At 46.5% G+C, this 60,948-nt stretch overlaps 1 protein-coding gene across 1 annotated transcript; it reads left to right on the forward strand.

The window, feature by feature from the left end:
* The first annotated feature begins 28,960 nt into the window (after positions 1–28,960).
* On the forward strand, positions 28,961–57,629 carry LOC137439092 (prostaglandin G/H synthase 2). The gene is made up of 11 exons (XM_068134789.2): positions 28,961–29,478; positions 42,767–42,823; positions 42,934–43,059; positions 47,896–48,039; positions 49,418–49,561; positions 50,081–50,262; positions 53,985–54,068; positions 54,247–54,493; positions 54,864–55,150; positions 56,256–56,403; positions 56,531–57,629. The coding sequence occupies exons 1-11, from the start codon at positions 29,463–29,465 to the stop codon at positions 56,890–56,892; spliced, it is 1,797 nt and encodes a 598-aa protein (XP_067990890.2). The 5' UTR covers positions 28,961–29,462; the 3' UTR covers positions 56,893–57,629.
* Positions 57,630–60,948: the final 3,319 nt, after the last annotated feature.

Genomic DNA, 60,948 nt, shown 5'->3' on the forward strand with positions numbered 1-60,948 from the left:
TACGGATACGATTTCACTACATTCACCCCCCGTCAGAATTATACGGCCGCGTGGCTAAAGCGAGTGAGCGTCAGCATGGGCGCGGAGTATCAGTCGGCCCAACCGTAGCGGGCCGGGCGGCGAATTTCTCTGCCAGCACGCGTTCGAAATTCCCCGGGTACGGCGTCTCGTAACCCTGTATCCCCGGTGTCAGAGGCGTCAACAGGGTCGGGTGATGAAGGGGGTAACGCCAAGTCGTCGGTCCCGGGCAGTCTCGACGGGGGGAGGGTCGGTGGACTATCGGCGATGGGAGCGTCGGGAGAGGTCATAGTCTCATAGATGGGTTCGACCGGTTCGTCCGATTCCCTACTAAGGTCGTCGACCCCGCAAGGGGCAAGATGACGAACGGAGACAGTAGTCTCACGACCATCAGACGTCATCACACGAGCATGCTCAGGATTAGCCTGGAGAATCTGCACTTTGTCCACAAGGGGGTCGTACTTGCTCGCGCGAACTGCCCGTTTAAGGTAGGCCGGCCCGGGCCCAGCGAGCCAACTGGGCAAAGACCGTATACACCCCGAGCTCCTGGGGTGGTGGAAAAGACGCTCGTGGGGAGTTTGGTTAGTTGCCGTACTCAGGAGTGCCCGGATTGAGTTCAACGCCGCAGGTAGCGACCAAGCCCATTTATCGAGGCCCCGGCCGTGGGTCCGGAGATGGAGCATGACGGCCCTCCAGATAATCCCGTTGAAGCGTTCGATCTGCCCATTAGCCTGGGGTCTATACGGCGTGGTGTAACTAGACGCAACGTTGTTTTGGAGCAGATAGCCGCGCACCTCCTGAGACAAGAAGACTGCACCCCGGTCGGTATGGACATAGGCCGGGTAACCGAACATTGAGAACAAGTTCTGTAAGCAACGCATCACCGTGGCAGCAGTCATGTCCGCGCACATATAAGCAAAGGGGAATCGTGAGTACTCATCAACGATAGTGAGCAGATAGCGAGAGCCGCTCGACACCGGCAAAGGGCCCTTGAAATCCATCGCCAAGCGTTCCCACGGGCGTGTAGCCTTCACCAGAGTCCCCATAGGGGGGTTATAGAAACGCGGTTTGATTTCCGCGCAGATAGCGCAGTCGCGACAGATACGGCGGATATCGTCAATCGAGTAAGGGAGATTCCCACTCCGCACGAAATGAGCGAAACGCGTTACGCCGGGATGGCCCGCAGTAGCATGCAGCACCCGTAGGCCCTCCAACGAGGTGATACCAGCACATGTAGTGGGGCGCGATAAGGCATCGGCGGCCTGGTTATCCTTCCCTGGGCGATATTTGATGGTGTAACAGAAGTCGGCGAGTTCGATACGCCAGCGAGTGATTTTCTCGTTCTTAATGCGCTGGGCGTGTAAGGTGTCGTACATGAACGCAACGCTTTGCTGGTCCGTGATGATTTGGAAGCTCCGCCCGAGTAGGTACGGGCGCCATCGCCGAATAGACTCGACGATCGCATACGCTTCCTTTTCAACGGACGAGTGCCGCCGCTCAGCGGAGGTAAGAGTCCGTGAAAAGAAAGCCACGGGACGTCCCCCTTGGGAGAGGGTCGCCGCGATGGCCTGATCCGAGGCGTCACTTTCGAGGACGAACGAGCCGCTCTCGTCGATGGTTGCTACGGCGGCTCGGGCGATGTCGGTCTTAAGACCTTCAAAGGCCGTCAATGCGGCCGAACTCAGGGGAAAAGTGTCGCAGGCCACAAGGGGGCGAAGTTTCGCGGAGAAATTTTGCACCCATTTGGAGTAATGGGCGAACAGCCCAAGGGCGCGTTTCAGGGACGCCCGATCGCAGGGAGGGGCCATGTCGAGCAAAGGTCGCAGACGTTCCTTATCCGGAGAGACAGAGCCATGGGTCACGGTGTACCCCAGAAGATCTATGGTGCGTAGGGAGTATCGGCACTTATCCTCGTTCATAGTTAAGTGATACCGTTGCGCGACCTCAAGGAAGCGCTTCAGATTAGCGTCATGGTGCCCTTGGTCATATCCACAAACCGTAAGGTTATCGAGGTAGACGAAAACATCGGTTAAGTGCTCCCGCGCAACGAGGTCATCCATGGCCCTCTGGAAACAAGCGACCCCGTTCGTCACCCCAAAGGGCAATCGTGTGAATTGGTACAACCGCTGCCCCGACTCGAAAGCGGTATAGATACGATCCGCCCTAGAGATAGGGATCTGGTGGTACGCACTACGGAGATCGAGAGTACTATAGACCGAATACTGGGACACCTGTTGCACTAGCGCGTCCATCCCCGGAAGGGGGTAGGCATCCAGCTGTGTAAAGCGGTTAATCGTTTGGGAATAGTCGATCACCATGCGTTTGTGATGGGCCTCACTGCGCACCACTAAGACCTGGGCACGCCACGGCGACCTACTAGGTTCTATGATGCCGTCTTTCAAGAGCTGAGTCGTTTCGTCCGCAATGAATTGCATGTCCGCGCGAGAGTAGCGTCTCGATTTTACCGCGACAGGGGTACAGTCGGAGGTTAGATTGGGGAACAGTGAAAGCGGACGGACGTCCATTTGCGCTAGGGCGCACACCGTTAGCGCGTCGTCCGCCCCCACAACAAGAGTGTCAGGCCCACCGAACTCCATTACCAGACGTCCATGCAGCTTAAGAAAATCGTGTCCTAGCAGAATATCAGCACATAATGCGGGTAAAACCATAAGGTGTACATCAGGGAAAACCCGTCCCTTTAGCACTAGTTTCAATCGGCATTCCCCTTTTGTGCTAAGCCGGAGTCCCTGGGAAGCCATGAAGATCCGTCTCGTAGACCGCCCGATCCGCCATCCATGCCTGAGCACAAGTCGCTGGTCGATAAAACTATCCGTAGATCCGGTGTCCACCAAGGCCTGAACACAATGGCCCTCAACCATAAGGGGAATAAGGGCTTGAGCCAGGCCAGACGAGGCAGCTGGGAGCGGGACTGAGCCCCCCGAATGGGTCGGACCAGCCTCGCGGGTGGATCCTACACCAGCAGCAGTTTTGCGATTGTGGCCGGAGTCTGCGTTGACCATGGGGAATCCATTATCGTCATCAGAGGGCTTTCCCCAGCATTCCGGTGTTTCGCGATTCAAAATCCGATGAGAAAAGGCCTCCGTAGTATTTGGCATCGCCTTTTGACACTCCTGGCAGATAAAGGCTTCCGTTGTAGCCGAAATCGCCTTTTTCGTTTGGTCGCTTTGACAAAAGGCTTCCGTAGTATTCGAAATCGCCTTTTTCGTTTGGTCGCTTTGACAAAAGGCTTCCGTAGTAGTATTCGAAATCGCCTTTTTCGTTTGGTCGCTTTGACAAAAGGCTTCCGTAGTATTCGAAAGCTGTTTCTTCCCTTGCGTGGCTCGAGGTTTGGCCAAGGACGCGGCCTTTGTCCCCGATGGAGAATGAGACGGTGGTGGCTGTCCGGTGGCGCCAGTCAAGGTTGTCTGCGCGCCCAGCGGGCCGCAGAGAGGGGCCCTCCCCTTCGAAGTCGGGTAAGGCGCTGGGCTCGTGGGTTCTGCTACAAGCCCGTTCAAGGTTGCCGCGCCTGCGCGACCGCGGCTGCGCGAGTCGAAGGGCCGCGAGCCGCGTGCCGATTTCTTGCACACTTTCGCGTAATGTCCCTTTAGCGAGCACAAATGGCAAATAGCGTCACGTGCCGGACACACGACTCGGGCATGACGAGGCCCTCCACAAAAAAAACATGCGGCCCCGCGCAAGGCCTTGGGTCTGCTGGTCGTAACGGCAGCTGTCAGGGTAGGGTCATCCTCCGGAGCATCCCGGAGTTCAGCAGGCGGATCCACGTCCTCGTCAGTGGTACTCTCCGGCCGGGCGTGTAGTGAGGTGCCCGCCAAAAGGCGCGTGCGATCATAGGCGTTCGATTGCATCCGCGCTTCGGTATACACCGTCGCTTGCTCAACCGCCGTAGCGAAGGTCAGGTCGGTCTTCTCCAAGAGTTTGAGACGTAGTTCCTGGGAGGAGACCCCTGCTATGAAGGCATCTAAAAGTCGATCATCTTTAGCCTGCTCGGGAGTCCGTGGCTCCTTGGCGCTGTCCAGCATGAGCTGCCGGAGCTCCTGGGCGTAATGATCCATAGGCTCGTTGGGCTGCTGCCGCCGCGTCTGCAGCAAATAACGCGCATACACAGGGCTTTTTTCTTTTATATAAAGCCGCTTGAGCTCCGCGATGGTAAGATCATACGTCGTGCATTGAGCGACCGCGTGGTAGACCCGGTAGTCGATTTTTGAGTGTAATATTGCCAGCTTCGCGGCAGGCGTCGGAGCGGTCTCAGGCTCATCAAAGAGATGCTCCAGTTGTCGGAGCCAGTGCTTGAGTTGCAAGCCTCCGTCCGTGGCTTGTGGGTCGGCGCTGAAAATGGACACCGTCAACGTCTTGTTGCCAGCCATGTCAGCAGATTTAAATGCAATTAAGTGTTGTGGAAAACCATTCAGGTCCGCACAACTTTAGTCCAACGGTTTGGTTTAATTGCATTTAGATCATCAGATCATTCCTGTAAGTAGAAATACTCAATAAGCATACGATGCGACATCTCATAAAGCCATTCATATCAGTCAATGCAAGCAAGCTAGATATTCTATAAAGGCGTACCATTAACGAGGCTACCGATGTAACATGTCACAAGGGAGAAGTCTCGGAGCACTGACACAGCAACGGGTCTTATAGTCACGCCCCTAGTGGGGACAACAATGACAGCGAGCAGCGAGCATCCCCACCCGGGTTCAGTACGGATACGATTTCACTACAATGTCATTGCTCACGTGGTCTGGCAGCCATATTGGATCAAAAAAAAGAGAAATGTTCAAAAATAGAAGAGTTGGCTCACACCAAGTTGACTGCGCATGGTAAGTATTCTATGAATACCATCTAGTTTACAATGAGCCACGTTTCAATTTTTTCCATGCAGCGGTTTTGGAGATATAGAGGTGCAACGTTTTTCGTTTTTTCCAAGATGGCTCCTGTAACACATGACCTATGACGTCATGATTATCATTACAATATTCTAAAGGAGGAGGCGCTCCTATTGTGAAAATTTCGTGTCCATCAGACCAACAGTTGCTGAAAAAAATAATAATGATCGGATGGATCAGTGTTGTATTTGTCGAATTATGATGTCATAACGAAGGCACCGATGACATCATCATTGACATATCTTATTCCCCATGGGGAGTAGTTGACAATGAGCCAGGTTTCATTTTTAACACAACTGGACTACCGTCCAGTTGAGTTCATCACATACTGAACCCTCCGGCGTCCGTCGTCTGTCGTCTATCGTCCATTAACTTTTCGATGTTAACACTCCAGCGTCCACAAATATCAACCGATTCTGATCAAACTTGACATGCAGCATCCTTACCCCAAGGACCAGGTTGGTATTACATTTCAGCCCGATCCGTTGAAAAATGGCGGACTTAGGCGACCATTTTTTTTTTGGTCATGAAAACGACATTAACACTCTAGCGTCCACAAATATTAAGAGATTTTGATCAAACTTAGAATGTTTAACCCTTACCACACAAGGTAGGTTGCTATTGCATTCCAACCCGATCCGTCACAAAATGGCCGCCATAGGCCGCCATATTATTTTCAGCTCCGAAACGACGTTGAGACTTTAACGTCCACAAATATTTACGGATTTTGATCAAACTTGGTGTGTGAGACTCTTACCACACAAGGTAGGTTGCTATCGCATGTCAACCCGATCTGTCACAAAATGGCCGCCATAGGCCGGCATATTTTAAAATTATTACACAAGATTGTTGGCTTTTCATTTAAGTCAAATCTAGCACAGACAACTGACCTACTTTAAAGTTGTTCAGTCAGTTCAGTTGAGTTCTGCTTCCCTGGAAGCTCTAGTTTTCCATGGAGTGGTTTCAGAGATATAGAGGTGTTTGGTTTTTCCATGATGGTGCCTGTACCACATGACCTATGACGTCAAAACAATCATTAAAATATTCTACAGGAGGAGGCCCTCCTATGGTGAAAATTTAGTGTAAATCGGACCAAGAATTGCAGAGAAAGAAATTCATACTGATCGAATCAAGTTTTGTACTTGTCGAATTATGACGTCATAATCAAGGCAACGATGACATCATCATCAACATGTCTTATTCCCATGGGGAGGACTTGACAATGAGCCATGTTTCCATTTTTTCCATTGAGCGGTTTGGGAGATATAGAGGTGTAACGTTTTTCCAAGATGGCGGCCGTACCACGTGACCTATGACGTCATAATTATGAATAAAATTTTCTACAGGTGGAGGCGCTCATATGGTAACATTTCTTGTCAATCGGACCAACGGTTGTTGAGAAAATGAATTTTTAAAAGGCAGACACGGCACACGTACGTAACTGAATGCTTAACCCTGCTTTTCGCTTCGCGAGCGCAGGGTAACTAGATGGTATTAAAGCGCGGCGTTACGCGCGCTGCTTGCGAGCAAGGAGGAAGCAGACAAGCGGTAACTTATAAGCGTCTTTATTTCTGGAGCTCACTGTAACACTAGCCCGCTCTGGGCTGCGCGCCCCATGTATATCCTCAGGTGACGCCTACCCCTCGGGCGTGGCCACCGCCTACTTGGTGCGCGGAATGATGTCACCACGCCAGTGGGCTTTTGTGTCCACCACAGTATCTTACTATAATTCACCAAATGTCCGTCCGTCTGTCTGTCTGTCTGTCTGTCTGTCCGTTCGAAGGCACCGTAAAAACTGCTGAACCGAACGCAACGATATTTTGGGTGGGTAATCCTGGGATCTCCAGGAGTAAAATAGGCTATTTAGTTTTCCCAATTTCAGCTTTGGTCTCCAGCATTCTCAGGTATGGACTCCCGCATATCATTCGTGTTCGCATAACGTTCATTGTGACGATGTTTTCATTGTGACGATGTTGTTTTCCGGGTGCCGCACAAACGGCTGCACCGATCGCTGCACGGCTGCACCGATCGGACTCGGTGACCTCGGACAAAGACCTTTTATAAGGATATGGGTTGAATCCCGGCTTGATTGAATTCCAACCCCCTAGCCACCATCACGGCCGTCTCTCCAACTTACAATCCCACGAGATATGCGGAAAGGACGACCCAAAACCAATATAAACATCATTCGTATATAAACATCATTAAAAGTAAATAATGACCTCGGCCAAAGTTCAAACGCCGTTTAATCTCTACATGAGAGAATTCCACATAGCTATTTGGGCGGTGAATACGCTAACAGATCGCTGTCTCCATCGATCTTGCCAAGGCCGTAACAGCTATCGGCTCAAAATCCTTTTAACTGTTGCTTTGGTACAATTACACGTATCGGGAATTTGGTACACTTATCGGGAGTACATGCGACATAGCGATTGTGAACACTATTATCGATCACGATTCACAATCACGATCATAGTGTATCGATCACGATTTGAAACACGATGGAATAATATTTACCGATATGAACAGTGATGTGGCTTTTATTGAAATTCTAAAGATACTGTTTAGATTTTGATGATTTGCGTGTGATATGATTCAACGGATGTTTAGGATGTTTATATGAATCGTTTAAAATAAAAAAAAGCCTTCAATTTCTGATATTTTGCCTTTTCATTTGGGCCTCCCAATTGAAGCCCTGCCCATAGGACAGGTACCGTTGCTAGTTCATAGAATACTTACCCTGCGCAGTCAACTTGGTGTGAGCCAACTCTACTGTTTTTGAACGTTTCGTTTTTTTTTGATCCAATATGGCTGCCAGATCACGTGAGCGATGACATCATACATTTATCTTACTATAATTCACCAAATGTCCGTCCGTCTGTCTGTCCATCTGTCTATCTGTCTGTCCGTTCGAAGGTACCGTAAAAACTGCTGAACTGTTCGCAACGATATTTTGGGTGGGTAATCCTGGGATCTCCAGGAGTAAAATAGGCTATTTAGTTTTTCCAATTTCAGCTTTGGTCTCCAGCACTTTCAGGTTTGGACTCCCGCAAAACATTCGCGTTCGCATAACGTTCATTGTGACGATGTTTTCATTGTGACGATGTTGTTTGCCCGGGTGCTGCACAAACGGCTGCACCGATCGAACTCGGTGACCTCGGACAAAGACCTTTTATAAGGACACATCCCTGCTTGCTTATTCCCTGCTTGAGAGAATTCCAACCCCCTCGCCGCCATCACGGCCGTCTCTCCAATTTACAATCCCACGAGATATGCGGAAAGGACGACCCAAAAACAATATAAACATCATTAAACATCATTCGTGTATAAACATCATTAAAAGTAAATAATGACCTCGGCCAATGTTCAAACGACATTTAATTTCCACATGAGAGAATTCCACATAGCTATTTGGGCGGTGAATACGCTAACAGATCGCTGTCTCCATCGATCTTGCCAAGGCCGTAACACCTATTGGCTCAAAATCCTTTTAACTGTTCATTTGGTAGTTTTTACAATGAAGGAAACATTAACAATGTTGTTAAAAGTTTATTTTGTGATTGGAGATATTGTTGATTATATGTTGATTATATGTTGTTTGGAATTTAAAAAGAGATATCGAGTTCAAGTGAATGACGACATGCCGTGATGGTTTCTACTTTCTCAACGTGAACTTCGCGGATCGCCATATGCAGATTCACCACGGTCCCACAATCAATGTTTCTATACGTGAACGTACCCGTTTGTTTGCGAACGGGTATGTTTTTCATGGAAGTCCTTCACGAACTTGCTGTGCATGTCTGACGTGCGACTGAAGGTGCTACAGGAATGTGGGATTTATTGGTTTCATGCTTTAGCATTCGCTGTGTCTGCATTGCCTGTTTCCTGCTGGCCTCCAACCCGTGCGTAGCACGGTTTATCTCCCTCGTCCTTTCAATGACCTGATCTAACATGTTATAATATCATGCATGTTCTGATCCTTTCAATGATCTGATCGCAAATATGACGGAGACAACACGCAGGCAACGTGCGCGACCCGTCATGATGACGCACGCGAAATTTGAATTCAAAAATCGCGGACATGTGGTCAATACAATCTGAAGGGGAAAAGTATCATTTACTTTGCAACATGTGGTCAATACAATCTGGGGGGGAGGGAAATATCATTTATTTTGCAACATGTGGTCAATACAATCTGAAGGGGAAAAGTATCATTTATTTTGCAACATGTGGTCAATACAATCTGGGGGGAAAAAGTATCATTTATTTTGCAACATGTGGTCAATACAATCTGGGGGGGAAAAGTATCATTTATTTTGCAACATGGAGTCAATACAATCTTGGGGGGGAAAGTATCATTTATTTTGCAACATGGAGTCAATACAATCTGGGGGGGGGGGGGGAAAGTATCATTTATTTTGCAACATGTGGTCAATACAATATGAAGGGGAAAAGTATTGTTACAGACGCGGCTTTAGATGTTATATTGACCGAGCGGTGGTGTATTTAACCGCGTCCGAACAGTTACTCCCCGATTAGAACCCGATTCCACCCGACGTTGACCAGATCGCCCCACAGATATTCAATCGGGAAACCTCTAAGGCGACCGAAAGAGAATGAAAAAGAAGAAGAAGAAGAAGAGTACGGAGGAAGAACAGATTTATTATACACACACAAGCAATGGATGGAAGAAGCAGTAACACAGCGAATCGTTAACTTACACTATTCATTTTTACTTAGCCCCAAGACAACGAGCAGGACAGGACGTTCACACCTACACAGGGGATAATGCAGGCAGGTAGGGCTTGAGGTGGATTGCTTGAGAGGGAGGCAAAGTCGGGAGGCCGCAGCTCGCAATTCCTCGCGGTTTTGGCGGGAAACCCTCCGTTGTGTATCCGCTGCGGTAGACGTCACGCGCTGGTTCGGCACACCTGCTCCTCTTCTTGGGGTGGAGCCGTCTCCCTCCTTTCAGCGCGTCTCTCCAAAGCTGGTTTCCTTGCCGAGTACCTCTCCTCTTTGGCTTGGAGCGTTTCGCATCTCACCGCTGGTCTTGGTGCAGCCTCTTTGCTCATCTCCCAGGGTCATCTCTTAAAGCAGTCCCTTACAGTCGCTTTTATCACCTCGGGCGGAATTAAGCCGCCGGCTCCGAGGGCACGCCTACCGGGTCGCTCACCGCGGTGCTGATTGGCTGTTAGGGCCGGTTCACTCCTTCCCTCTTATGACGAGGTGGAGACACGCCTTTCTTCTCCGACTCAAAGCACATGGGCAATGGCGGTTGAAGAAAACCACCCAAAATGCGGAAGGCAATTGGAAAGGAGGTTTTGGGGAAATTGGAAGGGCCTACGCTTATTTTGTTTGATACAATGCAAAGTCAATCTAGTGGGAAACACATATTTAGCCTACATGGAATAAGGAAATACACTATTTAAAAGATATATCGTGACCTGCGTGTAAGTTTCATGGAATTAACTAGGACGACGGCTGCGACCATTATTTACATTACGAGGATGTTACCATACTTTTGTAACGTTCACATTGTAACGTTTCCACATTCGTTACACTTCCTCCAAAACCGTTACACTTCTCAAATTCGTTACACACTTCTCAAAATCGTTACACTGCACCCTCCTTTCTTCAGGCCCGTACTCGGGCCTACTAAACTTTAACTTAGTGTGACACGTAGGTGTAATTCCCTCTACAATTAACCTGACCCTGAGTGTGACAATCTTAAAACACAAATAAGTATGTCCCCCTATTGCATTGCACCCTGTCTAACAGACTCAAGCCCACAGCTAACCGAATTACGGAATTATTCTCAAACTATACATTTACGGTGGGGAGCATTATTTACAATGACGTGATTTCTTATTTACAACGCAACCCAGGACCTGTGTTTTTTTTTTACTTTTTAGGGAACAAGAGAAAGAAATTCCTGTTGGGAGGGAGGAGACAGCACGCATTGCATCGATGCACCAGTACCAATACCACCAAAGCACCCAAAAGCACCAAAAGCACCACAAAGCACCAAAAGCACCATCCGGTGCGCAGTCACCATGGTTCATAATAAACACAACAAAACAACTGGTGGTGGTCTTCTCTTTCTCTGCTGGGCCGATGTTCTTCCTGACGTCTTCTGGCTTCATGCGGCCTAGTTGGAAATAATAAAAAGCACAACTTGTGTCCATTTTTATTTAGGGCCTCAGGGGCCAACTAAGGGTGGTCCACCTGTTTGGCATAGGTGCCACCTTACCGAGGTCCGCAAGCAAGATTCCCTGGCCACTATGGCCGGTCTCCAACAGAGGTGCCCTGCCCCAGAACCTGGGGTCCATCAAGTGGTACTTGGCCGCAGAACAGCGGTCCATAAAGTGGTACATCAACGCAATGCATGCTGGTTCTGGGAATCTCGGGCGCACAATGGCCACCTCACGCACGCTCCCATCGGCACCCAATGGCGCACAGGTCATGTGGGAGACAAAAGAAAGACAATTGAGCAAAGGGTAAGGTCACAAGGGTACACGTCAATAAGGCAATGCAAGGCGAAATGCGTACGGAGGGCGAAGTGAGAAAGCTCGTCCCTACCGTACGTCACCCCCCCCGTCACCTACCCTACCCTTGCCCTTGCCCTTACCCCATATGTACAAAATCTACACATTACCAATTCGTCACTACTGTCACGTCTTCCCCATATTTCCCCGATACCAAATTCGTCACCACAATCCCTCTACTTCAAAATTTGCCATTACCAATTCATCATCAATCCTCATAAGGAGGGAGAGATGGAATTACGCACAATGTCACACCCACGTCATGATGCGTCTCACAATCCAAACATTTGCATCATAAAAAATAATCAAAACATGGCATGGTGTGGAGTACCTGTCACCTCAGGTGAGTGGATGCAGATGGTGCGAGGAGATCCTTCATCCTAACTATTTTCTAAATGACTTTAACACACTTTACACTACCCGGGGTCTTTCCCTGCCAATCCATTAGCCAACTTACACTATGGGTTCTAAAAACCAATTCCCATTGACCAAACTGTGGTGCTTCTCAATTTGGGGTCTCACTCCCCCGATTCATCTCCCGGTGCCCTCGCACAATTTCTGGGCTGCGACGTCTAGCTCTCCCAACAGGTCTACCCACCTGCACACCTCCACCACTGTAGTTGCCACCCGAGCTTACCTAGCTCCTCACCCTAACCTAACTAACTGGGGACAGCCCCTCTCCTGGCTCTGTCACCCCATGGTGCCCTCTGGCACGGGGCTACACGGGTCCGTCCTCCGGATCCTCGGGCCCCATCCACAACAACTACTACCGGCTCCCAGAGCCCACCTGCGGCCTCACCTGGCCGACATCCTCACAGTGGTGGAGTGCCCAAACCAACTACACACACTAACAGGCTCCACGCCCAGCCATTTCCACAACACTAATGCACCCATCCACATACCATTCTGCCACCCGCACCACAGATGCCAATATCCAACCACAATTTACCTGTACCCTCTACCTAACACTTACACTACCCGCCCCGGGTATCCGTGATGGGGGTCCACTCTTCCCCCATTCACACCTTCGCACCATCCACTCCACTCCACAATTTCCACCATTCTCACTCCACGACCATCCATTCCAATACTCCAGATATTCCACACTACCATTTATTCCACACAGCCACATACACCTATTGTTGCACACCTGTGCCCTCACACCTGGTGCCACCTGCACCCTCCTTTCTTCCTGGACCATTTGGTCAACACAACACGCAATCACCACTACTCCCTCATACACTGCTCCACACACCTGTTCAGTTGCACACCTGTGCAATCACACCTGTTCCATTCTCACCTGTTCAATCCTCACACACACGGCATCATCTCAGCTAACTACTCCCCTCTGAAACTTGCGCTTCCCAGTCGTCCCTTTAAACTATTGCGCTCCCACGTCATTATAATCCACACTAATCTACCTGCGTCCCCACTACAGGTATCAGTCACTAACTAAACTTAACGTTACCTAATGTCATCTTCGCTAGATCCCTACAATTATCCAAGCCCTCCCTGGCTCGGTTGTCATAGCCACCCCATAAACTATTGCGCATTTGCCCCCACGTCTGTGAGGGATGGTGGATTTGCCATCCCACCACATCGGGGGTCTCTCACTATCAATTTTGTTTGTCCAGATTCCAACCAATTCCAAAATTTTCCATTTACTGCCAATTCTACTCACTTTTCTAAATTTCGTTTTAAATCACTATCACTATCACCATCATCACAGTCCACTATATCCTAGCCTCGGTGCGTCGTGACATCATTAAACTCGGTTCGTAAAGCCGAGCAATGAATTCGGGTGGTTTGGTTGCCTGCAGGTTGAATCCGTCCGGCTTTCGGTTCAAGGGAGGTGGTTTGGTTGGACCGAGGTTCCACGCACCATCTCGGCGCGGCACCTTGCGGTCCCGGGCCCGATGGCTCCATCTCCCCCGGTCGGAACCCTGTCCCCACGAGGGGGCACCGTTCCGCTTCCTCCCACTCGCCCTCGAACCGGACCGGTCGCCTCGCCCGGCAAAGCCCGGACTCGACCGTGCGGGGCGGGGCCAAGCCCGAATCGGCAACGACGCTTCGAAGAGAAGCGACGCAGCATCGATCCGCGCCGGGCCTTGCACCCAACCAAGCACCCCTCGCACCGAGTGCTCGCATCGGCTATCCGTCGCTCTAACAGTCTAACCACTAAACCGGTTACCATCGGTGCTTTACTTGCATGCTTACAAGCATACGCTACCCCTTTCACCCTCACAAAACCTGGCGTTCCAACGCCGTCCGTACATTCCACCAACGCTCTCCCTGTTACACACCACACCTCTCGCGCACACTTTGGTCCACACCTCTCCTCCGTTACGTCCTCCGTAACACTCACCATGGGCGTGCACTCTTGCATCCACCCACTAACGCGCTCACATGGGCTCTCCCACACCCGCGCCATGACCAACTCAGGTGTGCTTCCTCGCACACGTTCCACCACCACCTTACTCTCCGTGTCACACTTCGTACACCCCGACGTGCATTCTCGCTCGCACTCGGTTTCACACTCGTGCTCCGATGTGCCCTCTCGCACCTGCGCCATCACCAACTCACTATTCGTGTCACACTCCGTACACCCCGACGTGCATTCTCGCTCGCACTCGGTTTCACACTCGCGCTCCGATGTGCCCTCTCGCACTTGCGCCATCACCAACTCACTATTCGTGTCACACTCCGTACACCCCGACGTGCATTCTCGCTCGCACTCGGTTTCACTCCCACACTTTATAACACACCCACTCGCCGACGCACACTTTTTCCTCACACGCGTGCCATTTCCACTCACACGGGACCCTTCACCAACGCCCGGGTGCTTCCTCGATCCCAAGCGCGCGAAAATTCTTTTGTCGCTAAACATCCTCCTGCAAAATCTACCCGCACAATATACAGCACGACTCACCTGGGGGATCCTTTTCTCCACGCGAACCTGCAAACTTCCATTCGGGTTAAGCACAGCATCGTGATGTGAGCAGGGACTTTGTACATAATCCATTTCTCCCTGCAATTCTCGGGCTACCTCCGTCATCTCTTCAATTTTAATTCCCAGCACTGCTTTTTCTTTATTAACCTCGGCGACCGTTGGCTTTAATAAAATTCCCTCTACTTCATCGGTCGCCGGCTTTTCCAAACCCCGTGTCGCGATTTCTACCCCCGTCATTGTACCCGCGCTTTCCTCCGCTTCGCTCAACCAGCGCTTTTCGACCCGCGTTACCTCGTCGTGCACCCTTGGGACCCTTTCGCCCAACTTGCGGTCTCTGTCCCTCTGCTCCCGTGCCTCTCTATCGGCCCTCATTCCGTTCGTTGTTGCTTCAATTTGGTTTCCCAATTTGTTTAACAATCGCTCACTGTTCCGCTTCAAAAGGGCCTCCATTTCAGCCATAAATAATTGCATGACTTCCACCGTTGGTACAAAGGGCGCGGCAAAATTTGGTGCCGCTACACCCACATGCGTGAGGACGCCATTTTGTGCACCTGATACACCCTCAACCACACCTTCTTTACTCTCCTCCACCATTTTCCCCACTTCTTCCCTGGGGTCCTGGGTCGATTCTATCCCGTCTATCTCTCCCACCGACATCCGATCGCCTTGATTTTCCATGGCGCGATCTCAAAATTCGGGTTTTGCTTTATAAAACAAAATAAATTTCGGCAGCTTGTAATTTTGAGCGCGTTAAGCGCGCTTCGGGTCCGATTTCGGGTCCGATCTCCCTCCTCGACACCAATTGTTACTCTAATAGTACAATTGGTGTTCCAAAATTTGGGCCTAACAAATTTAGTCCCAGGTCCGAATCCAACTCCTCGACACCAAATGTTACAGACGCGGCTTTAGATGTTATATTGACCGAGCGGTGGTGTATTTAACCGCGTCCGAACAGTTACTCCCCGATTAGAACCCGATTCCACCCGACGTTGACCAGATCGCCCCACAGATATTCAATCGGGAAACCTCTAAGGCGACCGAAAGAGAATGAAAAAGAAGAAGAAGAAGAAGAGTACGGAGGAAGAACAGATTTATTATACACACACAAGCAATGGATGGAAGAAGCAGTAACACAGCGAATCGTTAACTTACACTATTCATTTTTACTTAGCCCCAAGACAACGAGCAGGACAGGACGTTCACACTTACACAGGGGATAATGCAGGCAGGTAGGGCTTGAGGTGGATTGCTTGAGAGGGAGGCAAAGTCGGGAGGCCGCAGCTCGCAATTCCTCGCGGTTTTGGCGGGAAACCCTCCGTTGTGTATCCGCTGCGGTAGACGTCACGTGCTGGTTCGGCACACCTGCTCCTCTTCTTGGGGTGGAGCCGTCTCCCTCCTTTCAGCGCGTCTCTCCAAAGCTGGTTTCCTTGCCGAGTACCTCTCCTCTTTGGCTTGGAGCGTTTCGCATCTCACCGCTGGTCTTGGTGCAGCCTCTTTGCTCATCTCCCAGGGTCATCTCTCAGTCATCTCTTAAAGCAGTCCCTTACAGTCGCTTTTATCACCTCGGGCGGAATTAAGCCGCCGGCTCCGAGGGCACGCCTACCGGGTCGCTCACCGCGGTGCTGATTGGCTGTTAGGGCCGGTTCACTCCTTCCCTCTTATGACGAGGTGGAGACACGCCTTTCTTCTCCGACTCAAAGCACATGGGCAATGGCGGTTGAAGAAAACCGCCCAAAATGCGGAAGGCAATTGGAAAGGAGGTTTTGGGGAAATTGGAAGGGCCTACGCTTATTTTGTTTGATACAATGCAAAGTCAATCTAGTGGGAAACACATATTTAGCCTACATGGAATAAGGAAATACACTATTTAAAAGATATATCGTGACCTGCGTGTAAGTTTCATGGAATTAACTAGGACGACGGCTGCGACCATTATTTACATTACGAGGATGTTACCATACTTTTGTAACGTTCACATTGTAACGTTTCCACATTCGTTACACTTCCTCCAAAACCGTTACACTTCTCAAATTCGTTACACACTTCTCAAAATCGTTACACTGCACCCTCCTTTCTTCAGGCCCGTACTCGGGCCTACTAAACTTTAACTTAGTGTGACACGTAGGTGTAATTCCCTCTACAATTAACCTGACCCTGAGTGTGACAATCTTAAAACACAAATAAGTATGTCCCCCTATTGCATTGCACCCTGTCTAACAGACTCAAGCCCACAGCTAACCGAATTACGGAATTATTCTCAAACTATACATTTACGGTGGGGAGCATTATTTACAATGACGTGATTTCTTATTTACAACGCAACCCAGGACCTGTGTTTTTTTTTTACTTTTTAGGGAACAAGAGAAAGAAATTCCTGTTGGGAGGGAGGAGACAGCACGCATTGCATCGATGCACCAGTACCAATACCACCAAAGCACCCAAAAGCACCAAAAGCACCACAAAGCACCAAAAGCACCATCCGGTGCGCAGTCACCATGGTTCATAATAAACACAACAAAACAACTGGTGGTGGTCTTCTCTTTCTCTGCTGGGCCGATATTCTTCCCGACGTCTTCTGGCTTCATGCGGCCTAGTTGGAAATAATAAAAAGCACAACTTGTGTCCATTTTTATTTAGGGCCTCAGGGGCCAACTAAGGGTGGTCCACCTGTTTGGCATAGGTGCCACCTTACCGAGGTCCGCAAGCAAGATTCCCTGGCCACTATGGCCGGTCTCCAACAGAGGTGCCCTGCCCCAGAACCTGGGGTCCATCAAGTGGTACTTGGCCGCAGAACAGCGGTCCATAAAGTGGAACATCAACGCAATGCATGCTGGTTCTGGGAATCTCGGGCGCACAATGGCCACCTCACGCACGCTCCCATCGGCACCCAATGGCGCACAGGTCATGTGGGAGACAAAAGAAAGACAATTGAGCGAGGGGTAAGGTCACAAGGGACAACCCTCCCATCTACTTTCTCAACAATCCTCTCCAAGAAGTTCTGTCGCTCAAGCTTTTGGGTCTCACTATCTGCCATGATCTTTCTTGGGAAAACCACATTTCCAAGCTGGCCTCCAAAGCCAGTCGCCGACTGGGCATCCTCCGTCGTGCGAAGTCCTTCCTTGGCACACCTGAGCTCCTCACCACATACAAGGCTTTCATCCGCAGCTCAATGGAATACTGTTCCCCCCTCTGGGCTGGTGCTCCTGCCTCACACCTTGCTCGGCTTCACGCTGTTGAGGCCAAAGCTTTCAGAATCATTGGAATCTCCTGCGATGTAGTCAACTCCGAGGGCCTTTCACTCACTCACCGTAGGCAGGTTGGTGGTCTTTCTGTCTTCTACCGACTCCTCTCTGGCCTTGCTCCCCCAGCTCTCTCTGTGCTCTGTCCCCCAAATATTCCTTCAGGTCGCACAAGATCTGCCTGCAACCCTCTTATGGTTAAACTGCCAAAGTCTAGGCTCTCTGCTCACCTTCACTCTTTCATTCCCCTTTTCTCCCGCCTCTGGAACAAACTCCCCCACTCCATTCAATCCCACTCCTCCCTCCAGGTCTTTAAAACAGCTGTTCACCACCATCTCTTATCTTCCCCCATCGAAAACCTTGATCTTTTCTACCCCCGGTAATTCACCCCAGAGTCCTTGCAGCGTTCATATGTTTTATTCCTCTCCCACTTCCCCCCAAGTCCTCCCGATGTCCCTGCTCTCAAATGTTGTGTTTGTGTCCTTCCCCCTCTCTCCCCATCTTGTCTGCCGCTCCCCTTGTTTTTTTGTGTTTTGTGTGTCGGTTTGTCTTTTTTGTGATTATTGTTAGCTCTTTCACGAGCCTCGATCTTGTATACAAAAAAAAAAAAAAAAAAAAAAAAAAGGGTACACGTCAATAAGGCAATGCAAGGCGAAATGCGTACGGAGGGCGAAGTGAGAAAGCTCGTCCCTACCGTACGTCACTCCCCCGTCACCTACCCTACCCTTGCCCTTGCCCTTACCCCATATGTACAAAATCTACACATTACCAATTCGTCACTACTGTCACGTCTTCCCCATATTTCCCCGATACCAAATTCGTCACCACAATCCCTCTACTTCAAAATTTGCCATTACCAATTCATCATCAATCCTCATAAGGAGGGAGAGATGGAATTACGCACAATGTCACACCCACGTCATGATGCGTCTCACAATCCAAACATTTGCATCATAAAAAATAATCAAAACATGGCATGGTGTGGAGTACCTGTCACCTCAGGTGAGTGGATGCAGATGGTGCGAGGAGATCCTTCATCCTAACTATTTTCTAAATGACTTTAACACACTTTACACTACCCGGGGTCTTTCCCTGCCAATCCATTGGCCAACTTACACTATGGGTTCTAAAAACCAATTCCCATTGACCAAACTGTGGTGCTTCTCAATTTGGGGTCTCACTCCCCCGATTCATCTCCCGGTGCCCTCGCACAATTTCTGGGCTGCGACGTCTAGCTCTCCCAACAGGTCTACCCACCTGCACACCTCCACCACTGTAGTTGCCACCCGAGCTTACCTAGCTCCTCACCCTAACCTAACTAACTGGGGACAGCCCCTCTCCTGGCTCTGTCACCCCATGGTGCCCTCTGGCACTGGGCTACACGGGTCCGTCCTCCGGATCCTCGGGCCCCATCCACAACAACTACTACCGGCTCCCAGAGCCCACCTGCGGCCTCACCTGGCCGACATCCTCACAGTGGTGGAGTGCCCAAACCAACTACACACACTAACAGGCTACACGCCCAGCCATTTCCACAACACTAATGCACCCATCCACATACCATTCTGCCACCCGCACCACAGATGCCAATATCCAACCACAATTTACCTGTACCCTCTACCTAACACTTACACTACCCGCCCCGGGTATCCGTGATGGGGGTCCACTCTTCCCCCATTCACACCTTCGCACCATCCACTCCACTCCACAATTTCCACCATTCTCACTCCACGACCATCCATTCCAATACTCCAGATATTCCACACTACCATTTATTCCACACAGCCACATACACCTATTGTTGCACACCTGTGCCCTCACACCTGGTGCCACCTGCACCCTCCTTTCTTCCTGGACCATTTGGTCAACACAACACGCAATCACCACTACTCCCTCATACACTGCTCCACACACCTGTTCAGTTGCACACCTGTGCAATCACACCTGTTCCATTCTCACCTGTTCAATCCTCACACACACGGCATCATCTCAGCTAACTACTCCCCTCTGAAACTTGCGCTTCCCAGTCGTCCCTTTAAACTATTGCGCTCCCACGTCATTATAATCCACACTAATCTACCTGCGTCCCCACTACAGGTATCAGTCACTAACTAAACTTAACGTTACCTAATGTCATCTTCGCTAGATCCCTACAATTATCCAAGCCCTCCCTGGCTCGGTTGTCATAGCCACCCCATAAACTATTGCGCATTTGCCCCCACGTCTGTGAGGGATGGTGGATTTGCCATCCCACCACATCGGGGGTCTCTCACTATCAATTTTGTTCGTCCAGATTCCAACCAATTCCAAAATTTTCCATTTACTGCCAATTCTACTCACTTTTCTAAATTTCGTTTTAAATCACTATCACTATCACCATCATCACAGTCCACTATATCCTAGCCTCGGTGCGTCGTGACATCATTAAACTCGGTTCGTAAAGCCGAGCAATGAATTCGGGTGGTTTGGTTGCCTGCAGGTTGAATCCGTCCGGCTTTCGGTTCAAGGGAGGTGGTTTGGTTGGACCGAGGTTCCACGCACCATCTCGGCGCGGCACCTTGCGGTCCCGGGCCCGATGGCTCAATCTCCCCCGGTCGGAACCCCGTCCCCACGAGGGGGCACCGTTCCGCCTCCTCCCACTCGCCCTTGAACCGGACCGGTCGCCTCGCCCGGCAAAGCCCGGACTCGACCGTGCGGGGCGGGGCCAAGCCCGAATCGGCAACGACGCTTCGAAGAGAAGCGACGCAGCATCGATCCGCGCCGGGCCTTGCACCCAACCAAGCACCCCTCGCACCGAGTGCTCGCATCGGCTATCCGTCGCTCTAACAGTCTAACCACTAAACCGGTTACCATCGGTGCTTTACTTGCATGCTTACAAGCATACGCTACCCCTTTCACCCTCACAAAACCTGGCGTTCCAACGCCGTCCGTACATTCCACCAACGCTCTCCCTGTTACACACCACACCTCTCGCGCACACTTTGGTCCACACCTCTCCTCCGTTACGTCCTCCGTAACACTCACCATGGGCGTGCACTCTTGCATCCACCCACTAACGCGCTCACATGGGCTCTCCCACACCCGCGCCATGACCAACTCAGGTGTGCTTCCTCGCACACGTTCCACCACCACCTTACTCTCCGTGTCACACTTCGTACACCCCGACGTGCATTCTCGCTCGCACTCGGTTTCACACTCGCGCTCCGATGTGCCCTCTCGCACCTGCGCCATCACCAACTCACTATTCGTGTCACACTCCGTACACCCCGACGTGCATTCTCGCTCGCACTCGGTTTCACACTCGCGCTCCGATGTGCCCTCTCGCACTTGCGCCATCACCAACTCACTATTCGTGTCACACTCCGTACACCCCGACGTGCATTCTCGCTCGCACTCGGTTTCACTCCCACACTTTATAACACACCCACTCGCCGACGCACACTTTTTCCTCACACGCGTGCCATTTCCACTCACACGGGACCCTTCACCAACGCCCGGGTGCTTCCTCGATCCCAAGCGCGCGAAAATTCTTTTGTCGCTAAACATCCTCCTGCAAAATCTACCCGCACAATATACAGCACGACTCACCTGGGGGATCCTTTTCTCCACGCGAACCTGCAAACTTCCATTCGGGTTAAGCACAGCATCGTGATGTGAGCAGGGACTTTGTACATAATCCATTTCTCCCTGCAAATCTCGGGCTACCTCCGTCATCTCTTCAATTTTAATTCCCAGCACTGCTTTTTCTTTATTAACCTCGGCGACCGTTGGCTTTAATAAAATTCCCTCTACTTCATCGGTCGCCGGCTTTTCCAAACCCCGTGTCGCGATTTCTACCCCCGTCATTGTACCCGCGCTTTCCTCCGCTTCGCTCAACCAGCGCTTTTCGACCCGCGTTACCTCGTCGTGCACCCTTGGGACCCTTTCGCCCAACTTGCGGTCTCTGTCCCTCTGCTCCCGTGCCTCTCTATCGGCCCTCATTCCGTTCGTTGTTGCTTCAATTTGGTTTCCCAATTTGTTTAACAATCGCTCACTGTTCCGCTTCAAAAGGGCCTCCATTTCAGCCATAAATAATTGCATGACTTCCACCGTTGGTACAAAGGGCGCGGCAAAATTTGGTGCCGCTACACCCACATGCGTGAGGACGCCATTTTGTGCACCTGATACACCCTCAACCACACCTTCTTTACTCTCCTCCACCATTTTCCCCACTTCTTCCCTGGGGTCCTGGGTCGATTCTATCCCGTCTATCTCTCCCACCGACATCCGATCACCTTGATTTTCCATGGCGCGATCTCAAAATTCGGGTTTTGCTTTATAAAACAAAATAAATTTCGGCAGCTTGTAATTTTGAGCGCGTTAAGCGCGCTTCGGGTCCGATTTCGGGTCCGATCTCCCTCCTCGACACCAATTGTTACTCTAATAGTACAATTGGTGTTCCAAAATTTGGGCCTAACAAATTTAGTCCCAGGTCCGAATCCAACTCCTCGACACCAAATGTTACAGACGCGGCTTTAGATGTTATATTGACCGAGCGGTGGTGTATTTAACCGCGTCCGAACAGTTACTCCCCGATTAGAACCCGATTCCACCCGACGTTGACCAGATCGCCCCACAGATATTCAATCGGGAAACCTCTAAGGCGACCGAAAGAGAATGAAAAAGAAGAAGAAGAAGAAGAGTACGGAGGAAGAACAGATTTATTATACACACACAAGCAATGGATGGAAGAAGCAGTAACACAGCGAATCGTTAACTTACACTATTCATTTTTACTTAGCCCCAAGACAACGAGCAGGACAGGACGTTCACACTTACACAGGGGATAATGCAGGCAGGTAGGGCTTGAGGTGGATTGCTTGAGAGGGAGGCAAAGTCGGGAGGCCGCAGCTCGCAATTCCTCGCGGTTTTGGCGGGAAACCCTCCGTTGTGTATCCGCTGCGGTAGACGTCACGCGCTGGTTCGGCACACCTGCTCCTCTTCTTGGGGTGGAGCCGTCTCCCTCCTTTCAGCGCGTCTCTCCAAAGCTGGTTTCCTTGCCGAGTACCTCTCCTCTTTGGCTTGGAGCGTTTCGCATCTCACCGCTGGTCTTGGTGCAGCCTCTTTGCTCATCTCCCAGGGTCATCTCTTAAAGCAGTCCCTTACAGTCGCTTTTATCACCTCGGGCGGAATTAAGCCGCCGGCTCCAAGGGCACGCCTACCGGGTCGCTCACCGCGGTGCTGATTGGCTGTTAGGGCCGGTTCACTCCTTCCCTCTTATGACGAGGTGGAGACACGCCTTTCTTCTCCGACTCAAAGCACATGGGCAATGGCGGTTGAAGAAAACCGCCCAAAATGCGGAAGGCAATTGGAAAGGAGGTTTTGGGGAAATTGGAAGGGCCTACGCTTATTTTGTTTGATACAATGCAAAGTCAATCTAGTGGGAAACACATATTTAGCCTACATGGAATAAGGAAATACACTATTTAAAAGATATATCGTGACCTGCGTGTAAGTTTCATGGAATTAACTAGGACGACGGCTGCGACCATTATTTACATTACGAGGATGTTACCATACTTTTGTAACGTTCACATTGTAACGTTTCCACATTCGTTACACTTCCTCCAAAACCGTTACACTTCTCAAATTCGTTACACACTTCTCAAAATCGTTACAGTATCATTTATTTTGCAACATGTGGTCAATACAATCTGGGGGGAAAAGTATCATTTATTTTGCAACATGTGGTCAATACAATCTGGGGGGAAAGAGTATCATTTATTTTGCAACATGTGGTCAATACAATCTGGGGGAAAAAGTATCATTTATTTTGCAACATGTGGTCAATACAATCTGAAGGAGAAAAGTATCATTTATTTTGCAACATGTGGTCAATACAATCTGGGGGGAAAGAGTATCATTTATTTTGCAACATGTGGTCAATACAATCTGGGGGAAAAAGTATCATTTATTTTGCAACATGTGGTCAATACAATCTGGTGGGAAAGAGTATCATTTATTTTGCAACATGTGGTCAATACAATCTGAAGGGGAAAAGTATCATTTATTTTGCAACATGTGGTCAATACAATCTGGGGGAAAGAGTATCATTTATTTTGCAACATGTGGTCAATACAATCTGAAGGGGAAAAGTATCATTTATTTTGCAACATGTGGTCAATACAATCTGGGGGAAAGAGTATCATTTATTTTGCAACATGTGGTCAATACAATCTGAAGGGGAAAAGTATCATTTATTTTGCAACATGTGGTCAATACAATCTGAAGGGGAAAAGTATCATTTATTTTGCAACATGTGGTCAATACAATCTGAAGGAGAAAAGTATCATTTATTTTGCAACATGTGGTCAATACAATCTGAAGGAGAAAAGTATCATTTATTTTGCAACATGTGGTCAATACAATCTGGGGGGGAAAGTATCATTTATTTTGCAACATGTGGTCAATACAATCTGGGGGGGAAAGTATCATTTATTTTGCAACATGTGGTCAATACAATCTGAAGTGGAAAAAGTATCATTTATTTTGCAACATGTGGTCAATACAATCTGGAGGGGGTTGGGGGGGGGAAGTATCATTTATTTTGCAACATGTGGTCAATACAATCTGAAGGGAAAAAGTATCATTTATTTTGCAACATGTGGTCAATACAATCTGGGGGGAAAAGTATCATTTATTTTGCAACATGTGGTCAATACAATCTGGGGGGAAAGAGTATCATTTATTTTGCAACATGTGGTCAATACAATCTAGGGGGAAAAAGTATCGTTTATTTTGCAACATGCGGTCAATACAATCTGAAGGGAAAAAGTATCATTTATTTTGCAACATGCGGTCAATACAATCTGGGGGAAAAAGTATCATTTATTTTGCAACATGTGGTCAATACAATCTGGGGGGAAAGAGTATCATTTATTTTGCAACATGTGGTCAATACAATCTGAAGGGAAAAAGTATCATTTATTTTGCAACATGTGGTCAATACAATCTGAAGGGAAAAAGTATCATTTATTTTGCAACACCCTATACTTGCCGGAATAGATTCCGGCAAGTCTGTTGTTTGGTTGGTTACTTGCCGGAATAGATTCGCCGGAGTAGATTTTGGGTGGTGAGAGGGCTTGAAGCCAGATTTTAATCTTACAGTCGCCAAGTTGGTGCTCGCCGTCACTGCGATGCGAAGCGAAAGACGCCTCAGAGCTGTCACATTCACAATCGTTATGTTGTATGTACTCCCGATACGTGTTTTCTTCATTGTAAAAACTACCAAGTCAACAGTTAAAAGGATGTATGCCGATAGGTGTTATGACCTTGGCAAGATCAATGGAGACAGCAATCTGTTAGCTTATACACCGCCCAAATAGCAATGTGGAATTCTCTCATGTAGAGATTAAACTCACGTCGTTTGAACTTTGGCCGAGGTCATTATTTACTTTTAATGATGTTTATATACGAATCAAAAAGAAGATAATTGGTTTTGGGTCGTCCTTTCCGCATATCTCGTGGGATTGTGAGTTGGAGAGACGACCGTGATGGTGGGGAGTGGGTTGGCATTCTCTCAAGCAGGGATTCAACCCATGTCCTTATGTATTATTATTTTGATCCAAAATGGCCAATAAAAAAGTACATTCCGGCAAATCCTCGGTCTCTGACCGATTTTTTTCTTGGTTGTCTGTCTGTTTGTGAGCAGGATATCTCATAAAGTTATGGACCGATTCAGATGAAACTTGGTGGACAGGTTGGTTGTGTGAGAAGGACGAGTTGATTAGATTTTGGTGAATCACCGGATACCTTTGTGAGGTGACCTGAGATGTATAAAAAACTAGCAGAAGTGCCTGGCATTGCCGGGCAGAGGAGGGGGGGAGGGGAAGGGTAGGGGTAAGGGGGGGGAGGGGGAGTGGGAGGGGAGGAGAGGAGGGGAGGGAGGGGTGGGGAGAGGTGAAGGGGGGGGGGGGGAGGGGAACAGTCAGAAGTGGAAGCTCTTTTATGGAGAATTTATATTTTAAAGGGGAGGAGAGGGGAGGGAAGGGGAGGGGGAGGGAAGGGGGAGAAGGAGAGAGGGAAGGGGGAGAAGGAGAGAGGGAAGGGGGAGAAGGAGAGAGAGAAGGGGAGGGGGGAAGGGGAGGGGAGGGGGAGGCAGGAGACGAAGGGGAGTGGCTCACGTTTCTGAGTGAATGTGGCTCACGTTTCTGAGTGAATGTGGATCACGTTTCTGAGTTAAGTTTGATGACGATCAGGAAGAAGAAGCCATACTACCAAATTCGTACACTTCCGGAATTGTTTGATTTATTTGTATTCAAATGTCTGGTGATTGTTTTGTATTTATTTATGCGAATGTGTACTTGTATATAACTGTCATTCATTTAAAAAGGCTTCGGCACTATCGAGCGACTTTTAATTGTTTTTTTTAAACTCCAAAAAAACGAACTTTTTTTCCCCCAATTTTTAAAGATTTTTTTTCCCTAAAATAAAACACTCCCAGGCACTCACTGATGAACCTCTGAAAGTTTGATGAAGATCCGTTCAGCCATCTCTGAATAAAACGCGGACACACACACACAGACAACTCGCGTTTATATATACTAGGGCATGCCCGTACGTGGGTGCCCGTTCCTTGCCAAAAAAAAAAAAAAACGCTACCCGTACGCTCTACCCCGCCCGTACGCCCGTAAACAAAAAAAACAACGCTCTTCGCTTCCGCCCTTCGCTCTGACTGAATTGGGAGAAATAATGCGCATAAGAAATCGAGAAATTATTATTTTCTCCGGAAGAAATCGAATTACGAACCGTAATGGCGCACGCGCTCGGCTCGGCTCGTTCTGTGATTGGCTGCCGGAAGTGAAGTCTTCACTGTCCGGAAGGTCGCAAATCGCAGTTACGATGAATCGCAAATTAGTTTTAATTAGTTTTAAAACATAGTTTAACGCCAACATAGTTTGCCAACGTGAAATAAATGAATACGCTCTCAAATGTGCCGTCCGAGGCAGAGTCTGTTCGCCACGTTCGGCACACGTGATAGCTCGCTGCTCTCTGATTGGTTGAATCGTTTTTTGGACATAGCTCGGTAACTACTTGTCCGATTAATTTCAAACCTTGAAAAGGCACATCCTCGGGTCCCCAGCAATATACCTGGCAAGTTTCAAGTATATCGGACCCGTGGTTGTCGAGAAACAGCGGTCACAGACAAACAAACACACACACAGACACACACACACACACACAGAGATTGCTGGAATTATAGACAGATATAGATTCAAGAATTGATCCAGACGTCTATTCTCTTTCAAACATTCAAACCGACAGAGGTAGTTATTTATCACAGCATCTGTAGAAGTTTCACCCTTTTACTCAACTCGGTTTCGCTGTTATTTGGTGGAGCAAAACGTCAACTGAGCTTTATAGATACTAGGGCATGCCCGTACTATATATAAGCTAGGACGTGCCCGTACGTGGGTGCCCGTTCCTTGCCAAAAAAAAAAAAAAAAAAAAATTTGTGTAGGGGTGTGTGTGTGTAAACATCCTAGGGCGTGCCCGTACGTGGGTGCAAAAAAACATGCGTGCAAACAACAACAACAAAAAAAAACTTTGAAACCACGTGGCAGTAACGACCACAGAACCCCCCCCCTCTATTTACATGAATGGTTTGGTCCATTCGCAACGACCACAGAACCCCCCCCTCTATTTACATGCAATGGTTTGGTCCAAAGCGAACGGCTTGCAGTGTTTGGTAAAGAAATCGCCATAGCTCGGTAACTACTTCTCCGATTAATATGAAACCTTGAAAAGGCACATCCTCGGGTCCCCAGCAATATACCTGGCAAGTTTAAAGTATATCGGACCGGTAGTTGTCGAGAAACAGCGGTCACAGACAAACATACACACATACACACATACACACATACACACATACACACATACACACAGAGATTAATGGAATTATAGATAGATTTAGATTCAGGGCAGACACTTACGATGCAGACACACACTCTTACGATGTCTCTCCGAAAAGACCGACTGGACAACCCTCCCATCTACTTTCTGAATAATCCTCTCCAAGAAGTTCTGTCACTCAAGCTTTTGGGTCTCACTATCTGCCATGATCTTTCCTGGGAAAACCACATTTCCAAGCTGGCCTCCAAAGCCAGTCGCCGACTGGGCATCCTCCGTCGTGCGAAGTCCTTCCTTGGCACACCTGAGCTCCTCACCACATACAAGGCTTTCATCCGCAGCTCAATGGAATACTGCTCTCCCCTCTGGGCTGGTGCTCCTGCTTCACACCTAGCCCGTCTTCACGCTGTTGAAACCAAAGCATTCAGAATCATTGGAATCTCCCGCGATGAAGCTAACTCCAAGGGCCTCTCACTCACTCACCGCAGGCAGGTTGGTGGTCTTTCCGTCTTCTACCGACTCCTCTCTGGCCTTGCCCCCCCCAGCTCTCTCTGGGCTCTGTCCCGCAAATATTCCTACAGGTCGCACAAGATCTGCCTGCAACCCTCTTATGGTTAAACTGCCAAATTCAAGACTCTCTGCTCACCTTCACTCCTTCATTCCTCTTTTCTCCCACCTCTGGAACAAACTCCCTCACTCTCTTCAATCCCACTCCACCCTCCAGGTCTTCCAAACAGCTGTTCACCACCATCTCTTATCTTCCCCCATCCAAAACCTTGATCTTTTCTATCCCCGATAATTTCACCCCAATTCCACTTTTTGAAATACCAACTTCTGTCCTGGAAGTCCTTGGTGTCCTTGTGTTTTATACTTCTCCCACCCCCCCTTCCCACGCCTCCTCCCCCCAAGCCCTCTCCCTCCCACACATCTCCCTGCTCTCAAGTGTTTGCGTGCTTCCCATTCTCTTGTCTTCCGCTCCCTCTTTTTATATGTTTTGTTTGTCTGGTTGATTTGTTTGTGAAGTAAATGTCAGCTCTTTCACGAGCCTCGATTCAGTAAACAAAAAAAAAGATTTAAAAACAAAGTGACGGCAAAACAGGGTGCTCCCATTGAGATCTGAACACAGCAGTCGGTATACATCTTTCAAATGACACTTAGACGTTATGGGACGACATGTATTAGATAATTAGACAAATCAATATTCCTATAATGGTGAGAGCGAGAAATCGGCCATGGACAGGCTGAGCCACTCAAAGCGATAACACAGAATAAATAGATTTTTAAACAATGGAAAAATATGCGCGAGAGGCGAATAAATGACAAATCGTTTCGACAAATTAATTTAAAAAAAATTCTCTGCAACTTTCATCAAGTTCCTGATATGTGCTGGGAAATGTGAAGATTGAGCCACGTGACATCAGCACCATTCCAATGGCGACAGGAACCAGAGCATGATGGCAGCTTTGGAAGGTTCCTACGTTCGGGTAGGAGTTCATCAACAAGCCGAGGATGACGAGGTGGAGCACCAAAGACTCCCTCCCTCCACCTTCCTCCCATCTTCTTCATGCTCCTCCTCCCATCTCAGTTTGAATCCCTCCTCCGGGTTTTGGCTTCGTTCCGAGGACATGCGCGTTTAGAACGGCGTTCCCAAGACCAGGACGACGTTAACCCTTTTGCACAGTCTGTCCTTTTTTGAGTGGTGTTCCTGCCCTGCGAAGACCACTCTTGCACCTTCGGTCCATTGTCTGCGCGCACTCACCTTTTTGGGGTCGCATAAGGATTTCCCTCCTGCTGGACCTCCTCCTGCTTTCAGTATCCTCGCTCCAAAGCTTCACACACATCCCCACTCCCCGGAATATTGGCATCCTCCTCTTTTCCCCCAAACCTCGAAGGGATCCACGCCAGATCGAGGGACATGAAGTCCTGTACAGGTAGGCCTATTTACCATTCCTTCATGTCAACTCGTATATCATGAAGTGCATGTGCGGTTTCTTACTTTATATGCTTCATGGTACTACGGTAGACCTCCATCCATCCATCTGTCATCCACTGCATCCCTCTTTCACCCACTGCACATCTCACACCATTTGCTCATTCACGACCCATCTCACAGATCCTCTTCATCATCTCATCCACATTTTCTTTCTGGAGTTCTCCGGACATTATCGTTGTCAAATGATCTTCTTTGTTATTCTTTCTTTAGCTCAACACGAAAATAATGTGGGAATTACTATTCCTAGCTACTACGTTAACGGCCACCACTATTCCTAGCTACTACGTTAACGTCCACCACTATTCGTAGCTACTACGTTAACGGCCACCACTATTCCTAGCTACTACGTTAACGGCCACCACTATTCCTAGCTACTACGTTAACGGTCACCACTATTCCTAGCTACTACGTTAACGGCCACCACTATTCCTAGCTACTACGTTAACGGCCACCACTATTCCTAGCTACTACGTTAACGGCCACCACTATTCCTAGCTACTACGTTAACGGCCACCACTATTCCTAGCTACTACGTTAACGGTCACCACTATTCCTAGCTACTACGTTAACGTCCACCACTATTCCTAGCTACTACGTTAACGTCCACCACTATTCCTAGCTACTACGTTAACGGCCACCACTATTCCTAGCTACTACGTTAACGGCCACCACTATTCCTAGCTACTACGTTAACGGCCACCACTATTCCTAGCGACTACGTTAACGGCCACCACTATTCCTAGCTACTACGTTAACGGCCACCACTATTCCTAGCTACTACGTTAACGGCCACCACTATTCCTAGCTACTACGTTAACGGCCACCACTATTCCTAGCTACTACGTTAACGGCCACCACTATTCCTAGCTACTACGTTAACGGCCACCACTATTCCTAGCTACTACGTTAACGGCCACCACTATTCCTAGCTACTACGTTAACGGCCACCACTATTCCTAGCTACTACGTTAACGGCCACCACTATTCCTAGCTACTACGTTAACGGCCACCACTATTCCTAGCTACTACGTTAACGGCCACCACTATTCCTAGCTACTACGTTAACGACCACCACTATTCCTAGCTACTACGTTAACGGTCACCACTATTCCTAGCTACTACGTTAACGGCCACCACTATTCCTAGCTACTACGTTAACGGCCACCACTATTCCTAGCTACTACGTTAACGGCCACCACTATTCCTAGCTACTACGTTAACGGCCACCACTATTCCTAGCTACTACGTTAACGTCCACCACTATTCCTAGCTACTACGTTAACGGCCACCACTATTCCTAGCTACTACGTTAACGGCCACCACTATTCCTAGCTTCTTGAAGGTTAGACTGGGAAAGGTTTCTGGTCCTAGTCATTCACGAACCAGTTGGCCAGCCCCGACTTTTCAACTGAAGGTATTTTGGGCAGGAATTTCCATTTTGACTACAAGTTGATACAGAGTTGCTGCACTTACCTGTCTGCAGTCTTGTCTGGGTTAGATTCCCTAACAGCACTGTACCCACCCTCGGATGCACGTTAAGCCGGGTGTCCTGACTGCTACCATTAGTTAGCATGGGCGTTAACTAATTGTAGATATCACGGTGTCTTTCACGAAGAGAGCCGGCACGGTGAACAAATTACAAATCCCTGCTCTAATCACCTGAACAGTCGTACGGCAGGTCCAGCCAGCCGGTTCATTACATTTTTGGGACAAAAATGTTCCCTGGCTGACCGAACAAGGTGGCTAGAATTGGAGCCGTTAAAGAAGTTGTAGTAGCAGTTACACCAGTAGGAGTAGTAGTAGTTACTTACACCAGTAGGAGCAGTAGTAGTTACACCAGTAGGAGCAGTAGTAGTAGTTACACCAGTAGGAGCAGTAGTAGTAGTTACACCAGTAGGAGTAGTAGTAGTTACACCAGTAGGAGCAGTAGTAGTAGTTACACCAGTAAGAGTAGTAGTAGTTACACCAGTAGGAGTAGTAGTAGTAGTTACACCAGTAGGAGTAGTAGTAGTTACACCAGTAGGAGCAGTAGTAGTAGTTACACCAGTAAGAGTAGTAGTTACACCAGTAGGAGTAGTAGTAGTTACACCAGTAAGAGTAGTAGTAGTTACACCAATAGGAGTAGTAGTAGTTACACCAGTAGGAGTAGTAGTAGTTTACACTAGTAGGAGTAGTAGTAGTTACACCAGTAGGAGTAGTAGTAGTTTACACTAGTAGGAGTAGTAGTAGTTTACACTAGTAGGAGTAGTAGTAGTTACACCAGTAGGAGTAGTAGTAGTTACACCAGTAGGAGTAGTAGTAGTTACACCAGTAGGAGTAGTAGTAGTAGTGCTTTTGTTGGAAAGACAATAGAGGTTTGCGCTCAGGACTCAGGAAAGTTCAGGCAAACGTAAGTTTCCTGTTTAATGTCGCTGAACTTCCTCATCTCTGCAAGTCCATGGTTTGAACTGCAGTAGACAAGGTCGAGCATTTTAAAGAGAAAGCACTACCAAGACAGATGGAGAGTTAAAAGAACACCAAAAACCCAAAATGACACCTTTAAACAAATAATACCAAAGTACCTTGTGGGGAAACTCTACAAAGTGCATTATTTATTGTCCAGATTCTATAAAACTCCCGATAGACCGGGAATATTGTGCCAGAATGTGCCACCTCAAACTCCGAAGTGATCTGTGAACGTAACAAAGTTCCCAGGCATAGAAAACGACACGGTACGACATTGCTTTCAATTTTGCACTTTATAGTTTTATCGATTGCAAGTTTTGCAGATGCCAAAACAAAGTTAACCAAGAGATCCCGTGATCGACTCTCTTTCTTCACCGGGTGACCAGAAATAAAAAGTGTTGGGGAGAAATGAAGCCAAAAACGCAAGAGCAGGTTTTTCACCAGCAAAACCACTTGTTGAAGACGCGGACATTGCAGGTATATGTGATAAATGGTTTCTGCTTGCCCGCAGAAGCAACATCCACGAGGAGTGTTTGTGAAGTGTTGCAGGAGAACTCCAGAACTTAGTGCCCCATGAAGCAACCTCCAACTTAGGTCCCTAAACCACCCTTGGTGTTGGGCAGAGATAAAGAGATTCCCAACTTGGATGGATGGGCACAGGAGGCAGAAGAACCTCATGCCATGGAGTGTCCACGCAATTTGCGACCACAACAAAGTGGAGTGAGTGGATTACTCGTCCATATATTTCCTTCCTTGATGTGTCACAGAAGGACACCCCAGCCATGCCAGGGACCTTGCTCATATTATGCGTAGGTGGCGCAAGGAAAAGATCGCATCCATGCGGTTTCATTGTAAAAGCCACGGAAGTATGAGGGCAAACCTGCATAGTTTCCTCACCTTCGTAAGGCTTCTCCAGGTAATCCAGGCAATCAGGAGGCAGTGAATTTTTAAACTCTTGGAGTTTCCGAAAAGGAACTCTTATTGTCTGCAGGTCTACCTTTGCTGCAAGTTCCTCTGGTGAGAGAATGTCATTCTTCCCATCCTTTAGGAGATCGCCCACTGTGGATATATTTTTCAACAAGAGTTTTCTCCTTACACTGATGGAAGCTAGCAGTGCGGCTTGCAGTAGAGGGTTCAAGAAAAGCGGCTCTTCCAGCAGGTCTTTCCCTGGGCGGGGACCGCTTGTTCTGTTCATTTCAATTGTATACCAGTCCTTCAGCATTTCCTCATAAAAAGAAGGCAATGGGTCACTGGAAATGTTTTTGCAGTTGATCTTATGATAATTCAACAAATGTCCGCCTGTCTGTCTGTCTGTCCGTTCGAAGGTTCCGCAACATCGGCTGAACCGATCGCAACGATATTTTGGGTGGGTAATCCTGGGATCTCCAGGAGTAAAATAGGCTATTTAGTTTTTCCAATTTCAGCTTTGGCCTCCAGCATTCTCAGGTTTGGACTCCTGCATAACATTCGCTTTCGCATAACGTTCATTGTGACGATGTTTTCATTGTGACGATGTTGTTTTCCCGGGTGCCGCACAAATGGCTGCACCGATTGCTGCACCGATCGGACTCGGTGACCTCGGACAAAGACCTTTTATAAGGACACGGGTTGAATCCCTGCTTGAGAGAATTCCAACCCCCTCCCCGCCATCACGACCGTCTTTCCAACTTACAATCCCACAAGATATGCGGAAAGGACGATCCAAAACCAATATAAACATCATTAAACATCATTCGTATATAAACATCATTAAAAATAAATAATGACCTCGGCCAAAGTTCAAATGACGTTTAATCTCTACGTGAGAGAATTCCACATAGCTATTTGGGCGGTGAATACGCTAACAGATCGCTGTCTCCATCGATCTTGCCAAGGCCGTAACAGCTATCGGCTCAAAATCCTTTTAACTGTTGATTTGGTAGTTTTTGCAATGAAGGAAACACGTATCGGGAGTACATACGACACAGCTGCACACCAGTCTCGGAAGCAGTCCAAGGATTACCGATCTGGTGAACAAGGACGTGACACAGCTGCACACCAGTCTCGGTGTGTCTCGGAGGCACACCAACAACTTCACCAAAATCTGATCTTTTACCTTTTCATTTGGGCCTCACAATTGAACCCCGCCCGTAGGGCGGGTACCGTTGCTTGTACTGAAAATTTTCCTTTTATACCCTAGGCCGAGCACTTTCGTGAAAAAGTACGATGCCAGCGTGCACCACTGTGGTGTTGGGTTCGCATAAATGTATCGTTTAATTGCCTACAGCCTGAAGGTGTAAAAGTGGCTTCGAAGGCAGGGAAAGCCCTGTCCACCATCAGCAAGAGGCACACTCAGGATTCCCAGAGATACCCAAAATAAAAGTTTAAAGTTGTATCACTCTTTTTGAAACGCCCTGTATATGTGCATTTCTTCTTTGGATTTATTTGTTCAACCAAACTTGTCTCTCAACTCATCCTGTTCACGTTGTGACGGTGGCACATGGCAGCTAAGGTGATCCCATTGATATAGCAATTGGCCCACAGTTAAAATCATGGTCATGTGACTGTCACTTGACTGCTTACTGACACGATACTCGCTTGGACCGGGAACTTCATCTGTACGGTAACGCGGCTCTGGACGTGGGATCCGGCAATATGTTCGGAGGAAGAGGGGCTATTGTGGTCGCTTAGCGACTTGCCATACTCGGGTCGGAGTTATCCAGCGACCGTTTCAATATTATGGTGCAGGCAAAGTAATGGAAATGACACAACATACAGTATGATGTCACAAGTGCTTCCACCAGCAACAAATGGGAGAAATAAAAGGTGGTACAACTTGCAAAGGTGGGAGAAAGTCACATTAATTTTTTCAATGTGTGATTGACTGATGATCCCAGTTTACTGTTTAACTTTACTGAGTTTGGGTGTCCTTGATGACGTCACATCATGAACAATATTTATAACGGAGAGAAGATCAGATTTATCCCTCGATCAAAGTGACTGCGCAGTGGCATATGCCGCACATAGGTCATCAGGAATAAGGTAAATCCACAAATTAATCATTTTGGATTTTAAAACATGGATTTGAGCGAGTGATCTGTTGTCTTTTGTGAACACATTTAAGAGGTGAGAGAGAAGGTTTCTTCAACAACAAAATAACCAAATATTTATTCTTCCTCTTCTTTTGAATGCAGCACATGACTGTGGGCAGCATCATTTCCTGAAGGCACAGCAATCACTTTAGGTTAGAGCAGGTGTAATTTGTTTCGTGGTGCCGGCGACAGCTCACCTAATGTGCGAAGGACACCGTTTCATCTTTAACATCCACAAACTAATGCTGGAGGACGGGACGCCCGGTTTAACATCCATCCGAGGGACGGCAAACACACTGATGAATCACCCTACCTGGAAATCACACCAGGTTGACAGTTTATCGTTGGGCTGATTTATCAAAGGTCGGATAGGTCGGAGGCCTCTAGGCTTTCCTGCCAACACAATTTCCTTCTCTTTTGCTTTATCGAAGACCCAAAAGAAGGAGATGTATCATGGAATAGAAAACCTAAACTCCAACTACAAAGGAGCATTCAGCATAAGATTATTCAATTTTATGTTATTTATTAAATAGCTTAACTTTGTGTTTACTTGGCAACAGGGCCTAAGGTTTGTGTTGCCAAGCGTCCCTTGGCAACACAAACATGTGGAAAATCACCCGGACATTCCACAAAGAGCAACTTGTAGCTGGGACCAGAGGATAAAAAAATAGAAAGCACTGCCATGTGTCCCAATTGTGGAGAGGTCTAACCCAGGTCCTGGGCCCGTGGCGATTGCTAAATTCGGTGGAGCCTTTTGTCTTTATACTGGAGCACAAGGCCAGTCCTGTTTCCTCCGCAAACAATGGAAGCCTAGAGCAGCCAACTTGCAGAACATTATGATGACAATATCCGTTCCATTCACTTTCCAGAGTTACGCTGTTGGCGAAGACGTCACGTGGCTGAGAAAACACTCCGTACTTTGTGGAACTGGTGCTGATTTCCAAGTAGACCCTAAGTTGAGAGCTAGCTTCATCCGTTTTTTTGTGTCCCAAATACAATGTCGGTTTCTTCATTAATTTTTTCCTTGCTTATTGACCACTGACTTGATAATTCCAGAACGTTAGCCAAAAATAAATGTCCATCCAATTGGAAAATCACGGTTTTTTCATAATATAAAGCTGTGAATCTGCATCATGGGTTTCAGAACAATCAGCCGGGCGATAAGGGAGCAAAAATTTAAAAAATACAACAAGTTATCGGATGGACGGACGGACGGACAGACATCCGGACATCACGACCCATTTTGGAAGTTAATCCCTTTGAGAGTCGAGATATCTGTAATAATAAGTGAAACCCAGCCTGAGAAACACAAGGATGCCAGTTTATAGTTGGGCTGAGATGCGAACCCAGGACAGACAACTTAGACGTGAGTGTCTTAGAATAAATGATGAAGTTGCCGGAGGCATAAAATCACATTTCTGATCCACTTGAGTGACTTTGCATGTATACGGTATGTGATAGATGCTCTATTCAGTTATACTGGATTGAGAATTGGTTCTACATTGCTGTAAAGATCGATTTGCTTAACTTATTCACACATATTAAACAACATGCTTAATTGTAACGATGTTCGAGCACAAGTTGTAACATATACTTTAGACTACTCAGATGAAATACCTCACTCCATACTCAACATATATCCTTTATTGTTCTTATTTTTAAAACTAGCAACGGTACCCGCCCTATGGGCGGGGCTTCAATTGGGATGCCCAAATTAAAAGGCTAAATATCAGAAATTGAAGGCTTTTTTTCTTTTAAACGATTTATGTAAACATCCGTTAAATCTCGATCGGTGCAGCCGTTTGTGCGGCATCTGGGAAAATAACGTCATGCGGGAGCAAGTATCAGCAGGATGTGGCAGTGTGGGAGTCCACGTTTCTGATCCGCCTTCATGCCGAAGTAGCCCACCACTTCTCCAAGCATTCCACTCTTCAGATCCGCCATGACAGATTTAAGCTTCATACTGAAGACGCGTGCAGTTAGGACTCCCGATGTCGTATGTACTCCCAATACGTGTTTCCTTCATTGTAAAAACTACCAAATCAACAGTTAAAAGGATTTTGAGCCGATAGGTGTTACAGCCTTAGCAAGATCGATGGAGACAGCGATATGTTAGCGTATCCACCGCCCAAATAGCTATGGGGAATTCTCTCATGTAGAGATTAAACGTCGTTTGAACTTTGTCCGAGGTCATTATCTACTTTTAATGATGTTTATATTGGTTTTGGGTCGTCCTTTCCGCATATCTCATGGGATTGTGAGTTGCAGAGACGGCCGTGATGGCGGGGAGGGGGTTGGAATTCTCTCAAGCAGGGATTCAACCCGTGTCCTTATAAAAGGTCTTTGTCCGAGGTCACCAAGTCCGATCGGTGCAGCTGTGCAGCGATTGGTGCAGCCGTTGTGCGGCACCCAGGGAAACAACATCGTCACAATGAAAACATCGTCACAATGAACGTTATGCAAACGCGAATGTTATGCGGGAGTCCAAACTTGAGAATGCTGGAGACTAAAGCTGAAATTGGGAAAACTAAGTAGCCTATTTTACTCCTGGAGATCCCAGGATTATCCACCCAAAATATCGTTGCGATCGGTTCAGCCGATTTTGCGGTACCTTCGAACGGACAGACAGACAGACGGACAGACAGACGGACGGTCATTTGGTGAATTATACTAAGATTGCAGGCCTTATTTATTGTTACAGCTGTGGCCCATTCCGGTTATCGGGTTCGAATCCCGCGCGTGGGTGCGAAAACAATCACAGCTGCCAGCTAAGATCACAGCCCTGAGCAAGTTCCAGGGCCTGTTTGGTACATTACAATAGTCGTCAAGACTATGAAATGAACCCGAAGAAGTGAGTTAGGCACTTGCAATCTTTATAATCCGGCCGAGCAATCATTGGTCATGAGTGTGGTCATGAGGTAAAAAAATATTGTCATCAATAAACGAATTAACCCCTACTTTATACGCGTCCTCGAAAGAAACATAGACGAACAGCACACTGTTTAACTATTCCTAACTTATGAGCAGCTCTTTCATTCATTCAACAAATACAGTACAGGGATATACACAACAATGTCAGGAGGTTGTGTTCAAATAAGTTGGTGTTTAAAGCTGTGCACTAGTTCTGAATCATAGATCGGCGTGTCAACAGCTCATTCTCAATGTAACAGCGACTGCTCAATCAGGCGTTACTTGATGAAAAACTCTGCTCCATCTCAGCGTTCTCAAAAGCTCTTTGCTCTGGTGATCTCAGGCCTTTTCAACTCTCCATACTCCTGTGTTAAAAGCTCTGCACACTCCATTCTCAGCTCTGGACACTCGGCCATTCTCCACAAAGCTCTTTCTCCTCTCCGATCTCCTCAAATCTCTTTCTCCGCTGGCGTATGACATACAGAGTGGCCACAAAGTCCCTATGGATAATAGTGCGTCCTCGTTCGTGACTTATTTGTTTTCCAGGTATGGCTTCAGCATGACTGACACCAGTGAGTACACGATAGAAGAGAGACTGATTACTTGTTTTTGCGTTCACGACCGCGCATGAGAAAAAGCAAGTTTTGAAGACCGAAGCACAAGATTTTCGCAGAGGTTCGATAAGCCAGATCCTGTGTGTGACACAATGCGGGCATGGGAGAAGAAGGCTTTTTCAACAAGGATTGTCCTTGATTTAAAGCGTCCTGGTCGTCCAGCATCACGTCAACTCCATGTGGACATTATTGAAGCATCCTGCTCGAGGTCCCCACTGAAATCATCTCGAAAAAGATCTTCTGAGTTAGACATTCCACACTCAACAGTCCAAAAAGTAATGAAAAATAATCTGGGATTGAAGCCATTTAAGCCTGGATGTGTTAATGAGCTTTCCGATAGAGACTTGAACAAAAATTCTACAAATACAGAAGAACATGGAGAAAAATTCAAATTTGTGTGGAGAATGGAGAGGAGCATACAGATAAATTCTAACTAAATCTTAACTGCGTGCATAGGGACTTTGTGGCCATTCTGTACATTCTACTCTCTTGGCGCCCTGAGCTGCAAGCCTCTTGTGTGTCCTCTTTGTAAGGAGAACAAACAAACAACAGAGTAAAGAACAGAAAAACACAGCCAGAGGTTCGATGTGGGGCATAAAACAGTAAGGCAAGGAAACAAACATCTCTCTGCACGTTACAGCAAAGCATATGTTGTTACACTTATTCCAAACAAATATTAAGGACATAACTGAACTAGACTAAACAGTTTTTATTAACCCCAAAGGATCATTCCCACAACAATACATACAAATAAAAACATACAACTTGAATCTAAATGTGATATTAATCATTTGTTATGGTAATATATGTACGGCGCCTTCAGAAAGTATTGTTGCGGATCTCCCGAAGCCCGTTCCCGTTACAAAGGGGGGATTAAACCCCTTTTTCCCCCCTGGGTCTTCGGGTCTGCGAGGCCGAATTGCCACTTCCGGGCAAACGTGAAAAGGGTATCGGGACAAATTCGCACGTACCTTTAACCCACACTGCCACGAAAGCGGGGATCGAGCCTCGCACAAGCCATGCTTAATCGAGTACGCCCGAGCGGTATGCGTATCACGTGACTCGTGCTGTTACTTTTATTGGAACCCGATTCGAGCGGTTTTATTCATACCATGCGAAGCCAATGGATGGAAGGGACAGGACGGTCAAATCAGAGGAAGAACACAATTTATTTACAATGTACAATGATTTAGAATGAAGGAAAGGGGGACACAGAGCAGAAGCTTAACCAGTTTAACTTATTACCCAGACACAGGGCCCACTCACCCACATGGGGAAATGGAGGAGAAGAGGCTTGCGCGCCAAGCGCGCTCTGCCGTCAGTTGCTCCGGGACAGCTCACCGGGCGTAGCCCTCGGATGTTCGCGGCACGTATCAGGCGAAGGCAGGAAGGAGGAAATCGCGCGTCTGTGGCCCGGCGCGGGTCGTCCTCTCGAGCGCGCGATTAATACAGCGCAGAGTGCAGGGCACGGGGAAAGTTTGTGTACAATCGGCAATTCAATTTGTTCGTCCTGCAGCTCCACTCGCGTTCTCAAGCTCAACCCAACTCACTCTCCCGGGGAACTGTAAATCGTCTCACAGGGAACTGTAACTTGCACACGACTCTGACCGACCTCAACTGCCGTCTTACTCAACTCTTTCTCAACCCATCTCATGGGCTGCGCGACTCATCTCTTCTCATCTCAACTGAGGTGGGGGAGCTCGGAGCAGGGTTATATGGCCCCGCCCCGGCCCGACTCGAATGTTCCAAACCCCGCCTCTGGTCGTCGTGGTTAGCCACTCCCCTCGAGCCCTGATTGGCGGCTAGTGCTTACCGACCACTCCTCCTGCCGCGCCTCCCTTCGGCCTCGGTAGACTTGTTCAGGCCTGCCGCGTGGCATTTCAGCGCCAAAACCAAACCAAAGCACCAAAGCAAAGCGCCAAAAGAACACCTAAGCTCACTGGCCTACTCAACGCAAACTAAACACAGGAAAGGACTACGCTTACATTCACTAATAAATAACTGAACTATCGTGAGGCTTCATGTTGTGGTGCATCTACCTATGAGGGGGAATTAACCTTTATTCCAAAACCGCAACAGTATTCATACCCCTTGACTTTTTCACATTTTGTTGTGTTACAGCCTGAATTTAAAATGGATTAAATGAAAAAGATTGTCACTGATCTACATAAAATACCCCATAATGACAAAGTGAAAACATGTTGTGAGACATTCTTACAAATTAATTGAAAATGAAATACAGAAATATCTAATTTACATAAGTATTCAGCCTCCTGAGTCAATACTTCGTAGAAGCGCCTTTGGCAGTGATTACAGCTTCGAATCTTCTTGGGTATGTCTGTATTAGTTTTACACATCTGGATTTGGGGAGTTTCTCCAATTCGTACTTGCAGATTTGCTCAAGCTCTGTCAAGTTGGATGGGGAGTGTCGGTGAACAGCAATCTTCAAGTCTCTGTATGATTGGGGTCATTGTCCTGTTGGAACGTAAAACTTTGCCACAGTCTAAGGTCTTTTGCACTCTGAAGCAGGTTTTCCTCAAGGATTTGCCTGTATTTGGCTGCATTCGTTGTTCCCTCTATCCGTACAAGTCTTCCAGTCCCTGTCGCTGAAAAGCATCCCCATAGCATGATGCTGCCACCATAATGCTTCACGGTCTGGATGGTGTTAGATGGGTGATGAGCTGGGCTTATTTCCGCCATACGTAGGCCAAATAGGCCATTCCGGCCGAAGAGTTCAATTTTAATCTCATCAGACGACAGAATATTTTGCCTCATGCTCTCAGTCTTTAACGTTCGTTTTTGCAAATTCCAGGCATGCTGTCAGGTGCCTTTTCCTAAGGAGTAGCTTCTGCGGCCACTCCCATAAAGCCTAGATTTGTGCTGTAAAGACTGTTATCCTTCTGGTAGGTTCTCCCATCTCAGCCATGGTACTCTGTAGGTCTGTCAGAGTGGTAATTGTGTTCTTGGTCACCTCCCCGACCAAGGTCCTTCTTGTCCGGTGGCTCAGTTTGGTCGGACGGCCAGCTCTAGGAAGAGTCTGGGTAGTTCCATATTCTTTCCATTTCCTAATGATTGAGCTCACTGTGCTCTTCGGAACTTTAAGCACACTAAGAATTGTTTTATGCCCTTCCGCTTTTCTATGCCTCCTCACAATTCTATCTCCGAGTTATATGAACAGCTCCTTGGACTTCATGGTGGAGTTTCTGCTCTGACATGCACTGTCAACTGAGGGACCTTATATAGAAAGGTATGTTTCTTTCTAAATCATGTCCAATCAATTAAATTGACCACAGGTGGACTCTATTCAAGTTGTTGAGACATCTCAAGGATGATCAAAGGAAAATGGATGCACCTGAACTCAATTTGAAGTGTCATAGCAAAGGGGTTGAATACTTATTGACTTTAGACATTTCAGCTTTTAATTTTTCAATTAATTTGAGTGTACATTCAAGTCTTGTGCCATTCCAGTTGTCACCTTTGAACATCAGGCCACAAACAGGTCAGTTTGGCATAACATTTGCCGCAAAGGCCTTGGCCACTTTGAATGTGGTAAACTTTCTATCGTGCGACAGCGGAGACATGAAAGCAAAACCTGCCAACGTCCATCTCCGCAAGGACCAGTCTACATATCTGCGATGTTTGTGATAAATGCTGTGAATCACGCAGCCATCGCACAACGACTATACAGCCATCGCACAACGCTTAGTGAGTTCGCCAAAGAAGGGAAGAGATTCGTGAAAACGACGACTCCCACCATCAATTTGAAGATTTCAAAAAAAAAAAATTCCACTTTGATGAGTGGCAAAAAAATCTCAATTTCATGCATTTTGAATTCAGGCTATAACACAACAAAATGTGAAAAAAGTCAAGGGGTCTGAATACTTTCTGAAGGCACTGTATATTTAGGGGGTCAATATAACTGGGCTGGAAGGGGTTTGGGGCCTTCCAAGCTGATCTGAAACTTTAAATCCCTACTTCCCCTCTCTACCACAGCCTGATCCTACAAAAAGAACAACTCTTCCTTCCAAAGATCACAAATGAGTGATGACCTCATCAGTAACTGTAATTTTCATCACATCTGTAACTGTAATCAGTAACTGTCAGACAATAGCTTAGAATGTAGGTGTATTACTTATGGGATGTAATTTTTTTTGTACTGACCAGCTTAACACGTTTGATGCTTCAGGTGTGATCCTCCACATCCTGCTTCTGCTTCTCACCACCGTGCTGCTTTCAACCTCAGGTGCGTTCACCGGGGAAGGCAAATGTATCAAATGAAGGTAAAAACAAGTCTTTGCCATGAACAAATGTTTTTTCATTCATATGCTCCTCTCAATCTATCATCTGACACAGGAAATGCCGACGACCCTTGTTGTCAATTCCCCTGTCACCACCGAGGCGTCTGCTTGTCATCGAGTGAAGACCTCTATGAATGTGACTGCACTCGAACCGGCTATGGTGGACCGACCTGCAAAGAACGTGGGCATCATCATGGCACCTGACACTCCACCGCAATTAAACCATCAGCATGTAATACTTCCTGTTTGGTCCTGAGCTACCAATTAAGATGTGACTCTCAATCATGTGACCAAGCCCGGTGTAGTCTTAACGGTTAAGGTAGCTGCCTAAAGCTGTTTGGGTCTTGAGTTTGAGCCCTTGTTGAATTAACAACAGGTGGGTTGACTCAGCCTATCATCGTTCCCACGTCGGTAAAATGAGTACTGGCTTATTGGTAACAGGCGGCACAGCGGTGCTCCCAGCAATGATGCAACAAGCAGCCACAGGTTGCATACGAAATAATAATAATAATCATAGGACCAGGTGCATGCAGCGTTTTAATCCGTATTCATCATATATCAAGTACAGCAAGGGATGGTGTGACCACATCTTCAACAAGGGCAATCATGTGCAGGCAAGATAGCCAGCTTATTACCTCTTCTTCACGTGTATGCATTTATATGTAGCACCATCCATAACAAAAATAGGGGCAATACACCTGGGTGCTCACCTGGTAGAATAAAGCCGTATACTACACTGACTAAAGGTATTTTAAACAGTATCAAGGTATTTTAAACCAATTTAAATGGTCGCTAGGAGACAGTGCAGGATGTACAATCTAACTCACGGAATCATAAGACTCTAAACAAATGAAAAACACCTATTTTGGGGGCAACTCCCCACCCTCCCCCAGTAGACGCCATTAAACCCCGATTTTTTTTAATGCCGTGAACAAACTTTGGTACATCACGGGTGGTGAAGGTTGTGGTCAATTTTCATCGAAATTGTGTGTGTAGTTTCTGAGAAGAGAGAAAAGCCAAGTTTGGTCACGATCCCATCAATAGTTTCGGAGAAGTATTTTTTTTTTTGGATACTAGATCGAGGTTCGTGTAAGAGCTAACATTAATCACAAAAAGACAAACGGACACATAAAACATATGTTAAAGGGAGCAAGAGACAAGATGGAGAGAGAGAGGGAAGCACACAAGTACAACAGCAGAGAGCAGGGACATCGGGAGATCTGTGGGAGGGAGAGGGCTTGGGGGAAGGAGGCATGGGAAGGGTGGGGGGGATTGGGAGAAGTATAAAACATGTGGACACTGCAAGGACTTCCAGGAAAGAAGTTGGAATTTTAAAAAAGTGGATTTGGGGTGAAATTAACGGGGGTAGAAAAGATCAAGGTTTTGGATGGGGGAAGATATGAGATGGTGGTGAACAGCTGTTTCAAAGACCTGGAGGGAGGAGTGGGATTGAAGGGAGTGGGGGAGTTTGTTCCAAAGGCGGGAGAAAAGGGGAATGAAGGAGTGAAGGTGAGCAGAGAGTCTTGATTTTGGCAGTTTAACCATAAGAGGGTTGCAGGCAGATCTTGTGCGTTGTTGCAGGCAGATCGTTGCAAGTTGTTTCATCCCAGCGCTGCGTTCCACATCAGCTAAAATCAGTGGTTTTAAACTTTAGTCTAATCCAGAGCTAGGATTTTATATGGTTCAAATAAGGTTACTAATTGCAAATGTTACTTTTCATTAACCATTGGTATGCAAGATCTTGTACCACACCACTCTTATCTAACACCTCATTGCTAGAATACAGGTTCTCGCAGTTAGTTAGTTACCTGCATCCAGCAACAATAGGAGTCAACGTTGACACGATGTGTTAAGCAATGAGCCTGTCCAGACACAAATCAAATTTCCTGCCTAAATTATAATCATAACAATAAAGATATACAGAGCTCGATACTTGCAAAATACACCCCTACCCAAAATAAAAAGTTGCCATGGATACATCAAATTGTTCATTTCATTAAGATTAAAGTTGACAATATTAATCAAACCTTGGGTCAATTGGATTAAAATTAATGATTTTTCAGATTAAAATCTATGATATTAGAAGTTTGACCTTGACTTGACCTTTGACCTTAAAATAGTTAGTTTCCCAATTCAGTGAGGTACTGTGCAATTGCTGTTGTACACCGCACCTTTCCTATGCCATCTCCAGGCATTGCAAAACGTCATTGCCGGACACCGAAGGGGGCTCGGCAATGACGCACGCTGAAAGGGAGTACTCAGTTTTCACTCTGGTTGTTTGTTTTCTTGTTTGTTTGTTTGTTTATCCGGGCGATATCTCAGCCATCCTTTGAGCTCGGAAGCTGAAATTTCGGCACAGTAGTGAGCAAGTACTTTGTCAAAAGCGCTATTTTTTGTTTTTTGATTAATCAATGAATTGAGGAGTTATTTAATTATTAGCGATTAATTAAGTACTTATTTAATTAATCAAATTTCCTTTCTCTTCTGACCATTAACTCAGGCACCTTTTGAGTTAGGAAGCTGATATTTGGACATGCCAATGACCAGGTGATTTGGCTGCAAAGGATATTTTTGATTTATTAATTAATCAATTAATCAATTAATCGATTAATTATTTAATTGTTCGATTAATGACTAAAAATTCTTTTTTTTAAGTTACAGATTCTGATGAAATGGTGGTGCTTTATGTGTTCTATGACCGAATTGATTAATAATTTAATTTTTTAATGATTATTATTTATTTATTTTCATTATTAATCATTTATTTAGCCTGGTGTTGGGCTAGCGGCTAGGGTGCCAGCTTAGGATCCGAGGATCCTGGGTTCGAATCCCGGTCGATCGCTGAATCAACGCCAGGGGGGTTGACTCAGCCTGTCATCCTTCCGAGGTCGGCAAATTGAGTACCAGTTCACTGGTAATTCCCTGTTTGTCGTAAAAAGGCGACAAAAAGGGTTGGCGGCAGGAAGGGCATCCGGCCGTAAAACATTGCTTCAAAAAGGGGACCAAAAAACAACAACAACCACGGTCCCCGAAAAAGGCCAACCCCTGCTTGCGGGGAAAAATGGCCTCTAAAGGTTTTTTTTTTTTTTTAATCATTTATTTAATTTCTTTCTCATTTGGCCAATATCTCAGGCACCTTTTGAGCTGGGAAGCTAATATTTGGACATGACAGTGACCAAGTGATGTGGCTGTCAAGGATATTTTTGATTTATTGATTAATCATTTAATCGATTATTTATTTATTGATTAATTGATTAATTATTTATTGATTAATCAATTAATTATTTAATTTTTTATTAATGACTTATTTAATTACATTTCTAAAAGATACATCTTCGGATGAAGCACTAGTGGTTTATTTATGCTATTAGCCAATTGATTAAGAAAATATTTTGTGATAATCTTTTATTGATTTTAATTATACAATTAATCAATCAATTTGTGTACACCTCTCCCTCCCAATGGAGCCTCTATGAGCTGCACTGCGGTATTGCCGGGCGCCCCGGCAATGCCGCGCTGTAGGTATTTAATTATTTGGCATGGGGCGGTGTACTTTGAATGTATCTGTACTTGTTTAAATTTCAAATCAATCGGCTGAAAACTGATGATTTTTCATATGAAATTGTATGATTTTGAAAATTTGACCTTGAGGTGGCCTTTGACCTTTTGACCCCAAAAATAGTTAGTTTCCCAATGTAGTGACTCAATATGCAAATGCTGTTCAATTTTCAAGTTTTTCGGATAAAAAATGACAATTTTAGAAATTTCGACCTCAACATGACCTTTGACCTCAAAATCAATCGGTTTCTTCCTTATGACCAACTCTACCATCTGGTGAAGTTTCGTGAAGATGAGTTTAAAATTGTGACCTGTAGGCGATTGACCGAGAGACAGAATAACGTACAAGACCACCCAATATACAATCTTTGATCTTCACAAGTAATAATTGTATTTATATGGCGCCTTTTACCAATGGATACAAGGCACTAATTAATAATTATATAACACTGAGTGTCATGTACCGACCGGTACCTGGTCCCCAAAAATCCCAATTACAGATTAGGGTGCCTTTTTATGGAGTGTGTTGTTAAGTGAGAGGGTGAATTGTCACTAAACCTCTCAATATTTCTCTTTCCATTCCAAAAACTGCACGATATTGGTTCACGAGTTATCAAACAGAGTGACCACGATATTCGTCATGGGTGTGTGTCTGTCTGTCTGTGTCTGTCTGTCTGTCCGCAGCATAACTACCCGATGATATCATCCGATCTTGATGAAACTTGGGTGGGAGGTTCATATCATGATCTAGTTGTGTCCTGCCTAGAGTGGGCGTATTGCGCCCATTGTGGGCGGAGCCACGCCCGAAAAAGATGTCTTTTTAGGGGGTAATCGAGTTCAAGCTACATCTTCGCCGTGGGGTTTGGTGGAATCTGACAGGGGTTTCGGTATTTGGTTAGGCCAATGTCACGTGTTTAGCCCCACGGAGCTCGATTTTTCATTTTCGCCCCAAGGTCAAGGTCACAAGGTCACGAAATTGAGAAAAGTCGATTCCTGATGGTTTTATTACATTGTTCGCTTCCTGATAGGGTGAAATGTCGTACATGTTTTTATATTATCACATACATCATGAAATACAAGTTTTCCAACTAATTTCAGAATCTTCGACCTTTGACCTTTGAAGCTCACAAAGGTCAAATTTTCAAAGTTGTCGGAATCGAACCGAATTTTCGGTATTGTGTAGCTAACTAACCTCATAACTGATTATACATTGTTTTCTATCTCATTTCAAGGTCAGTAACCTTCGTTTTGACATTTCAAGGTCACAAAGGTCAAATTTTCAAAGTTGTCGGAATCGAACCAAATTTTCGGTATTGTGTAGCTAACTAGTCTCATAACAGATAATACATTCCTATTTATATATTTTCAATGGCGGTTTTGACCTTTGTCATTGAATACCGCTCGCTCGTGAACCATCGTCATCTCCTGACTTGTCATTTACTTATCATCTCTGTTCCAGCGGAATTTCTGACTCGACTTCAAAACTGGTTGAGGCCTAGTCCTGAACAACTCCACAGGCTTCTCACTGGCCTACCCTGGCTTTGGGACATCGTCAACCGTATTAGGCCTCTTCGCAATTTCTTAATGCATGCTGTTCTCATGAGTGAGTCCTTCTTCTTTATACTTTGTATATTTGTAGTTCGATGTTTATCAAATATTTTATTTTACATTTAAATGTTTAAAACTTTTTCTAATCATCCTATCGCCATTTGCACAAAGCATTGTGCAGATACAAATTACAAATTTAGCTATTGCCGGGACCCTGGCCAAATTCCAAATTCCTGCTTTGACCTACAGGGGGCACTGCATCAGTGGTACAGCTGTGCCCACCGGAAAATTATGATACCCACAGCCTTGTGCTGCATACGATAGAAGATGCAAATGTTGTTCATGAAGGCCATCGGTGAAGGACTAAAAGGGAAGCACAACAACAGTAAGGAACAAGAAAAAGAGCAATCAGAGATTGCAAACCTTCGCCAGGATGTATTTCCAGTGGTTTTTAAGGCTTTTGTGTTAAAACAAATATGGCGGCCGAACCACGTGACTGATGACGTCATGATTATTTTTTTTCTAAACTAATTTATTCCTAGATTATGCTCAAGAAATTTCATCTTGATCGATGAAGTTTTGTACTTGTCGAATTATAACGTCATAATGGAGGCACCTATGACATCATCATTAACATATTTTATTCCCCATGGAGAGTTCTTTACAATGAGCCATGTGTCAATTTTTTCGATTCAGCACTTTCGGAGATATAGAGGTGCAAAGTTTTTCGATTTTTCCATGATGGCGGCCGAACCACGTGACCGATGACGTCATAATTATCATTAAAATGTTTTACAGGTGGAGTTGCACCTATGTTGAAAATTTCCTGTCAATCGGACCAACATTTGCAGAGAAAATCATATATATTCTGTGCGGACAAACAAACAGACGAACAGACAAACAAACGGACTCAAATGCAATACCCTCTCCTCTGGCGAGGGTAACAAGGACATCGGGAGATCTGTGGAAGAGAGAGAGGGCTAGGGCGGGGTACACGGGATAAACAAGATGGACCGAACAGGGGTTTTCAGGAAAGAAAACAGGGAAATTGAAGGAGGTGGGTTTCGGGTGGATTAATGGGGTAGAAAAGATCAAGGTTTTGGATGGGGGGTGATATGAGATTCCAATGATTCTAAAATCCTTGGATTCAACAGCGGGAAGCCGAGCTAGGTGTGAGGCAGGAGCACCAGCCCAGAGGGGAGAGCAGTATTCCATCAAACTGTGGATGAAAGCTTTGTAGGTGGTGAGGAGCTCAGTGGTGCATATGTGGTGGCTTTTGCGGTGTAGGCTTATCTGTTGTCTGACATTACCATGGTGAAAGGTATGTGTAAAGTTGTTGTTGGGGGCAGGTTTGTGACATTTAGCGATTGGTTCTACAGATCCTGGAGGATCCAATTCAAGGATAACAAATCCGATCCTTTTTGCCTCCACAGAGAGAGCAGGCTTGGTGGAGGATCCTCCCGCATACAACAGTGATTTCACATACAAAGCATGGCCTGTAGTTGCTAACAAAAGCTACTACGGCCTTGCCCTACCTCCAGTGCCACTCAACTGCCCAACTCCAATGGGAACAAAAGGTGGTCATCGCAAGTTCAACACATCGTGTTTCTGTTGTGATCGTGTTTCGTTCTCACCAGCTGAACCTGGTCCTTATTCAATGAGATGGAGGTTCATTCTGGTGTTGCTCAAGGGGTGAAAGTTTTTTTTACAGAGTGCTTGACCTATTAATGAACTACTGATGTTTTGCCAACGTTTTGCCATTTACTTCCATGTTGGTTGAACTCCCCAAGAAGACGTTCCAAACGCTACACAAATATGGCAAAAATTTGACTCCTCCATTCCCCCTCATATTATCTATACCTGCCCCGTCCCTCACATCTCTAACAAAACCTCTCTCCCTACTTGGCCTTACCCTCCTTTCTCTCTCCTATCATCCTCCCTTCTCTTCCTTTTCTCCATTTTGGATTTTCTTTAAAAAAAAAAGAATTGAAAAAAATGTCCCCGTACCTGCGTATAACACCTTCACTTCAAGTTTCATGCAAAAAACATCAATATCGGACCATGGAAATGATAATGTGGTCCTGCCTGGCTCTCAGGTCCCAAGCGTCTTCCAGATGCATCTCTCCTGGCGGAACGGCTTCTTCTACGGAAGAAGTTCATTCCAAACCCAAGAGGGTCAAACATGCTTTTCGCCTTCTTCGCTCAGCACTTCACTCATCAGTTCTTCCACACAGACATGCAACGGGGACCTGGTTTTACAAAAGCGCTGGGACATGGGGTGAGTGATGGAGGAAAACCGAGATGGAAATGAAAATTATTGAGGACAGATAGATCAAACATTTTTTTAATGCCTCCACTGACGAAGTCGATGGAGGCATTATGTTTTCAGGTTGTCCGTCCATCCGTCTGTCCGTCCGTCCATCCATGATAGGTTTTCGTTACCGTGGTAACTTGAGAACGGCTGAAGGGATCTTGGTCAAACTTGGTGCAGGTATTATAACGAGGTGAAGATGAACTGATTAGATTTTGGGGTCACGAGGTCAAAGGCCAAAGGTCAGAGGTCATGTTAGGTAAAAATCCCGTTACCGCGATAACTTGTGAACGAGTGATGGGATTCTGACCAAATTTGGTACAATTATGTAGAATGGTGTAAAGATGAAGTGATTAGATTTTGGGGGCAAGAGATCAAAGGTCAAAGTCCGTAATAGGTCTATAACTTGAGAACGGCTGAAATGATCTAATTCAAAGTTGGTGCAGGTATGTAGAAGTCAGGAGACGACGATGGTTCACGAGCGAGCGGTAATCAATGACAAAGGACGGACTATAACCGAAACAGGCCCGGAAATGTCAAAACGAAGGTTACTGACCTTGAAATGAGATAGAAAATAATGTATAATCAGTTATGAGGTTAGTTAGCTACACAATACCGAAAATTCGGTTCGATTCCGACAACTTTGAAAATTTGACCTTTGTGACCTTCAAAGGTCAAAGGTCGAAGATTCTGAAATTTGTTGGAAAACTTGTATTTCATGATGTATGTGATAATATAAGATCATGTACGACATTTCACCCTATCAGGAAGCGAACAATGTAATAAAACCATCAAAAATCGACTTTTCTAAATTTCGTGACCTTGTGACCTTGACCTTGGGGCGAAAATAAAAAATCGAGCTCCGTGGGGCTAGAAACATGACATTGGCCTAACCAAATACCGAACCCCTTGTCAGATTCCACCAACTCCCTCGGAGAAGATGTAGCTTGAACTCGATTATTCCCGAAAAAGACATCTTTTTCGGGCGTGGCTCCGCCCACAATGGGCGCAATACGCCCATTCTAGGCAGGACACAACTAGATCATGATATCAACCTCCCACACAAGTTTCATCAAGATCGGATGATATCATCGGGTAGTTATGCTGCGGACAGACAGACACACAGACAGACGCACACACATGACGAATATAGTGGTCACTAGATAACTCGTGAACTAATAATGATGTAAAAATTAACTGATTAGATATTGGGGTCAAGAGGTCAAAGGCAAAAGGTCAGAGGTCATGTCAGGTAAAAATGTGATAACTTGTGAACAGCTAAAGGGATCTAATTCAAACTTGGTACAGGTGTGTATCATGATGGAAGAATGAACTGATTAAATTTTGAGGTCATGAGGTCAATAGGCAGAGGTCATGTCAGGTAAAAATGTGATAACTTGAGAACAGCTGAATGGATTTAAATCAAACTTGATACAAGTATTATAATGATATAATAATGTGGGTGGAGGCATATCAGTCGAAGTCGTGATGTGGAAGAATGTTGTTCTAGTTTGTATTTTCTTTTAACGGTTTTCGATAGGGAAGATGTCCAATACAAATCGTGTACTTTGGGATTTACATTTTCAGATGCTTTCCAGGTTTCTCTACAAGATTGAGACTCATGGGAGAGTGGCAAATGCAACTAACAGAGGGACTACTTTTTTATGTAGCACAAGGCTGTTGGGTAGCATCGTAGGCTGAAGGTGCGGCTGTGCCGGTAATCCAATGTCCTTTTTCAGACGGGACGCCCAACTAATGCCGGCAGATGGGACGCCCGGTTTAACGTGCATCTAAAGTACGGCACACACATTGATGAATCACCCTGGCTGTGAAACAGCAGGATGACGGGTTATAGCTGGATATAGGTTCAAACCCAGACTAGACGGTGTAAATGAGAGTGTGCGTCCCTCAAGGCCTTCCTGCCAACCTACAAAGGGACAGTTGGTGCCACATTTGGACACAGTTAGCAAGGGGATGAACGAGCAGGAAAAAAAGAGGGAGAGGATAGGAGGAAACACAGTGACATACAAGTAAATGGTTGGTTTAGTCTGGTCAATGGGGGTATAAATGATTGCAGGTAGAGATGGGGGTGACATGCGATGGTGGTGCTCTGCCTACTTGAAGCCCTGCAAGGAAGAGTGGGATAGAACGAATGAGGGAAGTTAAATATTGTCGCGTTCCTGGGGTGAACACCCCTGGGGACGGATTAGCCGAACGAGCTTAACACTCTGAGGCGTTCAGTCAATGATGGCGGACCTACTTTATACGGGCTGGGGAGAGCAGCGGGGGTTAGCAAAGCTCTTACCTTCACCTGTCCCACTGGACGTCTTCGAACCTGCAATAATCAACTTAACCGACATGGATTTAAAATGTACAAATAAAAATGTTTAATAAAAATAAAGGCCAGCAAACAAGAAAATGCATGATAAAATATTCCCAACAGAGGGACCCTCCACACGGACTCGAATACAGACAAGGGGAAAAAGAACTGAAAGTAACAAAATGTCGTGTGCATGTACTTCGCCATGGTCCCCTTGTTTGTCCCGGATCGTCACAGGCCCTCTGTCCTTGCACAGGAAAACACAGGCCTCCGTGCACAGTTCGCTCCTTTAGCCGCTGAGCGCAAAGCGAGCAGGCCGCGCCCGTCCACACGCCGTCTGCCCCACACAGCACCCAGACTACGCACCGACGTCTCTCCGGGTCACTCAGCACGGCCCTCAGCCGTCATAAAACTATTGGCCAAGCGCACCAGAGTCCACAAGCCGCGACCGCCCCTCCTCACGATCGTCGAAACCTCCAATGTCCCGAGTGCAAGAGCGCTATAAAATGTGACTGCATGGCAGTAATTCCCAATGCAAGAGAACCAATAATTGACCGTTTGTTATGGAAAACCAACCCGGACAGAGAGACAAAATGTCGGGACACGACCGTTCGCTATCAAAGCCAGGACCCAAAGAGACAAGAGAGAGAAGAGAAGAAGAGACAGAAAATGTTGGAATACAGCCTTTTGTCTTCAAGGCTCTTAGTCATCCAACGTCACCCATGCCTGCTCCAACCAGCGGACGCCACCACATCACTCTATCGCCGACCTGACCAATTGCCTTTGGGGCGTGGTCTCATCGCCACTTGCCGGCCTTTGTGATCACCAGGTCGGTCGTATCAACGGTAGTTTCCTGCTTCCGGTATCAATGTCCTGCTTCCGGTTGTTTTATTTAATGTTATTAATTATGCCGATTGTTTGGCTATGTGTGTTTGCTGCATTGTCATAAGGTACAGAGGGGAAATAACAGAGGCAATTACATACAGGGGATTTACCATAAATCCCTAACTAATTAACATAACCCCACTCCTCGTCATGGGAACAATGATACACTCTTACACGACGTACGGTCTAACAGATCCCGACTTATGGTACATGGGGTTTCTTCTTCTTCATCGCGACATTCGGAGCATGGTTATCTATACACTTCTACCTGCACTATGGTATTTCATTGTCTACCCCCCACAAACGTAACAATATTCATCAATATATAGAAATATACTTCATCATCCAATTCAATTTATTGTTTATCAACAACTTTTTGTTTACTGAACTAACCAAGCACTTGACCTTTTTCAGGTGAAGGAAGTGACGCAGTACCTGTGGTTGCTTAAAAGAATTATAACTGGTCGACTTGCGTGTTTCCCAGGTTGATCTGAACCATATATATGGAGATTCACTGGAGAGGCAGCAGGAATTAAGGTTACTCCAACATGGAAAGCTCAAGTTCCAGGTGAAGAGCTTTGGGGAAGTGGAGTGTCCATGTATCTGCTTTGGCTTTCTGTGTAGAGGGTACCTACCAATGGTCTCGCCATGGTAAAATTCAATGTGCATTAATTGTAGCAAGACGTAGTAGTACAGATTCTTGGAATATCGTTGCATTTGGTAGATGCACCGCATTTTGCAAACAGATGGTCGATGGTGAGGAATTCCCACCATCCGTGCTGGAAGCTCGGGTCGACATGGCATATCCAGATGGCATCCCGCCGGCCTCGCGATTGGCCGTGGGACATCCGCTATATGGGTACATCCCGATTCTGTTGGTCTGGTCTACACTATGGCTACGGGAACACAACCGTGTGTGCGACATACTGCGTGCGCGACACTCAGCTTGGGATGATGAGCAGCTGTTCCAGACAGCACGCCTCGTGCTTACTGGTGAGATCTGGTTGCGAGATTTGGAAATATGGTCTAGGTCAGTTCTGGTCTTCCCTTTATACTTCCTCAAAAACTCTTTGTCAACTTGTCTTCAGCTTCTCTTCCTTCCTTCTTTAGCTCTTTTCCAATACTGTACCTGCTTCTTTGGCTACCTTAATTTTCACAGGTAACTTGGGCATGATTGTGATTTAGTTTTGAGAACCTTGAATTTGTATTGCAGAAGTTTTGGGTGCAAATCTTGCTGATGGCAGCAATAGGATGGATTTAAATTGCAATATTTTGAAAATTGAGCAAATCCTTACAAAATGGTTATTCAACGTGTTCCCTCTTCTCACTCATTGTCCTCTTCATCATCCCACTTGCTCTCCAGCTGAAACCCTCAAGATAGTCATTGAGGACTATGTGCAGCATCTCAGCGGCTACAACTTCCGCCTGCTCTTTGACCCCACATTGCTCTTTTCAGAGCCATTCCAGTACACAAACCGCATCTATGCAGAGTTTAACCACTTGTACCACTGGCATGGCCTAATGCCTGACCACCTGGAACTACCAGGGGGCCGTGTTCCACTCACCAGCTTTGCTCTCAACACCACCGTCGTTTACAAAAATGGCTTTCGGCTTATTCTCGAGAGTCTGATATCACAGAGGGCTGGCAAGGTGGGCAATATTTCTGTCTTCATTTGTTTGCTTTCGGTGCTCGAATCTTGCATTTGGGTAAAAAAAAATCAATCAATTCAAAAGGAAAATACTATTGACATCACAAATACATTTTTGGGGGTCAGAACTTGATCATAACTTGAGACTGAAAAATAGACTTGACCTTTTTATTTTACTCTCAAATGGTTTTTGTTCCTTTTAGGGTTCTAGAAAAAACGTTTTTTTGCACACAGGTTAAATAAGAGATGCTAAATTAAATAAATATAACCTTTAAAGGGTGCCAGCATGCGTAGAGCGCATACCTTCGCCAGGCTGAACAGTGTACGGTTTGTATCCCACTGATAGGCCGGAGGTGCGTCCGGACCTTAACCAATCTCTCAATTCTGAAGAATCACTTAGAAAATAAAAAAAAAATATCGTATCTGGATCTCTATCTTTACCAACATCGAATCGATTCGTCCTTGTCACACACCCAACATGTCCACCAAGTTTCGTCCAAATCCATCCACAACTTTTTGAGATATCGTGCTATTTATCCGTTTTAGCCATATCACTCAATGTTGAGGAATTACTAAAAAAATATTCTCTGATCCGAATCTGGGTTCGTATCATCACCAAAATTGAATCAATTCTTACTTGTCACATAACCCAACTTCTCCACCAAATTTTGTCCGAATCCGTCCACAACCTTTAAAAGATATATTGTTCACAAACAGACAAACAAACAGACAGAGTGAAAGCATAACCTCCATCCTCTTTCGGTGATTGAGGTAATCACGACTGACTCAATAAAAAGCAGAAATTCCACTTGGTTAATTTCACGACAAAACGATCCCATTCATTTCTCATGAGATTTGATGAGAATCTCTTCTGATCTCTTAATAAATCATTGGAGCTTTTCGTAAAGCGAGAGAGACATTTGGCTCAATGTAATGACCAGGGTGTGATGAGGAGGTCCTGCTGTAGTTTTTGTTGTGTGAAACTGCCGAATTGAAAGTTGAGTCATCATCAAATGTATTTTTTTTTCTTTCATTCCTTTCTCCATGTTGAGAGTTAAGTGGAGATGTAAACATTTCATGACCTACTTTTCTTCCAAACCCCTTAGATAGGTGGAGGTCATACCGTCCCTCAAGCACTGCTACATATTCAGGAGCGAGTGATAGAACATGGTCGCTCTCTTCGATTGCAGCCATTCAACCAGTATCGCCAATGGTTAGGCCTCAAGCAACACCAATCGTTCATGGCCCTCACAGGTAGGTCATATTTTGACTGTTCGTTAATTTCCCTCTCTCTTCGCTCCCCCACCAAATATAGATGATAACTATATACCATGAGGTGATTATAAAAAATTGACCGTTTTTTTGTCCCAATTACATCAAGGAGACAAGGGTCTAGCTGACGAGCTGGAGTCATTCTACGAGGACGTGGATGCTGTGGAGTTATTTGTTGGACTTCTGGTGGAAAAAACCCCAGGCAAGTCCATGATGTTTGGAGAAACCATGATAGAGATGGGAGCTCCGTTCTCCCTCAAAGGTCTTATGAGCAACCCACTTTGCTCACCTGGCTACTGGAAGCCCAGTACCTTTGGAGGTTCTGTGGGCTTTGACATTGTTCAAACAGCGTCACTGCACTCCCTCATTTGCCGTAACTTGCCTGGTCCGTGCCCATATGTCTCCTTCGAAGTGCCAGGTTTCGAAGAAGATGAGGAACAAAGTGAAGTGAATGTGGGGAAAGAGCTGTGAGTCCTACATGTTGTGATGTGCTGCACTTACAATTGATTAAGGAAGAAATAAATAAGGAAGAAATAAATAAATCTTCAAAGGATAAACACAGACCACAATTTCAAATAGAGACAGAGAGGGGGAAAAAAAAAAGGAAACATTATATATTGTGACAATGAAGGTCATCGATGCAAGGAGGGACGAGCAAGGGACACGGGGCATGGTCGGATCATAAAAGGTTGGGGAGAAGACATCATTTCTCCCTCCCCCCAAAAAATTGGTAAAAAACATTTTTTTGGGATAATGCACGGCTTCCATCATGAAAATCCAAATTGAGCAAATTTTATGGCATGCTATTTTAAGGTAAGACTTATGTGAAGGTTTAGCATAAGAAGTATGTAATGACGTCATGTCGCTTGAGGATACAGAGTCCATCCGCCATTATGGGAGACAAGACCGCGCCATACCTGACAAATGAAAACCTTTCTTCCTCTGTGTTGTATTGGGTCACGTGGACTGTACCTCGAATGTTCGTTCTTCTCTCACTGTGTCTCATCTCGACTGAGGGAATCTCTCAGAGACAATGACATTCTCATCCATTGTTCCATTGTCTCCGGAGCAACGAGGTTTTTCTCGAATATTGTCTCCCAGGGCAATGAGCGTGAGTATTTTTTTCTTATAAAAACAAAGCCCAGTCACAGTCGAGCTTTAATTAAAAATGATTAGAGTTGATTTAAATTAATAAAAGATTATCCTGTGGTGCTGGTCTTGTATCTCTAACCACCAATTTCAATGTCAAACATTAATTTTGCAACGAAAACGTCACAGATGTGATCGACAGATATTTCATTGGTACCCGTAATGGTGTTGTGTGGAACCGGAAGTGCTTGCTCGCGTTTTGAAGTAAGAAGGTGGAGTTCCGGGTCGGGGGCAGGCTGTGTGTGTACAGGGTCGTCGACATGAACATGATTCGGGTGCTGCAATAAATGATTGTTCTCTTTGACATCGCCTCGTGATCTATTCTACATCAGAACCTTACATGGTGGCAGCGGTTTTACAAACCATATTCGAGCTCATCGAGGTAAAAAGGTGGTGTTTCCCGTGCCTCTTGTAATCGGCTCATTCCTTGTTGACCCCGCAGCCTCGTTGCCGTTCACAATGGCGGACCTGGCGGGAACTCCGTGCATGGATTGGACAGCGCCTAACACAGCGGCGGCTTTTAAGATGTTTAGGCAGCGATTGGAGCTGTACTTTCAAGTTAGAGGCATTACGGAGAACAACCAGGTGCTACTGATCCTGCTTCAAGTGGGAGAGGAAGGCCTCAAACGGTACAACACATGGACTTTAACAGACGAACAGCGGCAGCAACCCGCGCATATTTTCAATTGCTTCCTGGAACAAATGGAACCCTCAGATTACTTCAGGATCTGTCGACTGGAGCTTCGTTACTACAGCCAGAATCTCGGCGAATCGCTGGATGCCTTTATCAGCCGGTGCAAGCTTCTCTCCCAGAAGTGTGATTTCAGCTCCAAACAAGAAGAGGACGACCGCTTGATAGAACAGATCATTGCAAGTACCCAAATGTCCGACTTTCAGAAGGAGCTTCTGACAAAACCAAAATTGGACCACACCCGTCCCTCCGAAGGACCACGGCGAAGGACCACATCAGAACATACACAGCCTTATAATATAATATAATATAATATAATTTTCCATTTGGCATATTCTTCGACTCAAACACGACACTGCATTTGCCGTGTCCGCTATAGCGGATAGGCAAATGCAGTCCAGAAATGTTGCATAATCACACATGTTCATTTTATTCGGCGGCGGAGCACGATGAGGCAGGCAGGACAGTTGGTTTATTGCTAATGTAAATAACGTCTTTGTCACAGTTGTTAGAGGAGACAGTTTTCAAAGATTCCAATGAATGCAAGCGGACCATACCATATACCATAGGTCTTTTTTAAAGCACTCCCACCCCACCCCACCCCACCCCACTTCATCCCATGCATCATGTTATTTGCTATTTGTTTTTAAAGCACACCCAACCCATCCCACCCCACCCCACCCCACCCCACCCCACCCCACTCCATCCCACCCCACTCCATCCCATGCATCATGTTATTTGCTATTTGTTTTTAAAGCACACCCAACCCATCCCACCCCACCCCACCCCACCCCACCCCACCCCACCCCACTCCATCCCACCCCACTCCATCCCATGCATCATGTTATTTGCTATTTGTTTTTAAAGCACACCCAACCCATCCCACCCCACCCCACCCCACCCCATCCCACTCCATCCCACCCCACTCCATCCCATGCATCATGTTATTTGCTATTTGTTTTTAAAGCACACCCAACCCATCCCACCCCACCCCACCCCACCCCATCCCACTCCATCCCACCCCACCCCACCCCACCCCACCCCATCCCACTCCATCCCACCCCACTCCATCCCATGCATCATGTTATTTGCTATTTGTTTTTAAAGCACACCCAACCCATCCCACCCCACCCCACCCCACCCCACCCCATCCCACTCCATCCCACCCCACTCCATCCCATGCATCATGTTATTTGCTATTTGTTTTTAAAGCACACCCAACCCATCCGACCCCACCCCACCCCACCCCACCCCACCCCATCCCACTCCATCCCACCCCACTCCATCCCATGCATCATGTTATTTGCTATTTGTTTTTAAAGCACACCCAACCCATCCCACCCCACCCCACCCCACCCCACCCCACTCCATCCCATGCATCATGTTATTTGCTATTTGTTTTTAAAGCACACCCAACCCATCCCACCCCACCCCATCCCACTCCATCCCACCCCACTCCATCCCATGCATCATGTTATTTGCTATTTGTTTTTAAAGCACACCCACCCCACCCCACCCCACCCCCCCCCACCCCACCCCACCCCACCCCACCCCACCCCACCCCCCCCCCCCCACCCCACCCCACCCCACCCCACCCCACCCCACCCCACCCCACCCCAGTCCATCCCATGCATCATGTTATTTGCTATTTTTGCATAGTGTGACAACTACACCAGACAAACCATAGGCATTATCGGAATACACCCCCCTTTAGCCTTTAGTTTAGAGTGGATATATATATGTATTTTTTAAAAGAACAAAACAGCATTTAGGGTTAACTAAATATAAATACTTTTTTAATGTTTACATTTTCAGCACACACAACACAAGCACAAGCACAATCTTCTTTGGCGTCCCTCCGAAGGACCGCAGCATTTGTTCCATTTGTTGGCATGCGCGTCCGTGGGCACCCGGTTTTCCACACACGGGCACACGTGGGCATGTGTTAATGTGTCTTTTTCGACACACGTCCGGGGCCTGTCGCCCCCGTTACCACTCCCCCCAGGAGTTATTTCAGGCCCTTTTGTGGGCCCCAAACACACCACAATATTCCTTTAGTTGTATGTCGTGTTTGCTGGTCGTATGCAGCAGCAACTTGCCGGTCTCCAAGAATGGTCATTTAAAAACAATATGAATCTTAACACTAGTAAATGCCAAGTCATGGTTACATATTTTCGAAGACTTCCGGCAGAGGGGCCTAGTCTTCATATTGGAGACTCAGCTATTAATCAAACAGATTGTGTCAAACTGTTAGGCATCCATGTGCAAGAAAACCTGAAATGGGACACAAGTTCAGGCCATGTGTTAAACCTTCAACAGAAAACTCTACTTTTTGCGGAAACTGAAACGTTGTAATATCCAAGTTTCTGATTCAATAACAGTATATTTACAGTATGTTAGACCCACTTTGGAATATGCGTCACCCACATGGTTTTGTGGCTTAAATAAAGCCCGGAAGGAATGTTTGGAGAAACTGCAACGGAAAGCGTTTCGTATAATTCTCTCCAGTGACTTTTGTAGAACCAAATAGCCTCCTCTATGGTTCACCCTCAACAATCACCAATAAACTCCAATACATTCAGAACTCCGCTGCCCGTCTACTCACCCATTCCCGGACCCGCGACCACATCACCCTCGTCCTTTACAAGCTTCACTGGCTCCCCATCTCCCAGAGAATCCAGTACAAA

The sequence above is a fragment of the Myxine glutinosa genome, chromosome 13 (assembly GCF_964187855.1).
Source record: "Myxine glutinosa chromosome 13, kmMyxGlut1.1, whole genome shotgun sequence".
NCBI lineage: Eukaryota > Metazoa > Chordata > Myxini > Myxiniformes > Myxinidae > Myxine > Myxine glutinosa.

Excerpts from the sequence above, each read along its gene's own strand:
- LOC137439092 (XM_068134789.2), top strand. Across the intron at positions 43,060-47,895 it reads TGGACCGACCTGCAAAGAAC|CGGAATTTCTGACTCGACTT; the intron begins GTGGGCATCATC and ends TCTCTGTTCCAG. Across the intron at positions 54,069-54,246 it reads ATGGAAAGCTCAAGTTCCAG|ATGGTCGATGGTGAGGAATT; the intron begins GTGAAGAGCTTT and ends TTTTGCAAACAG.